This window comes from Engraulis encrasicolus, chromosome 8, assembly GCF_034702125.1.
Source record: "Engraulis encrasicolus isolate BLACKSEA-1 chromosome 8, IST_EnEncr_1.0, whole genome shotgun sequence".
Lineage (NCBI taxonomy): Eukaryota > Metazoa > Chordata > Actinopteri > Clupeiformes > Engraulidae > Engraulis > Engraulis encrasicolus.
Window position 1 is genome coordinate 44,578,214 of NC_085864.1, and position 70,477 is coordinate 44,648,690.

Consider the following 70,477-nt stretch of genomic DNA (forward strand, 5'->3'; position numbering starts at 1 on the left):
GACGTAGAAGATTGCAAAAAAACAGGCAGGATGCCAAGGCACTCTTTTTAAAAAATAAAATAAAATAAAACTGCTTGAATGTGACTGCTAGTTCATATTTGAACGTAACATTTGAACATGTCTCGGCCTCGTACAGGGTTTTATGTCGTTTAAATTCAAATAGCAGCTAATGCAGCCTTTTAACCAGAGCATCCAGGATGTTTGTTGAGATTTACAATCTTGTTGAGGTTGCACACTGAGGAAGGCACACGCCGAAACGCGTCTGTGCACAAAAATAAAGAAGAAAAAATGTATGCAAGGTGCGCCCCCCTTTTCTTTTTTTGATTCTAAGTATTTATTTGGGACAGCACCCTTAAAAGTTTTCAAGAAACCTGAGTGAAGCCTGCTACCTACTTGATTGTTGAGATTTAAACAATACTGATAAGAATAGTCTGTGCTCCTCTTGTTCCAAGTCGGATGAGTGCAGGGAGAGGCTGGTGAGCTGTGAATACTGCCAGCTGGACCTCCCTCTGTCGGCCCTGGAGGAGCATACGGAGATGTGCGGGAGCCGCACGGAGCGCTGCTTAGACTGCGGCCGCTACGTCACCTTGAAGGACCAGCTACTGCATGTTCAGACCTGCCCCTCATCCACCACCACCACCACCACCATGACGGACACTAGCACAAGGGATGAGCACCAGGCCTCAGGCCAGGACACAAACAGTTAAGTCTGCACTGTGGAATACTTAAAGGATAACTTCAGCCAAGTTCGACATGCAGTTGTAATGCTCACACTATCCTGGACTTGTCAGTACCTGAGGGTTTTTTTTTCTCCAGCCTTTTCCGAGATCTTAGTCATTGTAATGGGGGCAGAGTATGTTTACATTTCAAAAAATCATCTTGATTTATTCCTTATAACATCTAAGGTTATGCAACATCAGCAGACAACTAGCAAACAGCGATACCTTTTGGGATAATATCAAGTCAAGGGTAGCATGAGCAATACAACAGCATATTGAAATTGGCAGAAGTTCTCCTTTGTATATCTTAAGGCTTTTAGTGGCTTTAGTTGATAGAGTAAGTGAAAAGTAGACTTGAAACGATGAGACATGCTGCGAGGTTGGGAGAGCACCCAGGCTTGATTCGATCCTGGGTCCCCAAGCACAGCACCTCTTTGCAACTTTTTCAACCTTAGAATAAAATACTTTCAGTGGTTCATGAGCATGTAACAGGGTTAAAAAGGTACTTCTGAATTCATACTGCTGCCCTCCATGGACAGTAACAGTTGGGGCAAGTTTAGTGGGGCATCTGGGCAAAGAGCGGTGCATATGTGTGATGTCTGATGTATTTATTGCCTCATCTTGTTACAGCGCAAACTATGGGATTTTGCTGGAAATGCAACATGGCCTTTTCATCAGAGGATCTGGAGGAGCATCTGGTAAGCACAAATAAGATACGTACGCTCCTTCTCGACAGACTCCTATATCCGCTTGTAATTATACTGTACTGTGCTGTACTGTAGCCGGGCTGCCACCACCTAGTGCCTCTGCTTCATTCCATTTCTCTATGACAACTAGAAGTGATAGACGTCAGCTGATGCATCAGCCTACTAAAACTGTTCTTTCTGGGGGTGCTGTGGCGCAGCACACTAAGCCCCCCACATTTGGGCTTGCATGCCCACCCACGGGTCGGGTCCGGACGGGGTAATTTCCCGATCCTCCCCTGTGTCTCTGTCCCATTCGCTTCCTGTCGCCATCTTCGACTGTCCTGTCAAGTGAAGGCATAAAAGCCCCTAAAAAAAGCCCTGTTCTTTCTTCTTGAAAGCTCGACTGCACCTCCTCTGGCCAAGTTGAGGACCAGGAGGTGGAGAGAGAGGAGGAAGATGACCATGATGAAGATGATGTGGATGATGAAGAGAAGGAGGCTGACTTGTACTCTGACACTGCACTGCGTCTGTCTGACGTGCTGGGGAAGGGCAGGAGAGGGGAAGTGGAGGAGATCAGGCCATGTCCCATCTGCCACCTGGCCCTGCCCATGGAAACCCTCACCTGGCATGAGGTGACCTGACTTTACCTAATGGGTGGATGGATAGATGGATGAATGATGGATGGATGGATGGATGGATGGATGGATGGATGATTGGACCCACATGAAAAAGATATATATATATATATATATATATATATATATATATATATATATATATATATATATATATACATATACATTATATATATGTAACATGCATGCATTTACAGTTTAATAAAATCCTATATGTAAGAAATGGGGCCACATCAGCACTCATACACATTCCATGCACAATGTTTATATGTTACAGTACTTGGGATGTTTACAGTATGTCTGCCTTATTGTACATGATGAAAATGAGACTTGGTCATTTTTATTGCAGCATGTGCCATATGATAATTGTATAATCCATACATTAACTATTTTGCAAATTTTATATAGGCTATGTATCATACTGTATATAAAGCTATATAGATATATATTTTCCATGTGGGGATGGATGGAAGGATGGATGGATGGATGGATGGATGGATGGATGGCTAACAGAACCTAATATGAATGAAAACAGTAGAGGTTGTGGGTGGGTGACCACTTGTCAGGCTGAAACAGCTGAAATGTACAGATACCACAGATTGAATTCTGCTGCCGTTGCATTAGTCAAGTCAAGTCAGCTTTTGTGCTCAGTTTTTTCATAAGCACAGGTCAAACAAGGAAATTGAAATACGGTATGCTATGCCAGGATAGACATACACAGGACTGACATTTACAGACTGACATTTAAAGACATACAGGTACATATAAATAATATAATTATACACAAAAAAATCTGTCTAAGATTAAGATTATTGAAGTGATCAGGCCACACACCCCCGGCATGGTGGTGCCAACAGTTCTGCTGTTGGTTTTCTCTATGCACATACCACAGGTGAATGCCTCATTTCTGGCTTTGGCTTTCTGAATAGTTGGGACAAATAATTGGTATGAAGGCTTCAAGGCCAAATACCAAACCGCCGCAATGTTATTTTTGGCAGAAAGATTGAATCTATTCCGCCATGAATTTCAAACGGTTTCATTCTTTTTTTTTTCCTCCACAAATCATTAAATATTTGATGGATAAAGTGTGATAAATTGAGTACATAATCTGTTTTTGTTTACAGAAAAAGTGCAGAATCTTTGCAAGTTTGAAGTGTGCCAATTAAGAAAGATCTGCATACTGTAGCAGAAAATCCAGTTCAGGTAAATTAACTTGAACATGTTCAATAATTTTCAATAGTATACATAATTTTATGACTTAATTAAACTTAAAATGTTTAATACTTAGCCAAATACTGATATAATTCATATACAAATCTGTTTTTTTATGTGTGTGTCTTTTACAGGGTACTTGTCTGGTGAAGGTGTCATTCTTCCAAAACTCAATATGGCCTCAATCTGTTACTTTTAAAGTTGCATTTTGTTGAACCGTAGCCATAGAATAAACTCCAAAAGAATAGCCTACTTTTTAACTCCACATTCATAGCTGATCCATGTTGTATTATGCAAACACTATTCTCTAACTGACTCAGGTGTAGTATCCTTTGTATGCTTTAGTTTTGTACCCCCTACAGACTGTAACAATGTACAATAGCATGTTGGAATTATATTGTCTCTGACATGCTAATTTCGCCAAATTAGTATTAGTTTTCTTTCCCAAAAAATATCCAAAATGTTGTTTGTGTTTAGTTATTTGTTGTCTAAAAATGTAAATCTCTCCAAGTTTACACCTCAATGACAAACATAACAGGAATGTCAAGCACCATGTATAATTTGTGTTCTTCACTCTTCTATGAGGTCTCAGGCTTTCCTTTTGATGTCATAGCAACATTCAAAATGTTGTTGTTCATGTGTTTAATTATTTTGTTATCTAGAAATTGAAATATCCAAGTTAATAACTCAATGACAAACATAAAATGAATGTCAAGCACCATGTGTAATTTGTGTTCTTCATTCTTCTATGAGGTCACAGACTTTCCTTTGATGTCATAGCAACATTCTAAACCATCATTTGTAATCAAGTATGATTGAGAATGAATGATCATACAATCAGTCTGAGTCTGAGTTTTTTTTCATAAATCCTTTTGGTAGCAGTATCCAAATGTAGTTGGTTTTTGTACACTAAAGAAGAACTATACCATAGTTCTTCTAGACATGAAAAAATCTTCAGCTACAATCTAAGTTGTAGCTGTGCTGAGGTAGGCTGAGGGGACTGGATGCGAAAGCTTCTATCTTTACCAGTGTTTTACCAGTCACTAAATGGAGGGCCCTGAGATAGCAGAAAATATTTTGCCAACTTATGCCGGCTATGATAAGGATAGACCTCAGGATGGCAGAGAGGTGGAAAATGGTAAAATAAATGAAGAGAATATGGAGGAGGATAGAGAGGGTGAACAGTCTATGTGGGCCCTCCTCCCACACACATGCCTCCTCCAGGTGTTCCTGCACCTCAACGATCGGGACAGGGTGCGCGCTGCGCTGGTATGTCGCCACTGGCACCACGTGGTGCGCTCTCCCTCCCTGTGGCGGGTGAGGACCTTCAACTTCTCCGGCCGCGTGTCGCGCAGCCATCGATCCGAGATGGAGACGGCCGTCAGCTTCGCCACGTCGTACGGCCGCTACCTGGAGGACCTGGAGATCCGCTTCTCGCACCCCATCAACTCCCTGGTGACGCGGCGCTTCCAGCAGGCCACGAGAGCGTTCCTGTCGGCCTTGCGCAAAACCCACAGCCGCCTACAAGCCCTCACTATCAAACACCTGGACCTGGACCGCTCTTCTTGGTGTCGCAGCGTACGGTGCGGCCTCCTGCGCAGTCTGACCTACTACCTGCGCAAGGAAGGCTCCTGGATGAACTACATGAACCTCCGAGGGGCCAGGTTCAACCTGCAGCAGGGTCTGGAGGTTCTGGAGGCCCTCTCCACGGCCCAGCGGCACAAGCACATCGGCCGACGCCTGGGCCTGGCCACCCTGAACCTGGAGGACTATTTCAGCCAGTCCATCCCCGTGTACAACAACGCCGACTTCCCGCAGATCATGCAACGCTTCAGAGGCCTGACCACGCTCACTATGAACTACAGTTGTGTGTCGGAGCAGCTGCTGGACGCCCTGGCGACGGGCTGCAGGGGCCTGGACAACAGTGGACAACCGATGCTGCGGTCACTCACCATACGCTGCCACATCCACGAGCCCCACGGCCAGATGATCTGGGGCAATGCCTGGGCTAACTTGGCCAGGCGATGCCCGGAGCTCCGCGTGCACATGTACGTGGAGCGCATCCTGAACTTAGACAGCCTTAGCCGCATCCTGTTGCGCGAGATCCCCATCAAGACCCTCAGCCTCTCCAGCTGCTACTTCAGCGAGCAGGACTGGAGTGCCAAGCCTGCGCTCTCCCAGTTGGCACCCTTCTATCATCAACACTTACAGGTGAGATGTGGATGTGTTTAAGGTAGTGGCTAGATGTGGCCTTCTGGTCAAGGAGTGGGCCTACACAGGGTCCTCATTTGATTCCCTTACCAGATGGATAGGAAAAACAGCCATCAGAGATGACAACCTGCCCCCCTGGCCAATGCTAGCTGCACTTGATGTTGTGTGTTTGGCGCCACCCCCAGGCGACAGAAAACACTGTGGGCAGACACATACACAGAGACGAGGGCATTGCGAAACAGGCAGCTTCAAGTGAATGGCAGCTGTCAGCAGAGAGATAGCAAACGTAACTTACCATCGCAATAATACTTCTACAAGGCACATCCAAACGATAAGGTGTTGACTTTGCTGATGGAAAACAAATGCGGAGGTAAACCCCTGTACCTTGGTCAACATCTGTCCAAAGTGACCAGTGGTGGAATCACACATTCTGAACACGTCATCAACTAAAACATACGGTCGCAACTGATGTATGACAACCTCTGTCTTAATTTTCTATTGATAAAATGAACACAATATGACCTGCTGTTAGTACATTTTGGATGCACTATGAGGATGATAAATTAGTGTTGATATGCCTCTGGTAGCAGCGTTTTTTTATGTCTTGGGAAATCACGTTAGAAAAAACTGTCCAACTTGTTTGCCAAGCATTCAATTCCACCTTTATTAGACTAAGCAGATCTCGTGTTGATCAAGCATTTTTATGCTTGGTTGCGACCGTGCCTACTCATTTGAAGCGGCCTGTTTTCCCCTCCGAATGCTCCGCCAGCTGGGCGGGCCAGAGGTGCCAACTGGTCTTCCTCCATGATACCTAGCCCAACTCCCTCTGGGGGTGGGAACCATTACAATGTATGTAGGTTATTAAATTACAGCATTCCCATTTGTCATGACTGAAATGCAGATGAGCAGGCCATTTAACGCTTGTGCTGGTCCAGTGAGACTGTCTTACCTGGAAGTTGTAAAGTGGACTTCTACTTGATGGCAGACACTAGATACCACATAGGCCAAACTACACAAGATAACAGAAACTAGGTTGATAACATTCCACCCTAAACACAGCATAGTGGCCTACTTTGCACATAGTACCTACTGTAATAATCCTCCCATACTGAGCCTTACCCCATTTACAGAGCATGTTATATACTGTCACACACTAATTAACAACACCCTAATTTACACCACACATGCTGTTAAACAGCATACTGTTGCAGTCTACTTCCCGTCACACTGAAATGGTCTGACCACCTGATTGAAAGAGCTAAAATATTTATGAAGAAAAGGCAGTTCCCCCAACCTGTAACAGATGCTCAGGCAACATTGACAAAACATAAAAGCTGAGCAATTATAACCAGGGCCAGTGACAGCTTTGGCAGGGCCCCAGGCCAAATCATCTGACAGGGCCCAGGGCCCCCTCTCAATACTGTAATGGTATTCAAACTCGGGGCCCCTTCCTTTCTCTGGGCCGAAGACAAGACAAGACAACCGACCCCTTTCCCCCCACTGTCGGCCTCCCTGATTATAACCTCAAAGGCTAATAGACCAGCTGCCGCTGAGGGTACATGAGCATTGTTTCATGTTCATTATCCATGCGAGAATAATGAAACAAGGGATGAGGAGGGTCTGGAAGGCCGTTCACCAGACAGACAACAGAGGATGGTGCAGGGCAGTAAATGCAATTTACAGCCATGCAGTTAGAAAGGTGGCAAATTATTAATTTACGAGCAGCATAAAAAAGATCCAAGCTCTGAAGACTCAGCTATACAGGCTGCTGACTGGCAGACATTAATGTCGCACAAACCTGCTTACTAACTTATAGGCAGGGCTAGTGGTGTCAACAATGATCGATTTGGCGATCCAAATCGATGCGGGGCATGGACGATCCAGAATCGATCCGGCAAGTTCCAGAATCGATCCGGCATTTTTTTTAAGTTTCAATTACTTCCATGGATATTTCGGGAGCAAATGAATGTTAAATTAAATATTTATTTTTTATTTAATGATACAGACTAATACAGACTGATACAGAAAACAGCCAATAAATTGTTGCTCAGTATCTGACTACTTGTATTGCCTCATCATGACTGATTAAACATTTGCTTTGCTTTCAGTAGAAATGTAATGCATTGCAATGCATTGTAGAATTGAATCGGATCTGATCGGATAGCATCGCATAGAATCGGATCGAATCGAATCGCTGCCTCCCGAATCGTGATCGAATCGGATCGTGAGGGCAGTGCCGATCCACACCACTAGGCAGGGCCACTGACATACTGTCACCCACACCCCACCCCTGTCAGCTTTCCTAGAATACGATTAGTTGCACAGCACTGATTCTTGAAAGTTTTGCACAAAAATATGTCTCAGCAACAAAAGTGTTCATTCTGTTGAAAATCAATTACATTTTCATGAACAAAATAAACCCAGGTAATGATCAAGTGTACAGTTGCTTGGAAGATTTAAGTGTAATTTTATCTTCTTTTTCTATTATGTATTAATATTATCGTTACATTTGGACATGTTTAAGAATATACGTACTATGTATCTACAATTCAGTTTAATTATTAAAATAATTCTTCACTAAAACACAGTAAACATTTTTTTCTTACCTCTAATTGTGTCTGATGGTGTTGACAAATCCAAGTAATAGCCTATTTTATGAAAAAAGAAAAGTATGGGGAGGTTGATCCGATATATTGCTGCACAGCCAAGACCATCGTCTTTGTCTATCGCTGCACGAGCCAAGACCTTCGATAATATACCTCTATATTTTGACCTCTATAATTCACTACCCAGCTTCTAAAGCTTTAGTGGCAGTTGCCTGCCAGCTGTGCGTCCATTATTAGCAAGTCCACCAGAGGAAAAAATGGCATGAAGCAGATAGAGTGATTAAAAGGGCTACTTTGTGGACGTACGTAAGCTTAACCACCAAAGACTTTATCCAGTGTCTGATAATGGCCCTGGCTCTCAAGTCTGGTAGACGGGTGAAATCACCCTTACCAGGGTGTGGAATTGTACAATTATTTCTTAATGTGGAAAAGTGCAACACTGCTACAATGACCGTTAAACCAAATCATGTGTGTTGAAAGCTCTCTGAGCTCTGACCTCCAAAATAAATCATTTGTTTTGACTGTAATTGTAGCACTGTTGCCACACTTCCACACTCTAAAAGTGATTCCTCTTGAAGCAGCAGCCCCTGCCCAGACCTTCTCTAATCCTTTCCCTATCCTTTCTCTATCCTTTCTCTATCCATTAAACACTTTTCCCCCGTTTCCATTAGAGACTGAGTCTGGACTTGAACAACTGCCACGAGCAGGTGGATGAGGAGCTGCTGGAGTTGATCCTGAGCTGCAAGAAGCTGGTCTACCTGAAGGTCTGGGCCTTCCTCAGCATCAACTTCCTGGAGAGGCTCCTCCAGAGCCGCATGGAGAGGAAAATCAACGTCAAAACTATAAAGGTAATAAGAGAAAGGCAGCAAGTAGTAGATGTTGAATGTTGAATATGAAGAGTTGCGTTGCAAAATGACTTAAAGGGACAGTGTGTGAGATTTCTAGTCGTTTATTTCCAAAATTCATGCTGCCCATTCACAAATGTGTCCTTGTTCACGAATACCACCACCATCAAATTCTATCCATTATGACTGGGAAACTTGCTTTTTTCGTACATGAAAATGTGCATCTTCTCCATGGTCCGCAATTTTGAATTTCCAGGCATAATAGGCATTTTTAGCTGCAAAAATGATTCTACTTGGACCATACTAGAAAATACTTGTTTATTACTAGCAAACTTTCATGTAAAGATCAAATTTTCAAAAGTTTCAATGAGCAGCATAGTTGCAGCACCTTTTTTGACCAATGCCTGCAGTGTCCCTTTAAGCACCATTTTTTTACTTTAGCATTTTATTATTGGAACTGAATGTGAAAGGTGTCCTTTCATATAGGCTACGCATGTGTGGATTCTTGCCATTCAAATATTTTAAGAACATATTTTTTTAAACCAATATGAAATGCATTACACTCGTTATTGCTCTGAACTAAGTGCAGTACATTTTGCAGTTAAAAATGTCTCCAACTGGAAATTAAACATGGCGTACGTGGGTCAACCTTTTTATGTACGAAACAAATGCTCAGTCATAATGAATAGGCTACTTAAAAAATGATGATGGTGAAAAATACTCAAGAAAAAGATGTAATTTGTAAATGGGCAGCATAAATTCTGGAAGTAAACCACATACTCTACTATAGGAAATCTTAAGATAAGCTGTAGTAAAATATGAGGAGACATTTTCTTCATGCCTTTGTAATGCCTCGTTTGACAGTATAGCCATAGTATAGTACCAAATAAAACATCACCAAATGCACAGACCACTTTAAAATTAATGGAAAATTCACCAGAGTGCAAAATAGCCAGGCCTATTTAATTCCGTCCAGTGATCACTTGTGGCTTGATGTTAATGGTAGGCTACTATTTGCTTCCAGTGATTGTGCTAAGCTATGTTAATAATGACAATCTAAGCACTGAACACTGACAAGAAAATGATATGCATATTCATGTGTAAAACTTGTTCATACTGCAAAGGCGTGAAAATCGAGAGAAAAAAAGAGCCGACTGTTCCTTTAACTACGTGCTTGTGGTGGCTGTTGCCAAACCCATTCAGGTGCGGATCTACACCAACACATTTGAGACGCAGGAGGAGGACGAGATGCTGGAAGGGCTTCATCTGCGCTACAGGCCGCTCATCGACTCGGAGCTCAACTACTTTGCCTGCTCCTACCCCATGCTGTGAAAACTGCAAAGCCTGTGTTACAATTACTGCAAAGCCTGCTACACTGATGGACTACAGTCACACTCCATATGTAGTGGCATGAATTATAGATTTTAAAAATGCTCTTTCAAAAGTTCAAATGTTGTTTTGTATTTGTAATAATGGTATATTTCACTGGCCCAGTCAGGGCGATTATTACCCTTCGATATTGTAAAATAATAAAATGACCAGATTATGCAACACTGAAAATAACAAGACCTTCCTTTATCAACCATAATGGATCCGAATGGATCATCTTTGCAGCTTTATTGCTATATTTCCCATGAATGTACTGTATATAGAACCTGAGCCAAGTTTCAAAATGTGTCAACAGACGCTCAGCCACCTCTTGTGGAAAAGAAAAAAAAGAGAAGAAAAAAAAAACTATTGATGTTAAAAGTTGTGGATGGCGATTGGCTGGCGTAGCTGTGTGCAGACGACCTCGTCAATGTAGAGGGCGTGGGCCTTGGAGTGGATCTGCTCCTCCAGGGCCAGCTGGCGCCGGTCCAGCGCACGCAGCTCCATCTCCGACGCGGCCAGGGTCGCCTTCAGACTGGGGGGGGGATCAGAGGAGGGAGAGGGGGATCAGAGGAGGCGGGGGCACGGGAAGTGGAAGGAATTAATCACCTGATACAGTATATCACAAAAGTGAGTACACCCCTCACAGTTTTTGCAGATTTGTGAGTATATCTTTTCATAGGAAAGCATTACAGAAATTTCACTTTGACACAATGATTAGTGACCTTTTAACAACATATTTAACTGCTTAAATTTCTTGTTCACTCAGAAAAAAACAAAATACAGCCATTAATGTTTCGTGATATACTGTATGTACGTAGTTAGGGCTCTCAATTAACCATTTTCATCACCAGCCAAAATGGCTAGTAGATGTTCATCTTACCAGCCAAACAAAACACTCACTTGAGGGTCGTAGTGGCTAATAAGTTGGTCTTTTTTACCAACCAAACTCAAATTTTTACCAAGCCTTTGGCCAGTTGTGCATGTCTACTGTGGAATGACATTCTGTAGCAGATGACAGACTGTGGACAGGAGAGTAAACAACTACTGAAAGTGTAAATATCCATGTCAAAATGAGTGGTGGTGAATATACATGATGAATATAAAATTTGTGAATAGGCAGGCAGCATACCATACAATACATTCTTGGGATAAACTACAAAAAAAGTACATACTGTTAAGCCCCCCACTTGGGCTTGCATGCCCATGGGGACCCAGGTGCGAGTCCGGCCTGGGTCATGTCCCAACCCAACCCCCATCTCTCTGTCCCACTGATTTCCTGTCAATCTCTACTGTTATATCATCAATAAAGGCACAAAAAGCCCATAAAAATATCTTAAAAAAAAAAAAAAGTACACACTGTACCGTTCAATTTAGCCTCAAGCCACTTCCCTTCTGCATGTCACTCACCTGTTGATCTGCTCGCCGAGCGTCTGGACCTCCAGCAGCAGCTGGGCCTGGACGGCGTCGTGGCAGAGCTCCACGTTGGGCCGCAGGCTGCGGGCCTGGAGCCGGCCCTGGGCCACCCTCAGGGGCCCCTCCTTATCAGCCAGGGCCACGCGCAACGCCTCCAGGTTCTTCTCCTGGCTGCCCACCTCCGCCAGCACCTTTGTCATGGAGAAGGATTTTTAATATTTTATTTTATTTTTAGGGGTTCGTATGCTTTTATTTGATAGGACCGTGTGAGATGGTGACAGGAAGTGAGATGGAGAAAGAAAATGGGAGGAGGTTTGGGGAGGTGGGGGTGGGGTGACCTTGGGCTGGAGTCGGATCCAGGTCTCTGGCATAACACTAGTAATAGTCGTGTAGTTTGAGCCAGGCTTAAGAGTTCCATGAACACTGGTATTTTGTACTGTGTGAAAGAGTCAGTTCACACCTTGCTGAGGTGGTCCTCCAGCGTGGCCTTGGCAGTCTTGATCCTCTGCACGTTCATCTCCAGGGTGGAGCTGGCGGTGTTGTGCTGGGTGGACATGTCCGCGGCCGTCTGCTGCAGCAGGTTGTCCACCAGCGAGCGCAGCGCCACCGAGTTGGTGCGCTCCTTCTCCACCTTCAGCAGGTTGATGTCCGAGAACGTCTCCCACTCGTCTGGCGTCACCATGTTGCTGCAAACAGTACATTACAGTAACTTAGTTTACATGACGTGGCCAAACTCACGTACATTACAGTGGTCTACTTTACATGACGTGGCCAAACTCACGTGCATTACAGGAGCCTATATTACATGACGTGGCCAAACTCACGTACATTACAGTAGCCTAGATTACATGACGTGGCCAAACTCACGTGCATTACAGTAGCCAAGATTACATTACGTGGCCAAACTCACGTGCATTACAGTAGCCAAGATTACATGACGTGGCCAAACTCACGTGCATTACAGGAGCCAAGATTACATGACGTGGCCAAACTCACGTACATTACAGTGGTCTACATTACATTACATGACGTGGCCAAACTCACGTGCATTACAGTAGCCAAGATTACATGACGTGGCCAAACTCACGTACATTACAGTGGCCAAGATTACATGACGTGGCCAAACTCACGTGCATTACAGGAGCCAAGATTACATGACGTGGCCAAACTCACGTACATTACAGTAGCCAAGATTACATGACGTGGCCAAACTCACGTACATTACAGTGGCCTAGATTACATGACGTGGCCAAACTCACGTACATTACAGTGGTCTACATTACATTACATGACGTGGCCAAACTCACGTGCATTACAGGAGCCAAGATTACATGACGTGGCCAAACTCACGTGCATTACAGTAGCCAAGATTACATGACGTGGCCAAACTCACGTGCATTACAGTAGCCTAGATTACATGACGTGGCCAAACTCACGTGCATTACAGTAGCCAAGATTACATTACGTGGCCAAACTCACGTGCATTACAGTAGCCAAGATTACATTACGTGGCCAAACTCACGTGCATTACAGTAGCCTAGATTACATGACGTGGCCAAACTCACGTACATTACAGTAGCCTAGATTACATGACGTGGCCAAACTCACGTACATTACAGTAGCCAAGATTACATGACGTGGCCAAACTCACGTACATTACAGTGGCCTAGATTACATGACGTGGCCAAACTCACGTACATTACAGTAGCCAAGATTACATGACGTGGCCAAACTCACGTGCATTACAGGAGCCTATATTACATGACGTGGCCAAACTCACGTGCATTACAGGAGCCTATATTACATTACGTGGCCAAACTCACGTACATTACAGTGGCCTAGATTACATGACGTGGCCAAACTCACGTGCATTACAGTAGCCAAGATTACATGACGTGGCCAAACTCACGTACATTACAGTAGCCAAGATTACATGACATGGCCAAACTCACGTACATTACAGTGGCCTACATTACATGACGTGGCCAAACTCACGTACATTACAGTAGCCAAGATTACATGACGTGGCCAAACTCACGTACATTACAGTGGCCTACATTACATGACGTGGCCAAACTCACGTACATTACAGGAGCCTATATTACATTACGTGGCCAAACTCACGTACATTACAGTGGCCTAGATTACATGACGTGGCCAAACTCACGTACATTACAGTAGCCAAGATTACATGACGTGGCCAAACTCACGTGCATTACAGTGGCCTAGATTACATGACGTGGCCAAACTCACGTACATTACAGTAGCCAAGATTACATGACGTGGCCAAACTCACGTACATTACAGTAGCCAAGATTACATGACGTGGCCAAACTCACGTGCATTACAGTGGCCTAGATTACATGACGTGGCCAAACTCACGTACATTACAGTAGCCAAGATTACATGACGTGGCCAAACTCACGTACATTACAGTAGCCAAGATTACATGACGTGGCCAAACTCACGTGCATTACAGTGGCCTAGATTACATGACGTGGCCAAACTCACGTACATTACAGTAGCCAAGATTACATGACGTGGCCAAACTCACGTACATTACAGTAGCCAAGATTACATGACGTACAACTCACGTCTGGAGGCCACATGAGGCCTGCTGAGCCATTCCACATGGCCCACAGAGCCTTTACAAGAAAGACAACTTGGAAATCCAAAATGATACGGTCACCCAACATTCTTAAAATGGCTACTCAAGACAGTGGTGTCAGAGAGGTGGTGTTGCTGGCTTGATATAATAATAATAATAATAATAATAATAATAATAATAATAATAATAATAATTGTATTTGTATAGCACTGTATCATACAAGGCATGCAACTCAAAGTGCTTAACAAATGGCAACAGATTACATAGGCTACTGTATTTGTATAGAAAATGAAGGATTGAAACAGCCAACAGGTCATGTCAGTGTACACATTATTCCTTATCAACACTGGCTGGCAAATTGCTTGCGACATCTGGCCCTTCATTTATTATTCTACACCCAATGTGGCCCTTCGGGCAAAATAATTGCCAACCATTGCGTCACACTTATGAGACTAGCTGAAGATATTTTTGGGCTTCTTTGGCCTACATTGGACAGGAGATTGGGATAGAGTGAGAGGAAAGTATTGGGAGAGAGAGATAGGGAGTATCAGGAAATGACCTTGGGTGACGGGTCAGGCTCAAACTCGTGATTCTACACTATTTATGACTATTTTACACTATTATACACTCTGTTGGAGACCAGATAAGAAATTTGTCAACTATTTTTTGAAAACAGTATTGTTGCTGCGGTAGTGTAGTAAAGCTTGTAAGCCATTTCCTGTACTGCCCTAAATCCTGGGCCTTTCTCAAAACCTAGTGCAGTGCACTTCCAAGTGTATCAGCCTAATTAGTCACGCCCAATGATTGGATACTCTTTGGTGAACTCTACAGAATATCCAATCACTGGGTGTGACTAATAAAGAGTATCCAATCACTGGGTGTGATTAATTAGGCTGATACACTTGGACGTGCACTGCACAGGTTTTGAGAAAGGCCCCCTGTTCACAGGACTGCAGTTTACCCGTAATCCTGGACTATATAGGAGCAGACTGACCCCTGCAGGCCAATGGGGTGAGCGCCAGAAAATGTCTAATCCATCCTGTATTTGTTGAACTTAAACTTTGGGTTCATTTTACAATACACAATCTATCCCAGTACCACGTGTAATACAATAAGAAAAACAAAGGGGGAATAAAGCAATAGTAATAAAGCAAGAAATAACGCCGTATGATTTTAATAAAGTGTCTGCATAATAGAGGGTGTGATTTGATGCAGTCATGGTGCAACAGCTTTTTTTTTATTTACCCAGCTAAGTGGTCCATTGCAGCTCCTGCACCAGTGCTTTCAGAGTCCGGGTAGGTGCTGGTGAGGACGGAACAGAAGTCGTCGATGTTCTCAGCCTTGAATTTGTCCTGCAGGTCTTTCTCCAAGTAGTACTTTGCTGAGCGGTTCAGCCTGGGAATGCAGGAAATGACAACAGGGGAAAGAAGGAGATAAGACAGTGTCACGATGTTCTGGTCAGAATGATTAGAGAAGAAATGAAGAGTTCAGATGCAAAACCCCCTAAGTGCCTTTTCAGAAAATAATCTGAATTCATTTTTATTTAATACAAAGCGATCAAAATGATTTATGTAATATAACTACTTATATGTATTAACAAAAGAAGGGGTTCCACGCGCTTCTGTTTTTACATCTGGTGCATCAACGGGAGGGAGGCAGGTAATCTTGAATGAAGAGAAGACACCGCAGCAGCTCAGATGGGATGCTTTTTCTTTTTTAATTCAAGTGCACAACATGTTAGGGACTAACGTTTCGATGGCAAGCCATCTTCATCAGAGTCCATGACTTATATGTATTATCCGGTACATGAATGTAAACCAAACCAACAACGGGGTTCTCTAAAAGTATAGAAGTGCAGGTCTTCAGAAATGGAGTTAGGGGGTTTTGCATCTGAACTCTTCAAATATACTTGTATGTTTCAGTACTATACAGTAGTCTAATATAGGCCTACTACTGCACATAGTAATAACGGTAGTGAAAGCCCATTGGGAAACTCCAAGTGAAAGCCCATTGGGAAACTCCAAGTGAAAGCCCATTGGGAAACTCCAACTCCCATTGTCATTGTGACACAGCACTCCACAGCACACAAGTGAACACTGCACACAACGAAATTCCATTTATGCCTCACCTGCAAGGGGGCAGCCCTCAGTGGCGCCCCATGGGGAGCAGTGCGGTGGGACGGTACCATGCTCAGGGTACCTCAGTCATGGAGGAGGATGGGGGAGAGCACTGGTTGATTACTCCCCCCACCAACCTGGCGGGTCGGGAGTCGAACCGGCAACCTCTGGGATGCAAGTCTGACGCCCTAACCGCTCACCCATGACTGGGTAGTATAATACAGACAGTATATACACACGCATGTAGCATTTTTATGGAGTACTGAGTCATTGATACTGTATGTTTAACTCAGTGCTTCATAGTTAAGTCACCTTAGTCTCGCATTACAACACCAGAATAGCCAGGAAAGCCAAGAATATCCCCTCTGCCCCTACACATCCAGCACATCATCTATTCACACTCCTACCATCAGGCACCACAGCATCCCATGCAATACCACACGCTTTGCTGGTGATTCCAAAAGTCAAAACAAAGTGTGGAGAGGCAGCCTTTAGCTTCTATGCTTCACAGCTTTGGAACCAGCTTCCATATGACGTAAAAAATGCACTCACTATAGCTTTAAATCTAGACTTAAGACAAAGCTGTTCTCAGAAGCTTTCCCCTAGCTCAAATTCTTATTTTTTTATTTTATTACTATTATCATTTTACCTTATGTTTTATCTTTATGTTTTAAATGTTCTTTGACTCTAATATAATTCCTTCTTTATTCCATCTTTCCTTTCTTTTTTTGCATTTGTTAATCTTGTGAAGCACATTGCTTTGCACCTGTGTATGAAATGCGCTATACAAATAAACTTGCCTTGCCTTGCCTTTAGCGACAGTACCTACCAGGCCTGGAATTTCGTCATTTTAGGGGCAAGGCCACTTGACAGGGCGTCAGAGAGGGCATTAATGCCACTGGGACTTTATGGCAGATATTTTTTTCAAGGGCACAAGGCCAAAGTGGGAGGTCAGGAGGGCCATGGCTCTCATGGCCCTCGCGAAATTCCTGCCCTGGTACCTACCTTCAAGCCATCCACCACTTGAATATGCACTACAGTAGCACTTTATAGTTACTTCACTACCTGGCCTTTCTACCTTTCTTGCTTACTTTGCACAATTTGCCTGTTTTCTGTAAAAGCAATGCACTTTCAATGTCTCCATTGCACTTTTCAATGTCCTCAATATTTTGTATGCGTCATTCCCTATTTATGTATTTATGTACCTCCTTGTTTTCTTTCATAACCCCTTTTCATAATCTCCCTGCACCTTGCTGCTCAACTACCACTTCACTTGACAAGTTCCCTTTATGAAACACTGTGTTGTCTGGAATGGCAAAGTACAATACTATGCAACAGCAAATAGAAGAAGCATCAATATTCTTAGTCATGCTAAATAAAAATTGCATTGTTATGGGTTTTATTGGACTCTCTGTAGAACGCGTCACACACACAGTCGAGTGGTGAAAGGCACTCCGCAAAGAGCCATTGTGCTCATCATCTCATCTCATCTAATCTCACCTAATCTGCTCATTAGTTTGCTCCAGAGTGCGCTCCAGGAGTGCGGCAACCCCTTCAATCACCTCCCGCTGCTTCATCAGCTCCACTTCCACCTCATCATGCACCAGGTCAATGCCCATCCGCTTCTCCCTGGAACATGGAGCAGTCACGCATCGGTCATGGTCATGCAGACAGGTTTAGGGTGAAAAGATTGTACACACACATCCCCTGTCAAGAACACCTCGAAGTCGAATGTTGCTTACCATGACATACATGAAAGAAAAGGTTTGTCTGAGGGGGGGGACTTAATGAGAGGATACATAAACATACATCCTAGTTGTTGTATATAAGCCTGCCAGGCCGGTTCAGCTCACCTCTAATTTTTTTTTTTTACGACGTTATTGATGACAGGACAGTTTGAGAGGTGGACAGGAAGCGAATGGGGATTGAGACAGGGAGGGGTCGGCAAATGACCCGGGTCGGCCGAATGGCAGACGAGTGCCCTACCAGTTGGCCACGGCAGGGCCTCAGCTCACCTCTCTGCGAGGCACTGGATGGTGACTGTCAGGGGCTCGGAGCAGCTCTCCAGGGCTCTCTGCACCCTGCTCCTGTAGGTGATCAGGTTCTCAGTCTCACGCACCACTTCATCCAGTTTCCTATCCAGCTCCAGTTTCCAGAATTTGATGTCTGTGATTCTCATTTCTTAGCATTAAACACAGACACAAACACACACAAACACACACACACACACACACACACACACACACACACACACACACACACACACACACACACACACACACACACACACACACACACACACAATCAGCAGTTTAAAAGATATTTGTTATTACTACTTTTTAGCTCTGTGTGTGCGTGTGTAGGCTATGAGTGAAACTTTTCTTGATGCGACAGTCCAGATGATGATGGGATCAGTGGGAGAGATGGGGTAGAGTTTGGACATGGACCCAGGCCGGACTGGAACCTGGCCTCACATGGGCATGAGGTGGTCACAGTACCTGAATCAAAGACAACATCTATGCAAAAAAAGGCGATCCAGTTGCTCACCTAGTTTTTTACTGGCCTCAGCTTGCATGCGTTTTGCGGTCTTGTCACATTGCTCCATAAGTCGCTGTGACTCAGCGGTGAGACGCTCAGAGCGGGCTCTTTCTGATTCTGCATTTCTAAACTGGACATTGTTAGTGTGCTTCCATTCATGGGGCAGGAACTTTGGAGCAGGTTCTACCAGCCTGGACATCCTGCTATCAATGTAGATCTAAGAATCACAAACACCAACAATCTTAGGACCAAGAGTATGATAATGTGAAGTTTGGCAAGCGTCGGCAAAATGTCTGAATCAGCAAAGTATTTCAGCAGTCAGCGGTAGCCTACAAGACAAATAGTTCAAAAGGTACCAATAGCAGGTTACAGAAAATAGTTATTTGGCTCAAGTAAAGTAGCCTAGAAGAAAACTCACCTGACCACAACTCACCGTGGTGCTACAACAACAATGTATAACTTACTTTGTGTCTACAATGTTGCAGCACTTTGCTGAAGCGTTCTTGGGAAGATAAACAAACGGTTGTCATGGCAACACATCCGTGACTGACTGATGGCGTCAGTGATGGCATTTCAAACATATCTGGGCATTTCATGTGTGCAAGCATCCATGTTGTCAAAAACATATTCGGGACATTCACATAAGAAAAAATAGGACGCAATGATGAATAATTCTCAACAATTTATTCTCAAAGAAAACTGAGAGGGCGATTTGTTAGTAGCCCTCAAAAGAATAAAGCAGCAGTAAATGGCAAAGGCAAAGACATGAAACTTTAATGGACATTATTGAGGCAGTAAAGTACAATACATTTCTGGTGCAGCCTGTAACATGATTTAATGGGGTGTATTTAATAGAATACAAGCATGAGCATTCAGCTGTAACATAATATCTGACACTCACACACCAATCTTTGGAAAATCAGAATAAACAGGTGCGAGGCACACAATTAAGTAATTTGTCAACAAAGTAATTCATCATTTAAACTCAGTATGCCTCTATTGTGTTACAGAAACAGAATTAAAATGTTTTAAATCAGTCTTTTGTTCCGGACAACAAAAAGTACTTATTGCACCTTTCAATATGACTTTTTTTTTTTTTTTTTTTTTACAGTTTTGTGTTCCAGACACTTGGTTAACATACCGTAAACCAAACAAATAAATATACATATGCATGATCCATAAATATATATATATATGTTGAAAACAACCTCTCTCCAAGAACAATAATGACTAAAATATAGCTCTGTATACTTACATCAAAGCGCGGTGAAACTGATAACATTTGTAAACTGACCTGCTGAAACAACAACCAACTCATAATATGGACTGACACTGACACTGACTGAAGAGAGAGATTACAAAAGTGCGCTTCAGCAACAGATCAAGCGAGATTATCTGAGCATATAAAATATCCGCTCTACAGTACTTCAATTATATTCCGTTAAGAACACTGGCAATCTAAAAAAAATGGCTCTTTAAATCTTCCTCATTGCAGAGCAACTCTACGGGCAACCGCTGATAAAAACAGTTGCCTCTTGTAACTCCCTCTAAATCCTAGAAATCTAAAAGAACATAAAAAGAAAAAAAATAAATCCCTACACTTTTTTCTGTCAAACCCTTAGTAAGACTAAAGAATGTTAAGGCAAACATTGTGCTTTCAAATTCTTTTTGTAACATGTACCCTGGACAAAAATGTCAACCCTGGGTTCAGAAAACAAAAACGAAACCCCTCAGCTGATCATGACAAGCAGCTACCCAGTGGTCACCTAGCGTGGGAACTCCCATAATGCCTTTAGTTCTACACAATCGTTTCAATCTGAAAGACAAGATCACTTGTGATTAGGTCTGGTGTTAACCAGGCAAGTGGTCACCTGCATTGGAAGGTAAATGTGGCAGGGTTTATGAACTTTCTGAACCCAGGACTGACCCCTTTGAACCTGTATGATATGCAGTGGTTGGCAAAGTGGAATTAGAAGCTATAATTCAGTGCCACATATTCCAAATGACCTGGTTGTATCTGTGCAATTGCCCAATTGCCCTACCCAGGCACGGCCCTCCTAATGACGCAACACCTTCGGCTCTGCGACATTACTCAGGCAAAGAGCTTGTTCAGGTACATTCTGAGCTCCACCATGCTGGGGAACTCCACCCACTTTGTGGGAAACTAATCAACTTTTGAGCATCTCCAATGGTCCTGGGTAGAGGCGTGTTCAAGGCAGTGACGTGGTTTGAGCAGAGACGTTCTATTGGGTCTAAGAAAATGTTTGGTTTAAACTTCGGCGCAGCCTTTTCTGCCCTCGGCCGGTAGCAAACCGAGGGAGGTGGGTTAACCATGCCGTTTGAGAAGGTTAGTTGCTATGCTCTTGGTCAGACCAAGTCTCGAAGAGATTTGAAAGTCAATGATAATCAGGCTACAATTGCCCTATGTCATTTAGAATCTGTGGCACTTGTATTGGAGCTTCTAAGTCCATGTTGCCCACCACTGATGATATGTTACGCATGATTGATTTAAAACAAAACAAGAGAAGTCCTTACATTTCCTTTCAAATGCACTTGGTACGAGTTATAGTAATTCCTATGGGTTCAAAAGGTCCGATTCTATTTCTGCCCCAGGCTTAGTAGGGCATACCACTGTTGACTCTGAGAGAGCATTCGGGTCCCCGTTGGGAGTAATGAGATTGGGCCATACACACTCTTCAGTTGGACATTGCTTCAAAGCCATTGATGGTGTCAGGGAGCAAGCCTTCCTCTATGGCTACTTTGGACTCCTGAACCTGTACAAGTAAAGGAGAGTTGAAAAAATAAAGGATGAATGGTGCTGTCAAAGCAACAACATGTTGTTATTGGTAAACAAGCCAAACTGTATTTATTAGTTATAATCCCCTGCCCCGTATTCCAAATGTCCTGTCCAATTCAACCAGGTGATCAATCAACCAAACAATCGTCTGGGTAAATTGAACAGGTAAAAACAAAACAGGTCATTTGGAATATGTGACACTGGACTGTAACTAATGGATATAGATTGCCCTTCACTGTGTATTGACAAGGTCATTCTGCAACACACTGGACCCATTTTTAATAACAATAGGTCCTTCACCAGCAATTTTAAGAGGTATAGCATAACAATAAATAGCACTTAATAGCACACAAACACTACTTTTGATGAAAATCAAATGACATACTTCAGTGCCAAACAAAGATGTCAAACAGAGAGCCCAAGCTGCACCCGTTCTAGTAGGGTCTTCAAATGTACACAGATAAGTGTTAAGGTGCTTTTGGACCCTAACCAGACGGGGTGTAGTGCAACTTAGGCTCTCTCTAGCCTCTGCGCCAAAGGAATAATGAACTGACCGTGAAGGGGTGGCTGACTCCCACAATGCACTGCAAGTGGCTGCTGAAGTAGCAGAGGATGCATTCGCCGCCCGTGACGGGCAGCTCCTCTTTGCTCATGTACACCTGTCGTCACACACAGCACAGTTAGTGTGTTACATCATTTCCTTTCTACACAGCTAACGCACATTGACTATGTAACTCATACATAAAGTGCCATATCAATCAAATTTGACTGGATTGCAATCATGCAGAACACACTGGGTGGGATTGTGGCCAGAGTAGGTATTACAACTAGGCTGCTCATTGAAACGGTGGTGCCTATTGCCAAACTTGGCCTTTTCATGAATATGTACTAAGTAATATAGTCATGTTTACTACCAAAGTACACCTCTAAAAAGGACAACAACAACAATACTCATATTTCTGTTATTATTCTTCAATGCCATTAATTCATTTACCAGGACGCTGTCATGATCAACAGATATTTGGTCATCCTTCACCCAGGTGTATGTGATGTAGTCCATCGGGCTCTTGAAGCCGACCTAATGGGAGAAGATATATTCACCCCATTACAATAACTCATTAAATACAGGACATGACAATACTCACAAGGTTTGTATGCATAAACATTGAGATAATTTGGCCCAGGGGGCAATGGCCCAGACAGCCAAGGGAAGGCAGGAAGACAAGCTCATTAGTTGTTTTGCCATCACAATACCGAAGGGGAAAGAAAAAAATACATTTACCTCTGGAAAAAAACTTCTTTAAGCGATACTGCATAATTTCTGGAAAGAAGCTCATTTTACACCTCTCCTTCAGTTAAAGGGGTACGCCACTATTTTAGGGCTTAATACAGTTAAAATGTATGCTACAATGCATGCTACAATGCTACACGGATCCATTGACTTTCACTTGCTTAGCGACATATTCCCTCTTTTAACTTGTCTTAAAGCAAGACTGTAGTGCTTTCTCAACTGACATAATTCACTTAATCATTTGTGTATTCGGTTATATGTTATGCTGTTCGTCATCTCCACTGTTCTGTTCACTTTATAGTCGCGGTCCCTTTAAGAGTTCCGATGACGTTTAATGTTGCCGGCTTTTCTGTCATGCGCGGCGCCATGTTTTTAGTCAGTTACAATAACTTAATAAACGCGACTCACAGAGTCTTAATGTGAGAAGTTGTACGGCTCGTTCTTCGCCCTAAGGCAACTTCCACACTGGTGACCCCCGACGTTTGCTTACTGGACGTATCCAGATCGACATGACCGCCAACGCTGTGTCTCTCAAGCTCCCCGAGTTCTGGGAATCCTCTCCCTCAGCCTGGTTCGCTCAAACTGAGGCACAGTTTGCCTTGCGTCAGATAACCGCCGACGAAACGCAATACTACTACGTGGTGTCTGCCCTCGGAAGTTCTACGGCGTCGAGAGTGGTGAGCCTTCTTAAACGTCCTCCTCTGACAAGGAAATATCAAACTCTGAAGGAAAAGTTGCTGAAAACTTTCGAACTGTCTGACACTGAGAGGGCAAGTAGACTTTTCTCTCTTCAAGGGCTCGGCGATAGCAAGCCCTCAGAGCTAATGGACCGAATGCTCGATCTGCTTGGCGACAACAAGCCAGATTTCCTTTTCCTCCACCTTTTCCTGCGCCAGCTGCCTGCTCATGTGAGAGCTGCTTTGGCCAACACTGCCAGCACGGATTGCAGAGAACTGGCCGCTGAGGCTGACAAGTGTTTCCTGGCTAGTCAACAACAACCCCGTGCAGCTGCTCTCCTCCCTGCTGGTGCTGTATCTGATGTTCTGGAGGATGATCACCTGCTCATCGCAGCAGCGGCCCCGCGTCGGCAGCTGTCTTCTGGTTTGTGCTACTACCATGCCAGGTTTGGCTCCAAGGCCAAGCAATGCCGTTCTCCATGCAGCTTCAATGGAACGGGAAACGCCAAGGCCGGCGCTCACTAGTGGCCGTGAGCGTCGGCCATGCCGGCAGGCTACTCTTCATCCACGACTCCATCTCCGGCCGGCGATTCCTCTGCGACACAGGGGCACAGCGGAGTCTACTGCCTGCTTCACAGGTGGACGTGGTGGCAGACACCCACGGCCCCCCCATGGAAGCCGCCAATGGAAGCCCTATCCGTACGTACGGCACTAGACATGTTGAACTGTGTTTTGGAGGGCAACGCTTTAGCTGGGACTTTGTGACAGCCAAGGTTGCTGTTCCCCTCTTGGGTTCAGATTTTTTGTGCGCATATGGACTGTTAGTGGACGTTAAAAATCAGCGCTTGATCGACGCCGTCACTTTCTGTTCTTATGCCTGCGCGCTCAGCGACTCTGACGCAGTACACCTCTCCAGCCTGCTCTCTGTCACCGACAGTTTCCAACGCCTGCTCGCCGAGTTCCCTGCACTCACTCAGCCCACCTTCTCCTCTTCCACGGCCAAGCACGGTGTCGAGCACCACATCGACACTACTGGCCCGCCTGTATACGCCCGCGCTCGACGCCTCGAGCCGAACAAGCTTGCCGTGGCCAAGACGGAGTTCGAGTCCATGGAGCGCCTGGGGATTGTGCGACGCTCCAACAGTCCTTGGGCCTCCCCCCTGCATCTAGTCCCCAAACCTGGAGGGGGCTGGCGTCCTTGCGGGGACTACCGACGGCTCAACGACGCGACAACGCCCGACCGCTACCCAGTGCCCCACATCCAAGATTTTTCAGCACACCTGGCTGGCAAGCTCATTTTTTCCAAAGTGGACTTGATCAGAGGATACCATCAGGTGCCCGTACACCCTCTCGACATCCCAAAGACAGCTGTGATCACGCCATTTGGTTTGTTTGAATTCCTGCGCACACCATTCGGGCTCAAGAATGCTGCTCAAACTTTCCAACGGCTCATGGACTCTGTGTTACGGGATCTGCCCTTTGTGTTTGTGTACCTTGACGACATCCTTGTGGCCAGCACATCACCTTCAGAACACCTTTCGCACCTTCGCACTCTGTTTGAGCGGCTTACCGAGCACGGGCTCATCATCAATCCGGCTAAGTGCGAGTTCGGCCTGTCCACCATAGACTTTCTGGGGCACAGAGTCACGAAGGACGGGATCGTTCCTCTTCCCTCGAAAGTGGAGGCCATCACCGCTTTCCCACGCCCAGTAACCATCAGAGCTTTACAGGAGTTCCTGGGCATGGTGAACTTTTACCACCGTTTTCTCCCCAGGGCCGCCCAAACCATGCGACCCTTGTATGAAGCTCTGAAAGGCGGCAAGCCTAAACACACCGTGGACTGGAGCCCGGAGAGAGACAAGGCTTTTGCGGACGCCAAAACAGCCCTGGCTAAGGCCGCCATGTTGGCCCATCCCGCCTCCTCCGTCCCGATTGCACTGACCACGGACGCCTCTGACTACGCGGTCGGTGCGGTCTTCGAGCAATGGGTGGGTGACGCTTGGCAACCTCTCGCCTTTTTCAGCAGGCAGTTGCGTCCCAGTGAACGGAAGTATAGCACCTTCGACCGAGAGCTACTGGGTGTTTACCTGGCCATCCGACACTTTCGTTCACTGCTGGAGGGACGCCAGTTCACTGTCTTTGTGGACCACAAGCCGCTGACTTTTGCCATGTCCAAAGTCACTCAGCCATGGTCTGGTAGACAACAGCGGCAGCTCACTTACATTTCCGAGTTCACTACGGACATTACACACCTCTCTGGCAAGCACAACCCTGTCGCTGACTGCCTCTCCCGTGCTCTTGCGGCGCCGGTCCACCTCGGCCTGGACTACAGCGGCATGGCAGCAGAGCAGGCCGCGGACCCAGGAGTGCAGGCTCTTCGCTCATCTGTTACTGGACTACAGCTACAGGATGTGACGTTCGACGAGGCTGGCACTACTCTGCTCTGTGACATCTCCTTGGGCTCTCCTAGGCCTGTGGTACCTGCGAAGTGGAGGCAGCCTGTTTTTGACACCATCCATGGCCTCTCACACCCAGGAACCAAGGCCTCAGTCAAGTTGGTGTCAGCCAAGTTCGTGTGGCGCGGACTGAAAAAGGACGTGAGGGGCTGGGCGCGCACCTGTATGGGGTGCCAGCGTGGCAAAGTACACCGCCACACCAAAGCGCCACTGGAACAGTTTCAGGTGCCAGAACGACGTTTCGACCACGTCAACATCGACCTAGTTGGCCCACTTCCACCCTCGCACGGTTACACTCACGTGCTCACTATGGTCGACAGGACGACGAGGTGGGCTGAGGCTGTTCCACTGTCATCAACAACAGCAGCTGATGTGGCACGGGCATTTATTGGCACCTGGGTGTCACGTTTTGGCACCCCATCGGACATTTCCTCAGACCGAGGCGCTCAGTTTACCTCTGAGCTTTGGAACACTATCGCAGGGAGCTTGGGGGTTAAACTCCACCGCACCACGGCCTACCATCCCCAGAGTAATGGCCTCTGTGAACGTTTTCATAGGTCACTGAAAGCCTCTCTACGTTCTGGCCTGAAGGACTGTTCCTGGGCTGACAGGCTCCCATGGGTCATGCTGGGCATCAGGACTGCACCTAAGGAAGACCTCCAGGCCTCCTCCGCGGAACTGGTCTATGGCCAGCCACTACGGGTCCCCGGGGAGTTTGTCCCCAACACCACGAGCCCTTGGTCGGCCACACTCCAGCGCTCCACCCTGTTGGACAATGCCAGGTTGTTTGCTCCACTTCCTACCTCTCGCCACTGTTTACCGAACTCTCACGTCCCCAGTGGCCTTCAGTCTGCTGGATATGTTTTTATTCGAGTGGATAGCCACCGCGGACCTCTCCGTCCGCCTTACGAGGGCCCTTTCCGCGTTGTGGAAGCGGGGGACAAGCACTTTGTGGTAGACATTGGAGGCAGGCATGAATGTGTATCTGTGGACCGCCTTAAACCAGCTCACCTAGATCTGGCCAGGCCTGTCGAGTTGGCGCAACCCCCGAGACGGGGACGGCCTCCGACTAGGCCCCCTCTTCCCATCCCTCCTGCCCCTCGGCCATGCCGCAGGGGTGGCCTACTGACAGACACAGAGGGGGCAGTTCCGCCTTCTCTCATTCAGCGGAGCCGCACTGGGCGTTTGATTCGCCCCCCACGCCGTTGATGAACTAACTTATTATTCTTTTTTTCTTTCAGGTTCTCTCTTAATGTGAATTCTGGGGGGGCATGTGTAGTGCTTTCTCAACTGACATAATTCACTTAATCATTTGTGTATTCGGTTATATGTTATGCTGTTCGTCATCTCCACTGTTCTGTTCACTTTATAGTCGCGGTCCCTTTAAGAGTTCCGATGACGTTTAATGTTGCCGGCTTTTCTGTCATGCGCGGCGCCATGTTTTTAGTCAGTTACAATAACTTAATAAACGCGACTCACAGAGTCTTAATGTGAGAAGTTGTACGGCTCGTTCTTCGCCCTAAGGCAACTTCCACAAGACAATGCTTAACATGAAAAATAAGACACTTTACCACCTTTATAAATCTCAGCCAATGATTGTAACTGTATTAAGCCCCAAAATAGTGGCATATCCCTTTAAATAATTAAGCTCTACCTTTCTTGAAGTCTAGTGATGCTACGTCTATTTACAAGCTAGCAATTATAATAATTACTGCTAGCTGGACCCAAAAGATTCAATGATATGTGATATCTTGGAGGCAAAATACACTACCAGATTATGTAGTCTGGTAGTCCACTACCAGACTCAGAGAACGACTGGAAGTACAGCATAAAGGTAAAAAAAACTCAATAATTTTCCTGAACGAGAGGTGTAAAATGAGCTTATTTCCAGAGCTGGTATCGCTTTAAAGAAAAATACAGGGAAAAAAATGCCCAGTTGCTGCTCAACAAATGAACTTGACCGAATGGTTGCCAAGCAACATGCAAAAACAACATCATTTGTTTTATAACCTGGAATTTCCAATATGCAATTTAGATATGTCAATATGCAAAAGAAACAAAAGGCACACCTGAGCAAACAAACTGTATTACCCCCCCCCCCCACCCCCACCCCCCCCACACACACACACACACACACAGTGACAACCTAATAATAAGCTTACCTACAAAACCCCCAACCCCACACACACATACACACCCGTACCCCCCACACACACCGAGAGCAAATGATACAATCCCAAAAGTGTCTCAAAGGTAAAGGACAATTTTGTCTTCGCCTCTACCCATGGCTGTCTGCCCTTTCTGCATGTGTCCCGATGCTGTGCTTTTCTGTCCATTGCATGTCTCTTTAATGTTGGGGATGAACCAAAACCAATCCTCATCAACTGTGTTAACATGGCAATAAACTTGAGTCTTGAATTCAATATCTATATTGAACATGGAGAGTGATGATGGTAGTGGTGGTGTCTAAGGGTTGGAGCAAGCGTCACCCAACAGTTTTTCTCTTCCTTTTAAGGGTGCTGACCAAAATATTGTAAAACTGAAAAATGAAAAAAGCTCTCACCATGCATAGGTTTCTTTATTACACACTGAGGAAGGCAGAACGCCGAAACGCGTCTGTGTAATAAAGAAACCTATGCATGGTACGACCTTTTTTCATTTTTCAGTGGTGGTGTCTAACCTTGTAGAGGCCAATCCAGTCCCAAGCACTGGAGGGGAAAGGCTGTAGGATGGTGTAGGTCACCATGGAGTCCATGTCCGCGCTCCACTCGCCCTCCGCATGCACGCGGACCAGTGGGGCGCTCTGCATCTTCTTCAACTGGGATAAGACAAGTTCATAAAATCACAAGGGAGTATATTAATGTCACTGTAAAATTCAGGTTCATTAACCTCTTATTGCAGATGGGGTCGCCTGCGGGCCTATTCACTATTTGCTGAAAATACTCAACTGCATCATAACAACATTGCTATGACAGTGCCAAGAACCTTAAGTAACAGATCAAGACATAGACGTTACAATTTTGGTGACAGTAAGGTTATAACATAGGTGCTGCACTAAGGGGAGGACAAGTACATTATTTTGAACATTTAGCCCCTTTTCTGAATTGTCTGCAATATAAAGTAGAGTGGTAGTCGTCAAAAAAAAATGTTTTGTGTTTGCTGCCGTCTCGGTTATTTGGCTAATTTGAATTTTGTCTCAATTGGCTTTAGAATGGCTGTCTATATAGAAATGTCCATATCTGTTCTTAAAACCACCCTTAACATTTACTTTTGAAAGTATGCATCTTACTAATTACACTATTTCTTTAGTGATGTTTATTGAAAGGTGCTTAAAACACATTTTTAAAGTGCTTATCAACAAGCTTATTCATAAGGATTTGTTTGAAAATGACCAGTAAGTACAGCAGTTTTGAATCAGTCATTTATGTAGATCAGGAAAATGCAGCTTGTACATTACATAATCTCACTAGAAGAGAAGAGAAGAGAAGTTGTATGACTAAGACCCTGTTTGCAGGTATATGGGTATTTTTGTAACCACATCCATTTCTGGCCTATTGTTCAAATGAAAAAAAAATTTAGTTCTCAAAAATGGATAGTATTAAATGAGGAGTTGATGATCGACATGCCGAGGTATAACAGGATTTAAGTATTGTATGTAAACGGGAAAAAAATCCCTTAACCCATTGATGTCTGATGTTGCTTTGCGCAACATTGGCCCTGGCGCCTGGAGCGTCATTACGCAACATTCAGGCTCATGAGATTTGACACAACTTTATCAAAAATCTTTGTATTTTTTAGATGAATGAACACATTCTAATGAAAGATGAGGGTCTTGGCTTCTAAATGCCTTCTTATTGCATGTTTTAATGTGTTTCAGAGGCTGAGATATTTAGGTTTTTATAGGCTGAGGGCAGCGTCTCTTAAAAAGGGCTCAGGCATTCAGCACCCTTTTTTGCAGGTGCCTCAGGTGTCAATGGGTTAAAAAATAAATGACAGCATATGTGATATCCAAGGCCCTAAGGAAAGCGTTTGTCCGTCTCACCTCCAGATTAAATGTGCCAATGACGGGCTTGTGATCACTGACGCCGTACTCCATCATGGTAGTGTAGAGGTCCTGTTTGAGCTCCAGGGGATACCCCTCGTCATCCTCCTCCTTCCCAGGAGAAGAGGCCTTCGGTGGGCTTTTGGTCTCATTGGCTTCACCCTCATCCTGCGAGGAGGGGGGAGGCCACGTCTTCGCCACCCGCCACAGGATCCGGTCAGTCCATGCTGGCTTTCTCTTCTTACCACTAGTGGATAATGTGAGAAGAGAGGAGAGGGGGAGAGGAGAGGTGGAGGAGAGGAGAGGAGAAAGGGGAGGAGAGGAGAAAGGGGAGGAGAGGCAAGGTGGAGTGGAGGAGAGGAGGAGAGGGGAGGAGAAGGGAGGAGACGAGAGAGGAGACAAGAGAGGAGACGAGAGAGGAGAGGAGAGGAGAGGTGGAGGAGAGGAGAGGAGAGGAGAGGAGAGGAGAGGAGAGGAGAGCTCCCATGAGAGGCTTGTCGTTTCATAAGAGGTAGCAAGCCATGCCAAGCAATGAACAGTGACACAGATGAGGGAGAACATCGATTTGAAATTTCAGCTATAAATATACATAGGTACCCAGAGTCTCAACAGCAGGTGGTTTATCGCCAATTCTAATCCCCCACCCACATACCGTACTGTACACACAGGCCCAGAAACACAAACCCACCCAGCACACACACACACACACACAAACCCACCCAGCACACACACACACAAACCCACCCAGCACACACACACACACACAAACCCACCCAGCACACATGCACACACACACACACACCCAGCACACACACAAACCCACCCAGCACACACACACACACACACACACACACACACACACACACACACACACACACACACACACACACACACAAACCCACCGAGCACGTACACACACACACACACCCAGCGCACACGCACACACCCAGCGCACACGCACACGCACACGCACACGCACACGCACACGCACCATGGGGGAAGTTATTCTGGAAGCATATTCTAGATGGTTTAGATGCGTGTGAAACGACATGGGTAAAAAGAGACAGATTAGCTGCTGGGCTGCAAACAATATTCCACGCCTGCTTAGTACAGCTTTGGAAGCGCACCTTTAGAGACGTGTGATGACATTAATTAGGACACATCGGAAGGAAATGCAGGTAGGTTAAAACCACGAAGGAATTAAAAACAACGACTCCCCGGGGGTAGAGGCATGCATGCATTTCAGTGGAGATCATTAAGCTGCCTATGTGGAGTGCCAATGTGGCTTGTTGCCACCCAGAACCATTTTAAATGGTTGGTGCGTTTTAAGCCCAAATACTTTGCTAAATAAGGATATGTCTCACTAAAGCCAGAGGCATGTGAGGAAATAAAAAGAAATCCTGCTAACAATTTCCAAGCTTGATGATTGGCTCCGACTTAGGGTGGTGTGACCAATTTTAGGGTTGGATGTGGCAACACGTGTTGCTCAAAAACTTTTGCTGTTCTGATGGTGGGATTTAGCAAATCCAAATCTGAGAGCGGTGACTTAGCCAAGGTTCTGAATGGCAGTCTTTTGCAGATTGCAATGTTACGTTGCACATGCCGTGGCATTTTCAGCACTTACCACGAGCACACCTCAGAACACAAGGGGCTCAAAGGGGGCTTATAATGGCCATGAAGAATCAGCTTAAAGGAGCAGTCCAACATTTCTGGAAATGCGCCCATTTCCCACCACCTCTCGAGATGAAGAATTGAGATCTACATTTCTCTAATTCTTCCAGCCGTTCCTTGAGTCTGGGGACATTACCCCTCGTTCCAAGCCACCATACATCACTGAACCAAATGAGACCATTGTCTGCTGGTTGGTACCATTCGGCTCAACCATACATGCTAGCTTGGAGGCACAAGTTGCCTCACTAGAGGCAGAGTGCGGCTGGAATAACGAGATAAGGGGTAAAATTCAAATATTTAACTTGAGGGGAGGTGAGAAATGAACACATTTCCAGAAATGGTGGACTATTTCTTTAAGTACGGAGGCTCATGCAGACCAAAAAGAAAAGAAAAAAAAACCCTGCTGATGCTGGTACCGTACAAATCAAAGTCTGGCAGGACATTGCAATCAACCAAAAATAGAGCTCATCCAAGCACCACCATTACTTCAGAGCTTCACTTGGCCTTGGTAGAGGAGGGATGGGGAGGATAGGGAGCGTTTTAGGGGAGGGCAACGGGGAATGCGGAGCACATATAAAATACAGCAAATGATTAGAACTCTTACTCAAAACCCAACCAGGTTTTCGGTGGTCTGTAAAGGCAAAGAAAGGACGTGATGCTTACTTCAAGACATACAAACACACACACACACAAACTGATCACTTTAAGAGGGAACATCAACGCAGTGGTGTAGTCTGCTTTTTTATGGTGGGTATACTCTATATTTGAGCATTTTTTGAAGTGGGTATACTGTATATATTTGTGCTATTCAAAATAACGGATCAATCAATTTTAAGTGGGTATACTGAAATCCCTGAAATTTAGAAGTGGTTATACTCCGTATACCTGCGTTCTATGTAGACTACACCACTGCATCAACGCAAGTGAGGAGAAATGGCTATCCCGGTAAACTAAGAAAACAAAGACTCAAGTATTTTCTCAGCCTCTCTTCCCCCTTACAGCCCTTATGAACATCAAACATACTGTTTTTTTTGTGTTCTTACTCTAGTTTTGATTGCAAGAAAGGGTGTGTGTAGGGGTCAACACAAGTGAACTTGATAACTACCTGGAGTCATAGGTATCAGAGTTCAGGTCAAACTTATAGGTCGGCTGGAAGTTGAGAGGTCCCTCGTCAAATTCCTGCAGGGTAGTCGCCTGCTTTTTCATCATCGTAAGCTGATGAAAACGCAAAACACAACAAACACAGGCACATGCACAGAATGAATGAACAATATTACACAGTACATACAACACTACAGCTGTGTAAGTAATGAACACGATCCAACAAGAGATTAGAGGAGGGAAAGGTTGTTGTTTTTTCCAGAGTTCAAATAAAAATGGTGTCAACCTGGTCCATGGCCTGTAGCAGTGGGAGAGCGATAATAGTACTGTGCGGCGACAGGTGTTTTATAGACTGTCCAGTGTCTTTGCTGTCCCAGGACAGTGCCTAGATACAGTGCCTAGCAGTAGAGTAAAATGATCGCTCCCAGCACTGCCTTTCTCCATGGGCCAAAGGATAATGAACACTGCAGCACTTCACAACACTTCAGCTGCTAAGCTATGATCAGTCCAAAAAGGAAATCGGCGGGAGGAGAGTGACCGTTTTCTCTTTGGTGAGTTTGATTAAACCTGTCAACAAACCTGGTCCTTGGGCCAAAGGAGGTTGAAGCGCTGGCTGGTGATACAGCTGCGCAAGAAATGCATTCCGTGGTCGGCGATTCGGAAGTTCAAATCCCCGAACCAGAAGACCACTCTGAAAAAGACAGAAGGGGAGAAGGAGGAGAGAATTATCTAAGTGAGGATGAGAGAACGAGAATTATGTAAAAAGAAATAGTGCACTCTCAACAGCTAATTGAGGAATCCTTTGAGAGCTGACTGATACTTATGCACCATCACACATCAAAGACTTTACTGACAAAAAAAATGGCTCCAGGAGATCAAAAAGTGGCTGGTATAGATCAAATTAACTTCTAAAAACAGCCTCAGGGATATATTTATTATATTTAGTTTTATTGCCTTTTATAAAAGTGTTGAAGGGAGGATCCACAATCTAAGACCTTGAAAATTAACAAATTCCTCCAAAAAAGGGGGTCAAAGATTTTCAATATGGTAAAGCAAGATAGATAAAGCGTAACTTGCGTCACCGATGCAACGAAGAAGGCAAAACTCTGGTCACCTAAATGGGCATGACATTCCCATTGAGCTCCATTCATTCCCCTAGTCTCCTGAAGGGGCATGGCTGCCATTGGATGGCACCTTAAAACTTCATGTCATATTTGGCTCAAATGGTAGGGCACTGCACTGGTACATCGGGGACCCGGGTTCGATTCCGGCCTGAGGTCATATCTTGATCCTCCCTCATCTCTCTCTCTCTCTCTCTCTCTCTCTCTCTCTCTCTCTCTCTCTCTCTCTCTCTCTCTCTCTCTCTCTCTCTCTCTCTCTCTCCCTCCCTCCCTCCCTCCCTCCCTCTCCCTCTCCCTCTCCCTCTCCCTCCCTGTCACCCTCTCACACTGTCCTGTCAATAAAATGTATGAAAAAATGTTTTATTTCATATTGATTCAGGATGAAACTCCGTATAGGCTGTCTCCTCCTCATCATCTCTGAGGGGTGCTGGTAACCATTACTGTGGGTAGTGGATGATGCCATTGTGGCCGCCTGACCTGTGGTCGAGGATATTTGGGCTCTCCTTGGAGTTGAACGTCTGGTTGTCCAGGATGTACTCGAACTCGTCCACGCGCTGGGCGGCGTAGTTCATGTGGGCGGCCAGGTGGCAGTTGAGGAAGCACAGCATGTGGCCGTAGAAGGACAGGCGCATGGACACGCCTCCCTTGTTCCCCTGAGGAACACGCACACAGGTACAAACACAGGTGTAAAAACACACTAGGTACAAACACACAGGTCAACATGCAAAAACACAAGGTACAAACACACACAGGTGCACAGGTGCAAAAATACACAAGGTACAAACAGGCACAGGTACACAGGTGTAAAAACACACAAGGTACAAAGAAACACAGGTACACCAGTGTAAAAACACACAAGGTACAAACATGAACATGTGCAAAAACACACACAGTATAAAGTATACGAACACACAAAAATACATACACATTCAATGTCCCATAAAGTGTTCACATACAGTAGCAAAGCTGTGATTTTCATGTAAGATGGCATGATGCCATTCATGCGAAATGCTGAGAGATTTGTGAGAACTAATTGTGCTTAGCAGACACAATCCTGCTAGTGCAATGGGGTGCGATATCATGGGTCTTGAATGAATGAATGAATGAATGAATGAATGAATGATTTTATTTGACATCTTCAGTTCATATAAATAAAATAAATACATGATTGAGTTTCATATAAACCGCACCACATACTTAAATTAAAAAAAAACAGAGAGTCAGGATAGCACAATAAAGCTCGAAAGCTTATTTCCATTGTGGTCTTACCCAGTAGCCAAATATGCCGGTGCGGGTGTAGGACACCTGGATGTCTCGGATGAAGGGGACGTGCTTCAGGTGCGAGAAGAAGAGCAAGAGCAGGCCCTGCATCCTGATGGAGGACACCTGGAACACACAACAGGGGACACAGCAGGGGTGAGTTTCTCAAAAGAGAAGTTGTTAGGCTGTTAGCAACTTCGGTAGTTGCCAATGGGAAAATGCATTGAAAACAACAAAGTAGCTAATGCAGTAAGCAACTTTGGTTTTGAGAAATTCACCCCAGAGCCATGGAAGTTAGAGTTAGGTTAAAGGAGAAGTCCACTTTTTTGAACATTAAGGACATTTTCTGAGTGGTCTGCAATGTTTTAGAGTCCCCCTCGTCATTTATTTCATGTTTGCTGCAGTCTCTGTTATTTGGCTGATTTGAATTTGATCTCAACCAGCTTTTGAATGGCCGTCTATGGGCACCTGCAACTCTGTTCTTAAAATTACCTTAAACATTTGTTTTCGAAAGTCTACAGCTCACAAAGTGGTTAGGGATGTTCACTAGCAGTCCCTAACAAGTTTCAAGGCGAAATATGGCTTCTGTCATTTTTTATTTGCCATTTTGTGAAAGAAAGTGAAAGTGAAAGTGAAACTTAATTTACAAATTGCTACATAAAACACATAAAACATGACAGATGCCATATTTCGCTACAAAAATTGTTAAGGAACACCAGTGAATACTGCTGAACACTTGGTAAGTTGCATATTCTTGAAAACAAATGTTAAAGGTGATTTCAAGAACAGAGTTGCAGGTGCCCATAGACGGCCATTCAAAAGCTGGGTGAGATCAAATCAAAATCAGCCAAATAACAGAGACTGCAGCAAACATGAAATAAACGGCGAGGGGGACTCTAAAACATTGCAGACCACTCAGAAAATGGCCTTAATGTTCAAAAAAGTGGACTTCTCCTTTAATCCAATTGACCTCCATGTTCCGTCTTACATAAATATGGCACCTCATGGTCACACAGATCGCAAAGATGGTCAAAGACTTTTTTTGTAGACATCAGATGGCACGACAGCATCTAATGCTGGTCCATGCAATTCACAGGCTTGAAAAGTGGGCATGGCACCCCAACTTTGGAGGGCTTCATCTCCGCAACCGTTGGACGTAGGGTGCTAATACTTGGTATTCTTTCAATTGACATCAAAACGTACCTGTATGTGAGATATCGGGTAAATCGGAGAGGGTCACCTGGGGATATTCTAGGGAATCATGTGAATTGACATGGAATGACCCATATGCTTCTTAGACAGTTCACTAAAAACAAAACAAACTAAATCCATGCAATATTGGCACTGGTTTTTGCTGCGCTGCCCTGATGTGTGGTACTGCTGACCATCTCTGTGAAAAGACACTGACCCACATACAAAATTAAGCTCGACTTAATTTCTTTATGAACGGCTTATGAACTATTCAAATGATCCATGAATTCGTATCCTGCTCGAGGCCCTGTTCATGAAAGAACCAATCCATACTGATAATAGCCGAGTGAGCCGATAACAGTATGACGACATCAAGCAAAAGCTGAAAATATGTAAAGCTTGCTCAGGGTGGTCTTATGATGCTCATTACTTTACCAATTACAATGCTGCTTGCACAAGTAAGCCTTACTTTTTACATGGTACAAATTTAGCAGTGAAAATCGCGCACACACTCACACACACACACACACACACACACACACACACACACACACACACACACACACACACACACACACACACACACACACACACACACACACACACACATACACGCGCACACACACACAGTAGTACATTTCTCACAGTATTGGCATAACAACACGAGAACACGTCCTCAGCAGAGCAGATGGAAGTGAACAGGCCATGACACTGTGGTGTAGCGGCCGGGTTTCTACCAGGCCAGCCTGATTTCTCTGCTGGTACTGCATCAGTTACACTGGGAGCCAAAGTGTCTGAAAAAACAAGTTCCACTTGCAAATGTTTGCTTTCTGTCTCGCCTGATCATGTGAACACATTGGCTGGTTGGTGATTATAAAACACTTTATGGAGGAGGACCAGAGGAGGACCAGAGGAGAAGACATAATAGAAGTCAGCACACTTATAGACGGTCCCAACATGGGTTTAAACTCACTTTAGTAGTGTCTTTTAAATGTGAAGACTTTCATTAGCTCTTTTCAGTTTTAGGTTTTTGGTCCAGCTTCTGCACTTGTGTGATGATCTGTGCATGTGTGGATGATAACTGTGCTATATAATGTGAATAGCATGATAATGCGCTATACAAATGCTACTGCAACTGCTATTTTCCCCTTTTCAGGGGTGAATTTCTCAAAAGAGAAGTTGTTAGCCTGTTAGCAACTTTGGTAGTTGCCAATGGGAAAATGCATTGAAAACAACAAAGTAGCTAATGTAGTAAGCAACTTTGGTTTCGAGAAATCCACCCCAGACCAGGGGAGGACCATTACCTTCAGGAAGGTGGAGAATGCGCGCACATCAGTGGCACAGGTGCTGGACAAAATAGAGTAACTGAAATAAATGATAGAAGTCCGCAACACTGTTAATGCTCCCAGTGATTTATTTGCACAAATAAATCACTGGGAGCATTAACAGTGTTGTGGACTTCTATCATTTATTTGAGGACCATTACCTTCACGTAGCCCAGAGGAGCCAGGGTGTCCATGAAGAGGTGACTCCACGAGTCATCGAAGGCCAGGTCGGTGACAAACTTTAGAGGAGCCGCTCGCACCTCCTGGAGCCTGGGCACACAAGAGGAAAACAGGTTTTAAAACTAATACACACTGTTCCACCAGTGGAATGCTGAACGAGTCATTGAACAGACTTTACTATCTGATTTCTCATTGTATTTGGGGGAAAAAAGTTTTGTTGAAAAAAGTGGCTTGGATAAACAATGTTGAGAAGACTATGGGGATATTTTCTGGGGATTCCTCTGTCATAAACAAACTTATCTATACTTGTTTTAGTAACCTGTTGTGGATTTATCAAGGAAAGTGACTTTATAAACACTGAAAGGAGAAAAGCACGAATAATATCCTGTGATGTATGCATCTTTTAAGCCTTAATAAAGAAAAAAATACAAAAAAAGTATAAAACAAGTCCGACAGGCGGACAACAGATGCGTCCGTCTATGCCCGTTCTGAACCTTTTTTGCCCAAACGCCCCCTTGGCCTCCTCATAACCTGTCAAGGCAATTTATCAATAAGCCTACCATGTACTGTATAAGCCTGGATTTGAAAAAGTACCATAGGATTTCAACAGTGTTGGGCAATTTACTGAAAAACTGTAATGCATTGCTGATTACATGTTACTGTCTTTTCAAAATAATCCCTTACACTACATTTAGCAATGTGGGGACCTAAGGCGAATTTAGCTTTTTTACAAACATAAAAAACAGGCAAACATTACAACCCTTTCTGGACAGATTTCAATGAATAGGCTATTTGCAATTTTGCATAGGCCTACATTAAATAAACTAAAATGTGAAATTCTCTTTTCACTTTAATATGAGAGCAGTGATGTCCCCCCCTCACTGAAGTGTTATTTCATGTGTGAGCATGATGCTGTCACCTATTTGAAGTGACGTTGATGTTGGATTTCATGGAATACTTTTAAATGCCGCTTTGGGAAGAAAACAGAGTAGGCGACAGGTGAACTGTATTTCTGTCAAAACAGTGGTTTGCAGGCGTTTGCGTTTTCACGTGGATATTGTCTTCGTGGACCGTAACAGACAAACCGTAAGTTCCATAAACTAATCAATGAGACATTGGCTACGTGTACATGATGTTTTTAAGTCCGATTTAATAAATGCGATTTAAATAGATCGGATTAAGAGTTATTTTGCGATGTGTATACATGGCACTTTCACTTAAATGCGATTAAACGTCTGGGGAAAATAAAGCATTGCGATTGGACTGAGGACGCACGTGCTGAGCGAGCCAAATAAGGCACGGGGGCGTGGTTCAATGCCACCGAGATGCAGGTCATCTTCCCCACGAAAATCGTTGCCTCAGGCGGACTGAAATCACAACATTTCCCCCTTTCTCCCTGGATCATTTACAATGCTACATTAGCTACCCTGTTAGCATAGAAAAACGAGTGGTCAAATGGTAATGTGGAGTAACTTTGTTGTGCTTCATTACTTCGTGGGGCACTTTTACATCAATATATGGAAGCCACAACATTTATAGTCGCTTAGGGACTTTAAATTAAGCAAAACTTTCATGTGAAAATCAACAGGAAGTGCCGCCATGTTTTTCTCACTGGCAAAGAGCACGGTTGGTTTGCACGCATGAGCTCCAGGCCAAAACTGAGCGACTGCCACCTTGTGGACACAAGAGGGAATCACAGGAGGGAATCACAATTCAGAAACGCATCACGGGAGGGAAACACATCACGGGAGGGCGGACGGACGGACGGAGGGACGGACGGACGGACGGACGGACACCAAAGCCTCTTATAGAGATGCGTGGGACGCATCTAAAAAGAAAAAGAACAGACTTTACTAGCATTTTACTGCACTGCTATGACATCACACAGAGCCTGTAGTAATACAGTACAACTTGGTCATTGACATTCGGTTAACCGCTAATTTATAACAACAGGGGCCATGTCTTAATGCATACATGTTCATGAACACATGTTGAAGGTGTGTGTGAACTCTTTTTAAAAGACAATAATCTGCTTTGACTGTACAGTTACTCAGCGTCAACCTGCTTTTTGTATCAATCCATATCGGTAAAAGGACTTCGTAAATGAATGGTTTCAGTCATTATCCTCCTTGGCTCTGAGCACTTACCCAATCACCTTAAGGTCTGTGAACTTGGCTCTGAGCACTTACCCAATCACATAAAGGTCTGTGGACTTGGCTCTGAGCACTTACCCAATCACATAAAGGTCTGTGGACTTGGCTCTGAGCACTTACCCAATCACATAAAGGTCTGGAGACTTTGGGGACTGCAGATTGAGCAGAGCGCCAACGTCATCTGGAGGCTCAGCTGTTGCCACATTCCATGTAACCATGTGCAGACTGAGAAGACACAAACACAAACACATTAAGAAAACTCAACTACTGTTTGTCACGTCGTCAAGTGTTTAAACGGAGCATAAAAACATAAAATAGGTGGCCATTACATTTCCTGTGTATAATATGGCAATGGCAATAAGTAGACAACATACAATTCCAGCATATAAAATGGACACACTCGACAATACGTAGACTGCATTTCCCCACATATAAAATGGCCAAGGCAATAAGTAACAAATGAATCACTTGTCTCAGGCATGTCTATAGCATGCGATAGGCATCCTCTGACTTAGAAACGCTACCTCTCCAAGGCCATAACAGACATCATTTAGATTTCCGACCGAGGAAGAAAATAAACTAGTTCCGCCGAGACAAATACCTGAAATATCTCAAACAAACTTGTTCAGGTCAGGTTTACATGAACCAGACTGTATTCCATCAACTGGAGGAAAACAAACTTTGAGATGGTCAAAATATCAGCAACCGGTCAAACAACTCGCACCAACTTGCGAAATACTTGCACTGTGAGACAAGGTGGTCATTACCAGGCAGTGATGGTAGTGAACAACAGTGATGGAGAACTTTAAAGCGTGCCTCTTCTTGCAATAACAACCAAAGTTTCATCTTCTCCATGAGTGTAAATGTACACTTACAGTCAAAGGAGCAAAGTTGTAAAGCAGCTACACTTCTGAGTTGAGCTGAAAAACATTTAAACTTCCATCACAAAGGCTTATTCAGCTGTATATGAATCATGACCTGGAAGAATGCCCGTCTTCACAGACAGGTAGAGTATGTAATTTTAGTCGTTATTTTCAAAAAATGTATGCTGCCCATTCACAAACAATAAACTAATATTTACTGGTCTGACCAAAGTAAAATAGGCTTTACAATAATTAAACAGTAATGAACACTTCGAAACTGATGGCGGTAGTAAACTTTCATGATAAATATAATTATGAATGGGCAGCATTACTTCTGGAAATAAACCACTAAAAAAACACATACTTTACCTTTAAGATGGACAAAAACATCAATCCCATCAAAAGAGAGAGAGAGAGCACCAGTGAGTCAGTCCACCTGAAATTATCCATCTTGGACTTGAAGGTCTTCTTGCCGCAGATGCGCAGGGCGCCCTCCAGCTTCTTGGTCATCTTCTCCCTTAGCTTCTTGTCGGTCTCCACGTCGTCCACGCAGGTCATCAGCTGCTGGACGCGGTGACGCAGCAGCTGGCGAGTGTCCGTAGACGCCCCGTCCGAGCTACCGAGGCTGCCCAGACTGTCGGAGCGCGTCCGCATCTTGCTCTGGAAATAGCGGGAAATCTCCTCCATGGTACTCCGTCCTTTTGTGCGGTGAGGATAGTGGTGGTAGCGCGCCTGGGTTTTTTTTTTTCTTTCCTCCAAAACCAAAGTGATGCGAGTACTAGCCCACAGTCTTCAGGCTTAACAATATAGCAGTAGCCCAGAGGCAGTCTTCAGTTTCAATAACTCAAAATTAGGTTCCTCCTACTTCAGTAAGTAAGCAGTGAGCACCCAAGACCCTACTATCTCCAGTTGCTGACGACAATAAGTGGACAATAAGTCTTTGCTTGCGACACGAGCGGTGTTAAAATCGTGGGCCTAGAATGTTAAGCATGCCTCAGACATAATCCATTACTCGGCCATTGCCAGAAAGTAATCACGTTACTTCTGCTTCATTTTCTGCAATAACTGTGCCAAGACTGGGCGTAAAAAAAGAGGAAAATATTGTACAGCACAATTTTGTCGTGCTACAGCCAGTGCTGCAATACGTCTCAAATTAGACAATATTCTTGGCAAACACTCGGCAGAAACCAAGCCTCCCCTTAATGCGAGGGGTCAAGTGGGCGGGCTGGGTGGCCTGCGTATTTGTTTGCTGTAAGTGTGAGACAAGGGCTTATTATGCGAGTAATAAGCTTGCTCCGAGAGGCACAGTACAGGGAGCAAAACAAGTCAAAGTCTATGTAATGCACAGCTCACTGTAAAAAGTGGTGACATCCACCACACCAGCAATCATCTCACATGACTTGCATGGCCAAGCGAGCGTCCCTGACACAATAGGATAGCATTGCATGCAAATGATGAACACACTGATGGTGGTTAAAGCTTAACCCTTGCGTGGGTGTTGAAAGAGGACCACATCATAGCAGAACAAAAGTGTTTGTGACAGATGTTTATGATGATATCTGCAGAGTACAGGCGAAGAGAAAAGGGGAATGCGAAGAGCTGAGGTCTGTCCATAGCCACAGGTGTTACGTTATTAATTAGGTGTCAATTATTTAATTGCATCATCGTTATTTTTATTAGATAGTAATAACATATGGCCACATGGCCGACCTCGGTTCGATTCCGGCCCAGGTCCTTTGCCAACCCTTCCCCATCTCTCACTCCCAGACATTTCCTGTCTCCCTCTCAAACTGTCCTGTCACTAGTGAAGTCTAAAACACCAAAAAATCTAAAAAATAGATTAAAAAATAACACGTTATATCATCACTGATGGTGAGGACCTTCCAAGGGGAAGGGGAAGGAAAGTGTTAACGTCCAAAGTCACAGGTGTTACAGCATGTAATGTTAACAATATCACCTTGACCATAATAATCAAAATAAAATATTTAATGATGTAATATTTAATGTCTAATAATATATAATAAATGTAGCAATACCAAAGAATGTAAAATGTTTAAATGACGGTGGCTCATGAAATATGGACTACGTGCTGCTGCACCATAAAATCCAGTAAATCTGGAAGTGCTGGAGCGGCTAACATTAGCAAAAGGTTTAATGTTCTCAGCTAACTGTTTGAGTCAGAGTGATTCAGTATTTCCCTGGGCTAAAAATCGAAACACAAAGGGGAACCCTTGAGCCTCTTGCAGTTGAGAGCCCTTCCCACGGTAATCTGATTTTATAAGATGCTGAGCGTTTTATAACGCCATAATCACAAAGAAAGAAAAGGGATTTTGCAATGGCCCAAAATTCAGCATTAAGTCTCCAACCTCCATCATGTCTTTAACCACCAAACTCTCATGTAGAATAGGCAAGGTGGAATTATATAACATTAATGCACTGCCTGGCAAAAAAAAAGTTGTTGCCAAAAACATGGGCACACACTCTAATACGTTGTTGGCACACCTTTATCTTTGATTATAGCACGCTTTCGCTGTGGTATTGTTTCGATAAATGTCAAGTGCAATGTCTCAAGATTTATTTCTTTTCAGTGTTGCATTCATTTTTCAACAAGATCTGCCATTGATGATAGTAGAGTCTGACCGCTACGCCAAGGCTTCTCCAGCACATGCCGAGGATTCTCAATAGGGTTACGGTTTGTAGGCGTGAAAATAATGTCTCATGCTCCCTGAAACACACTTTCAAAATTTGAGCCCAATGAATCCTGGCATTGTAATCTGGTCTTGGAAATATAACCGTCATCAGCAAAGAAATAGCCATAGATGGAATAAATCTGGTCATTCACTATTCAGGGCAGGCAGTCAGCTGACCTCATTCTTTGAGTACATATCGTTTCTGAACCTAGAGCCAGAGACAGTTTAGATCCTTCCTAAAAAAATCTGAACCTAGAGCTGACACCAAATTTTTAGGTGATTGCGATGGCAATTATTTTCCCCTACTCAATCAGATTAACATATTTTACCCGACCACAGGATGTGTCTTTTGACATCCACGTCAAGGTTGTTTACGAAACGAAAAGTAATCTTTGGGGTGTGCTGGAGAAGGCCTTTTGCAGCATTCATACTCCATCAACACCAGTGTGCAAGATGTTGGTGAAAAATGGATGGAAATACATCCTGTGATATTGCACACACTTATCAAAGCTAATATTCCAAAAACAGAGTAGGTAACCTTTTATGGTAGGCTACATACAACTTTATAACTTTTTTGGACTAGGCATTGTGCATTCGCACTTTTAAGGACTGATTAGAGGAGGGCTGCTCACAGCAAGTAGGGGCATTCATGGGGAGAAGATGAGCAAATTGAGAAAAGAGGGAGGGAGGAACAGACAGTAGCACACGCACTAGGCATAGTGTTGCTAAGTTAAATGCAGTGGGGAAAATATTCTACTATAGCCTACTGCCAAATGAATTTCAATGTATCTGTTGTAACTAACTATGTGTTTTCTTGAAAGATGGAAGCACGATAAAAAAATAATAATAAAATGAGGTAATTGAGTGTTTTTGCTTTGTACAATAAAATAAACAGGGGGAAAACACTGACTAATCATCATACACCTTAGATTGGAGATTTGAGTTATAGTAATATACCTGAATGAATCCATGCTGCTGCGTCCGCCCGCGCTCATACTGGCTTCTTGACAGGACCTCCCGCGCCGTCCCTTCCACCTGCAACATTAAATTCAGCATTTGCAAGTTATTATAGCCTACAATTACATACGAGACCACTCGTGTCTTCTGTCTGCTTTAGATGTTATTCCAAAACAAAAACAACCTCACATGTTGAAAGCAAACTTCACGGCAGTGCTTCGACACCAGGGATCAATTTACATTGTTGTGTGCCATGCAAACACACTGACTCCAGTCTACTGTAACAGTAGCTCTCTGCGATGCCAACAAATGCAAGGCAACCTTGACGGCAGCCACAAGTTTAACGATGGCTCATATGAAGTCAAGTGAAGAAGTGATCCGCTTACCAACAACTGCCACACGACACATACACGGGAAAAAACACAAAGAGGAAAAGATACGATGAAATTCGTACCTATCAAAATGAAAAAGATGCACGGTGCCCCGCTAGCTTGGCTTATTGGGCTCAAGAATGCTAAGTAGCCTTAGATGACTTCGAGCTACTTATGGCTTCCGTCCCATGCTTGCCATTCTTCACAGCTCACCAAACCCTGCGCAAAATTCGCATACTTGTTGCGCCCTATGCACTGTACACCAACTTCTGGAAATTGCTCTGACTCCGTTTACACATCAAGCAACCACTATCAACAACTGCGTGCTAGCCCTCGCTTCCCCTTTCAGCGTTTGTTTAGATTTTGCACTTCCTGCTTTTGAAGCTGCCCAGTTGCGCCCTCTACTTAAAGTGACAACATCTCCAAGTATTGCGAATTACACGGATTAATGGGATTGCATTTGTCACATGCATATAAACGCTGTATAACATGCCGTGAAATAACAGTTGCCCTCCAGTGTTGATAGAGGTGTGTATTTTTGGGTGGATAAGGTGAGTGCCAAAGAGCTTATGGTACTTAAAGTTCAAAAGTACAAATTGTGCCAGAGCATGGACTGTGTGTCTGGGAGGACCATGAGAGAACATGGACAGTTGGAGGCCTGTCAGCGGGGTGTGGGTTGTGACGCAGTATGTGTTGTTGAGGGCATGGAGTGGGGTGTAGTATAAGCACAGCCCCACAGAAACACAAACCCACCCAGTACACACGCACACACAAACCCACCCAGCACACACACACAAACCCACCCACACACACAAACCCACCCAGCACACACACACACACACCCAGCACACACACACACACACACACACACACACACACACACACACACACACACACACACACACACACACACACACACACACACACACACAGTCTTACAGAATCGTGGTATAAGTGCATGTTGTGACAGGATGCCCAGCTGAGCGTGTGGGATGCATGGGCTGGATGTGAATGGGTGCATCATATGAGCTGACTGTGGGGAAGCATGTGAAGAAGGGCGGGTTGGGTAAGCAGCACTGCATTGACATCCTCAGCTGCCTTCTGGTGAAAGGTGCCTGTCAACAACAGGCAGGCAGAGCAATCTTGGTAATTGTTTGCCCCCCCCTCCCCCACCACCACAATATGGCTGTTTACCTTAATATACTTTATTTGTTTATTTCTACATACCACAGCAGGGGTTCCCAAACTTTACCATGACAGGGCCCCTATGGACCATTCCAGCCGGGCCCCCTTACATGGGACCTGCGTGAAGCTGCCCCCCCCTGTTGTTGTATTATAATTAGTGTTGCAGCAATACCGATACCAGTATCGGTGGATCGATGGATCGGCACTAAAATGGTGGTATCGGTATCGGCGAGTACCAACAAATAGGGCACCGATACCATTTACAGATGCTTGTATGACACTTAAACAGCCTTGAAATTAGTTATTTCATAGAGGTATTAAAAAGTTTTTTCTGGATTCATTTTCTATTATTCTTTTTCCTGTTTCACAAAGGTAGGCAGCAGCCTGACAAAGGCATGCAATGATTTTACATCCAAGTATTATGCACTGCAGCCCTTCATATATTATATATATATATACATTTCAAATGGGGTGGTATCGGCCGATACTGCACAGCCAGGTATCGGGTATCGGTATCGGGGCCAAAAAATGGTATCGGTGCAACAGTAATTATAATGCTATTATTATGCGATTATTTTATTAATAGCACAAACATTTTTTTACAGCACAATCCGGCACAAACATAGCACAAACAATCTGCAGTGTTATTTCAGCATTTCGGGTCTGAGGGGGGGGCAGCTTCACACAGGTTTACATGAATCGGCTTGTGCCACACTATTTTTTTCTGTGCATCCCCTTTCGAAACCATAGTCTAAGTCTATGAGGCAGTGCCCCATAGGATATACAGTATAACATAATGATAATAGTCACAATGTTCAGAGATGCAATAGATAATAATTATAATGCAGTTGAGAATAATTGTTTATCTTATTTCTGGATGATTTTTTGTTTGCATTAATTATTCGGTTTATTAAATTATTCACTTTGTTGTGCCATACTTTTCCTACCAACCTGCCGCGGAACCCCTAGCAACCTCTTGCGTATTTGCATGCTTAGTGCGTGCCTCTCGTATTGGTGTTGGGGGCCCTATTATGACCTTGGCAGGCTGTATGAGGGGCCCCATCTGTGTTTTGCCCTGGGGCCCTGTGTGCAATGATTCCGCCACTGGTCCCGGCCTACTCTACACCTGACTACAGATGGCCTGATATGGCCTACACATGGCACGCCATGTTTAACTGTCTCGGGCAAAGTAAATATTAACTTACTCTGCATATGTAACCCCTCTACTTGTGTTAGGTCATCTGCTGGCATTGCAGCTACAGTAGCTATTCTGCATGAGTGCACGCTATGCAAATGGTTTGTTTGCAGTATTATACTGGCTGCATAAACATAACCGTTTGCACCGGCCTGTGTGTGTGTGTGCGTGTGTGTGTGTTCATTGTACATGTTTGTGTCCGTATGTTTGTGTTTTTACTGCATGTGCGTATGGGTGTGTGTACGTGCTGAGTAAATGTGTCAGAGAGGGAATGTAAATCCATGCATCAGTGTTAGATTCTACTGCGGTGTGTGTGAGTGTGTCAGTGTGATTTTTGTCAATATCTTATATTAGTTTTAAATGCACATTGCAGACTGGTCAAACACAATTTCAAACTTCTGTGCTATCCTGTTACATGGATTTTTGACAATAAAGTACACAAATTGATTTGAATTGAACTAATCTCAAGACTATTTTGTGGTTATTCATACACATCCTTTACTCCAATATTACACTTTGGTACCAACTGTATTCAATATTGTATTGCTGAAGAACACACAGAGTGTACAACCAAAGTATTATTGCATTATTGTTTACAATCTGCAACCTGTTTAAGTACTTTTAGCCTGTTTCGTTTCTTGAGTGTCTTGTACTTTGTTGAGTTCAACCCACTGGAAAAACTACAGTAATATTTAACTGCTGAGACATATAAAACAAAGAACAGTCCATAATTCATGCAAACTGTGCATTTCAGGTGAATTAACTGTGAACACATTTGGTGTGTGTGTCCCATAAAAAAAGGATGAGCGGTAAATGTAAATATAAAGTCTTTTAATTTCATGATATGCCATATAAAGAGTACTACAGTGTATCTGAAGACATACAAATACAGTGTTTCTTTTTTCCTTCTTCCCTTGACCACACAACCATGTCAAGAACATAAAAAATTTACCCCAGATATTAATGTAGTTTTTATACCATTACCCCGTTTTTTTTTTGAGTAAAACATGTTCACACAGACATACAGCAAACACCCACAGATCCCATGCTTGGCCTGGGATGTAATTCCAAGAACATGGCTAAGTAATACACCTGGCTAATTTAACCAACAGGAAGTGGTAAACCTAATAGTAGACAGCCCGCAGTAGTCACTTATTTAAGAAAAAGGAGGACTCCAGGCTCTTCTATTAGATGATTTACCATTGTCTCAAGGTTAACTTAACCAGGTGTACCACTGAGCCAGATTCTTGGAATACCCCACTGGACTGCCACTTAACTGCCACAGCAACATGTAAACCAACCATAAATAAACAAGAGTATGGCAAACAATACTGTAAAAAGTACATCTGAAGGCCATTCAATCAAGAGAGAGAAGATCAAAAGTCTGACAGTTGGATTTGGTCCACTCTGTTGTACAGGATAAAAAAGAGGGCACACTGCATATAAGCTAGACCATATTTGACACCACATGTCCAAACCGAATGAAAACACATACAATCATGAAGGGGAGAAAAAAAAACACCATAATCATTAGTGTACTGTGAACTAGGCTGATCCGTTCAAGTGGTAAGGCTGTAGGAACTTGATGATCCACCACGAGGATAAAGGCTTTGTTGACTGGTCAACGGGGAAATTGAGAAGATAGGCTCGATCATAACCTTTCTTCAGACAGACTGCAGTCCGGCCGAGATGCTGGTGTTGTAAGGCAAAGTGCTGCAAAGAAACAGAATTTTAAGTAAAAAAACAAACACGATAATCTGCCAGTCTTTCTCAATCTATTGTTTGTGGGCTGATGCCGAGGCCCAGGCCGATGCCTTGTTCATACAAGTTACCACAGAAACCAAACTGTGTTTACGTAACACAGAACTATGGAAGGCAACATTATGACTTCATTAAGATTCAGCGAGTTTGTCTTAACCATCTTTTGTCGTGATATTCCAAATACCTCACAGTCAGCCTCTTTCGTCACGGCTGGCACTAATTTCCACCATGAGGGATGTGGGAGGCTCACATAGTGTCTCTGTTCGATTCCATTTCAATATACATGTAGCAACTAGTTCTCACAAAGTGACAGAAACCAACTGATTCATTTCCCTCACCCCTGTTGCCAAACAATATTATGATGTATTACAATATCACAATCTATCACATAGATACTTGCCATAAAATTTGTCAACTTTAATTTTGTAAATTTGATGCTGGATGTGGTGTATACGGAGCATTGACCTAGGCGCCTGGGGCTGCATGGACGCAGCATTCAGACTCGTGAGATTTGAGATTTTTTATTTTTTTTAAAATGTGTGCATGTTAGAGGTGAATGAACACATACTAATGCAAGATGAGGGTCTTCCCTTTTAGTTTTAAATGCATCTTATTTCATGGTTTATATGCTTTGGAGGCTGAGATATTTAGGTTTTTATAGGTTGAGGGTACCTTCTTCCAAACATGACTTAGGCATTTAACAGGCGTTTTTTGCATTATTACTACTTGTATTATCACTATTAATAAGTTGGGGGCTTTATACTCACAGTGACAGCTGTGGTTTTAGCTTTGTAATGCAGGCGTGCCTTTCAGAGGTTCTTTTTCTCTCATCTGGAAAGGGGAAACAAAACCGTGTTACCAACTGAAAACAGACACCTTTGACACTGACGGGTCAGGATTGTTACAACGTGTACTATTCCATCAATCAATTTAAACCAATTTGTGTAGGATTCCTAACCTGACCAAAACCAGTTTGTGTGTGATTTTTACAGCGATAAAATACAGCATTTGGCAATACGTTTTTTTACAATTTTGTACAGTCATAATACGCACTTGATCAAGTTCTCTTTGAGTTTCGTCCTCCATTCTCCGGATGTCCTCCATGGTCAACCCATGCCACTTATCAAGCCAACAGAACAGCTGTCTATGGAAATTGTTGAACAGGCGCTTTTCTGTCTGCAGGTGAAACAACAATAAAGATCAGTCACCAAAATTATGAATGCATTACTACTCCTTTAAACGATTAAAGATGGACAAACGCACGTTACTTGTAAAATCAAGGAGTGTCCAGTGGCCTATCTTTATCTTTTAAAGTGTCTACTAATCTTTCAGTCACTAGAGCACCTGCCCTGATCTGTGCACGGGAGTTTGAACTTTTTAAGCATTATTCATTTTTCAGCACATAATAGGCCAGCGGAGCCGTATCAATTTCTGAGCCCACTCAAAAACACTCTTTGAACCGACCAACTTAACAGCAAAAACATTTTCTGCTGCTAGTGTGTGCCTAAATTTCTATGTTTGTGTAGCCAAGTGGACTTTAGATGCTATTTAACCCAGGAATTAATTACTAATTTTGATGTATGTAGCACGACTACGCCACTGGGGGAATTCCAGAATATGAATTAACAAAAAGGCACAACAGGTTCGCTAAGGACCACAGAGACGGGCGACAGGGAACCATTAATCTGTTCTTTTTATTCACACCAGATATAAAAATACAAATTCTTTTAAGGATCACATTCACTCACAGCGACAAAAGAAGGACAAGGTGCACTAACATAAACGAGCCAGAATGGCTGGACCAACTACACTCGGTAACTCCAATAAATATATCACACAGTAGTTAGTGAGCACAGCACACAAGATATTTGGAGGCACTACATAGCACATAGCATTTGGAGGCACTACATATGACATGCAAAAGAAAAGAAACAAAGTAACAGAAATTAAAAAAACTGTCCGCACGCACACAATTGAACCTACAGGTAACCACCACACACGCACACGCACTTGGCGAACCTCAGTCCTATCTAGGCTAAACAAAACAGCAACCCATCAAACAGCCCCGCACGGGAAATCACCGGGCCACCATGGTAGTCTTCATCATAACAACAGCATCGTCTTCAGTAGCAAAAGGCCGGGGGGGATGACACACACCCAGGCAATCCGAGACAAGGAGTCAATGCCAATGCCAGTATTAGAGAGCCTCGCTAACGCTCTGGAAACCACGCCACATAGCCGCCCTTTGCGCCACGGAATTGCCACTTCTCTGTGCGCACAAGAGCATACCGGCTATGGACAACCAGCACCAACGATCAGGCAAAACCGGCGAAATTGACACTACCAGAAAATAGATCTACCATCTCAAAAGTGTGCCCAGTGCCCTGCTTTTAAAGAATGCACATATCCTGCCAATTGGTGCACCTGCCACATGACGCACCAATGCCAAAGCAGATTGCTGCCGTGGCTTAAAGGGGCAGAGACCCAACATGCTACATTTGCGATTAGTAAAGAGTTTTTCATCGGTATGAAGAACACGCTGCCATTGCGGAAATCCAACACGTACCGAATGAATGAAGCTTTCCACCTTGTTTTGCAGGCCATACCACTTGAACTTGACAGTGACCAGTTTGTAGGCACACATATGTGGACCGTTTGCAAGGTCCTTCTGCAAAGCACAAACAAACAAACAAACAAGCAAACAAAACAAACAAACGAAAATTAGGTGTGATTATATTCCATCAGCGTCTTGTCTTTGCTCACCAAATTAACTTACATCCATAACAATATACATTCTCAGCAACCAATGACTGATTGCTACACTTCTTTTGTAACATCTATCATCTACCGCATACACATGAATTTGTTTTTTATCAGTTCACAAAGAAGAAAAAATCTTGTGCTTTTAAATGCATGTATAAAATACTAAAATACTTTTTTTCATCGGTCACGATAGCACCATAGGGGCAACAAAGGACAGGGGGCTTAAGGTTTTACCTTCCAATCTGGACCAAGTGGTCCTCTTCCCGTCTTCACGGACTTAAATGTGGCAGGGTCTTCATCCTCTTTGTAGTCCTGAAAAGAAATCAATTGGGATTGGAATGAACTCATAGCCAATACGTATGCGTGACTGCAGGAATGAGTAGCCTGATTATCATAGACTTTCACATCTCAATTCGCTGCCGAAGGTGTTGAATCACTCGGGGGGGCGCAGCCTGGCCAAGCATGAGAATTACGATGTCTTATGTGAACCATCACCGTCAATCTTTTGCACAAAAGATTGATTTAGTATGCTCACCTTGTCACTCACGGCACTCCGGTCTGCAATGTCAATGGGGACAACTTCCACTTTCTTCCACACGTCTGCAGGTAGACCATGAACCTGACAGGGGAAATATATTGCATTTCATTATACTGTGTAAGGAGCCCATTAGAATAACAAGCAGAGTAAACAAAACGCTGAACCAGAAAATATAATGCCATTTCAAACTGCCTTCAGCTGAAGATTTTGTTGATGTAGTCAATTCAACTTGAACGTCAATGGTAAATTGTGTAGGCTTTAACACTTCTCAGACAAGAGTCGGTATTGCAGCAAAATATCTGTAACTGGTAGTTCAAAATTATATATATATTGTTGAACGAAGAGAAGACACCGGAGCAGCTCAGATGGGATGCTTTATCATTTTAATTCCAGTGCACAACATGTTAGGGACTAACGTTTCGATGGCAAGCCATCTTCATCCGAGTCCTTTTTTTGATATAGAGAGTGCGAGAGAGCTTATTCATTCCTGAAACATGTACATCTCCCAGCCGTAAGGAATAGGAAATTGATGGAGAGGTTAAAAAAATAAATAAATAAAATAAAAAATCACGAAACAGGATAGTTTCTTCCAATTTTTTTAAAATGCTAATTTTCCATGCTCCCCTTAACCAAAATGGCATGTGAAATGTACATGATAATGAAAATATGAAATAATAATAATAGCTTGTGAAGTATGAAATAATAATACAATTCAGTCAGACTGTGTATACTACAATGACCGGAATCTTTGCAACGTCAGACAATTCTCAGATGATTCCATCCACCCCTGCCCCCCACGGCACTAACTAAATGATGAAAACATTACATATCAAACCAGACAGTGTTTCACAAGGAGGCTGCAACACTGAAGCCTGAAATAGCTTAATCACTTTGTCATGGCTTTGGAAAGGGAGAGGGAAAAGGAAAAACAATGTTTGCTTTCACTAATACTGAATTAATACGAAAGCTCACTTCTTACAATGAAGCAAGACTGGACAATCCAAATCACATGACGGTAAATCTCAAGTAGTACAACAAATAATCTGCACGAGTTTCAGGGTTTAAAAGGGCTTAGGCGATTAATAACATTCAATTCTATGCATTGCAAACAAGAGAACTAGACAAGGACATAGACTTTTGCCCACAGACCAAAAATATTGGGTTTACGTAAATTGAAGGGTCCAAAAGCAGAGCTCAAAATCTATTAAATCATTCTGGGGTTAATCCGAGTAATGGATTCTATGAATCCAAGACCAAGATCTTTTCGACCGGCAACCCTGTTCTACATTAAGTCCATTTGAGGGAACATATTTTCATAATATCTTGATCATCTTTCTTACTAGGTTTCAAATACATCTAAAGAAATTGGTGGTCTGGAGTGTTGTAGGTGTCCATAGAGGAGCTTCGAGTCCTACCTGGGTCATAACCCAACTTATTATGGCTTTTATGGTACAAATAGACCAGATGTGACTTGAGCGACACTGGCGACGGAAGTAATTGAGTATTGATTCGTTGGAAAACAACTTGAGCCACAGTTAGTAGTTAAATTTCAGCAAATATTATGCTAATTAGCGATGATGCGATTCCGCGACAGCCAATTGGAATGTCGGAATGCTTGCATTATGGCCCGTGTACATCGGGCGCTACCTACGCGACCCAGGTAGCTGGGGTGGTTGAAGAAGTTTCGCCATGAATTCGCTTTATTCACTCTGGACACGGCACTGACATGTTTGATTCAGCTAATCACATAACGGCTCTGTCTTGACAGCCTGGGACATTCGTTGATATGAACGTTCCAATTGGTTTTCGCCGAACCGTGTCATAGCGAATTCGCTTAATATTAGCTTGAGAGTAATCGTCAAAATTCGTTCTGGTTGCTCAAGAAGCTTCGCTACCGGCGAATTCGCACTGGTAACTTTCGCTTTCCCTCCATAGAGAAATAATGACTTCCGCCACGCAGGTCGCCTAGTTCGCCCTCGATGCACAAAGGGCTTTAGGCTTTTTTTGGGAAGTAATGGGTAAGCGGACAGTGGTGCCCAAAAAGCCTGCATTTGTTTTACTACATGTTTGTGCTCCTGACAATCTGCAGTTTTCTACTTTTGCAATTAATATGAAGTGCGTGCATCAGGGCTTGACATTAGGTTTTTGATCACTGGCCACTGTGGCTCGTGGTTTTCCAGAGTCACTAGCCATTCAGCCTTTCCGCTACCCACAGTTTTACAGTCAGTATTTTTAAGACACATTTTCTTTACCATCTTTATCATGTAAGCTCAGCCTAAATATAACAAGGTGCAAAAAGAGGATATATGCTACTGACAAATGTCATATTAAATAATAAGTTAACTGCCAAAGTGTCTAGTGAGTCAAAAATTGTTACTAGCCACAACCAAGTTTTACCCATTTTTGGCTAGTTTGCAGGTGCCAATGTCAAACCCTGTATGTGCCTGCTTGTTTTACGACCTGCTCAAAAATGAGATCTAAAGAGTTGACGTTGACACCGCTTTGTGGGCTTATTCACTTTTCTACTAAAACATACTTACATTTTCCTGTTCACCCAGGTCAGGTTTGTGCCACGTGTCAATCTGGATCAAAAAGTTATCCTTCATGTACTCATTCTGCAAAAAAGAAAAGAAAAATCAAATTCAGACATGCAATATTACCAGGAATCATCACTTCAATTGCTTACATGTGAAAAGCAAAAGGAAGAAAAACCTACCGTGAGTACTGTTGTGGGGACCATGTGGAGGGACAGGCAGAGACAGACAGACAGACCACACACGGAAGAAATTAAATACAAATGTAAAAAACCCACACAAATGTAAAAACAAAATGTAATAATAAAACAAACACAGCCTCTGGATATCTGACTTGTATTCTGATAGCTTGTTTTTGTTTATTGGCAGTTAAACAGCTGAGGCCATGTCATGACTTGTATCACCAATTAACAAAAGAAATACCTGTTTTGCAGTATGGGTATGCATTCCAGGCCTCCTCGTGAATGTTCAAGGCAGTTGCTGGTGCCAGCGCCCGGATAATGCCCGGCACTTTACTGCAGAGAAATAGGCAACGGAACAATTGTAATGGTGAATTGGTGCAACTAAAAAAAAAAAAATCGTTGTTTTCGTAATCATAGTTTCCATATTGACCAACATAATCGTGATCTGGATTTCATCCATAATCGAGCAGCCCTAGTCTGTAACACAGAGGACCAACACACTCTCAAAGTGTTGTAATGGCACAACCTCCATTGATACATTATGCGAGTATGCAATAATCACGTCAGGTGATGATGACAAGTTGTATGTTTTTAACTGTTGTCCTCATTGTTGTGGCCTCACTGCATTGAATTAATACCAGGTCCAACACACTCAAGAGACATCTATCAAATGCTTCGCGTCTTGTAAATCAAAACAGCGGCTGAATCCCAAATGTTCAACTTATTCCCTTAATGACGCATAGTGTTCAATAAACTTTACCATGGCATGAATATGTGCATATTCACAAAAATAGAGGGTAGGCTATGCAAGCTGAGAATACTCTATTCGTCAAGTGTGAAAACGTCCGAAACATTATGCTACTAAAGTCACATTTGGGAGTGTCTAAGAGGTGTGTGGACCTTTGTTATTTATTTTATGTGAACATTTTCCAAAAGACCTTTTAGGTAAAACTACACTAACCTGACCTGAACTGCTTAGCAGCACAAAAACACCATAAAAGAAATGTTGGTAGTTGGTTGAAAATCTCTTTGTATAACTAAGAAAAGAAAAGAAAAAAGAAAAATAGCCACCAGACACAGAAACTGTGTTATGCAACAAAATCTGTATTGGAATGGTAGGCCAAAATCAAGACAAGCTGTGCATTGACACAGAATGGTTCAGAACGTAAGCAATCATCACCATGTTTCTAGTTCACTAAGGCAAGGAGAACTTGAATGAAGAGGAATATTCTGATTTTGATTCTGGAATTATGGCAGTGTTTGGTTTGCGCACGAATCATGCTAAGTCTAATTTATTCTGAATGTGCCCTTGTTGCAGGAATATTCAGTTGCAGAACATTGTTCAACACCTGTAAACGGAACATTCCGGAACTTGTCACGCACTGAATACTGACATTTAAACTGACCGGAACACTCTGCGCATCTAACAGCGCTTGGTCTCACTCCTTTTCCCAGTTTTTCACTGACCTGTGCAGGCGGTAGATCTTGTGGGTGAATTGGCCCTTCTCCCCATCCTTCTCGTAGGGCTCGTTCTTCAGCACCTCCACGCCTTCCCCTCCGCCCGTCTCATTTTTGCTGGCCTCAGCCACCGAGTACAGCTGGCCCACCTGGTACTGCACAGGGGGGAGACGGAGGAAGAGAGGTGTAAAGGAAAGTGCTGACAAACGCAAGGGGAAAGCCTCCATGAACATACACATACATACATGCAACCATTTGACCTTAAGTGCCATCTGTGATGTGTGTGAAGAGGAAATGTGTGTCTGTCCGTCTGTCTGTCTGTCTGTGTCTGTCCGTCTGTCTGTCTGTCTGTGTCTGTCCGTCTGTGTCTGTGTGTGTCTGTGTGTGTCTGTGTGTGTCTGTGTGTGTCTGTGTGTGTGTCTGTGTGTGTGTCTGTGTGTGTGTGTCTGTGTGTGTGTCTGTGTGTGTGTCTGTGTGTGTGTCTGTGTGTGTGTCTGTGTGTGTGTCTGTGTGTGTGTCTGTGTGTGTGTCTGTGTCTGTTCTGAGCCCCTGTGGTTGCCATGTGGTAAAAGGTGGCACAATCACCTCACAACTCACCCACTCACCCCCGTCTAAAGCATGCTTCACTGGCAGACTCGGTCAAATAAATATGGGGAGTGAACGACTATTATGAATATTACATGAGGATACTGAATGGGTGAATAAGAAATTAATTGAGGCAGCTAACACAACAACGACATACGACACCCATCTAATGTTTCCATTGGGTTACTATGGCACGGCAAGTGATACAACTACCACCACCATTACTTTAGTAGGACATGGGAACTGGGGTTAAAGAGAGAGGCAAGAGGAGAGTGCAACTGGCTCGAAACTGATGCCGGCATCAAGTCATCTCAGTCTAGGGGAATTATCATCATTATCTTGCCTCGGCTGCCAAGCCCATCAACCCTCCCCATCTGACTGCCACAGTCAAGGGCTGGCCAAGTAGCAGTAGCAGTGGTGGCAGTAGGAGAAGCCTACTGCAGCTAGCTAGTTTGCGTCACACAGGCAGTGACTCATACAGCCCTTGGGTCGACGCCTGGCTGCTGCTGACTAAACTACATTTTTAGTTTATATTTTTCCTGTTTACGCAGACATCCAAGGCCACCCCACATACACAGTGTTGAGTCAAAACTCCCAGTCAAGAATTGGATGATGTCCATCATTTGGAGTGGAGCGGGGTCGTTTTTCTTGTTATTGTTATTAATGCCGCAGCATCTCATGACGACTTAGTACTGTAAGTGGCCAAGTCTTTGTAGGAGAGCCTTGTTGATGGAAGGCAGCGGGAACAATCACGCAGGGTCGAGCGAGCCTGCCATTACGCAGGCAGGCAACGCAGGCTAGGTTGCAGTGGGCGGAATGGAATGCCACCGCACGTGTTGGGCTTGTGCTCTCTCTATTAGAGTTTCAGTGTAGAGGAAGACGGCTCCGTTTCAACGGCAGGCGGAGCATCTCAGGAGTCGGACGCAACATAATGAACTCATTGTGAGAGGCTTAGCTTGGTGCAGGCCAGCCTACAGAAATAAAAACTAAAATCCCTCAAGATCCGTTTGCTAATTTCAGACTGAAATTTTGATTTAAATGGGCACCAACCAAGTAAAGCCTGGTGTGGCGTCATGGGCTCATGTAATAGTTGATCAATAGTGGCCATTAATTCACAAAGCACTTGGCTCAGACTGGCAGGTGTATGAAGAAAGACTTTTGGGGTCTGCTGAAACTAGAACCAAACTGACTGCCAAACTCTCAACTGACTGACCAGAAATGAAGAAGTCAATTACACACAAGTCTCCACCTGTGGCGACAACCACATGAATCAGCAGTGACAACTTAAATCTATTGGCCGGTGAAACTGGTTCTTGTTGTTGGAGAAGTGGGGGAGCCTAAAGTAGGGTGTAGCCAATGCATCCAAGGGACAAGACAGTCAGGTGCAAAAGTGACAAAGTGACAAGTCAATGAGGTCACTCACACACCTTGACAACGGCAGGAGTTTAACATGTTGTAATGATTCGCCTGGAAACTGGTACCATACGCTGCTTTTTTTCTTCTTTTTTTTAAGGCTTTGCCATTTAACCAGAGTTCTCACACAGAGAACATGTGTGTCACAGGAGTGGTTAAAATATGTAAACGGACGGCTTTTGCTGCAATTTTAGGCTGTGCGATTCCTCACGCACATTTCAGCTGCATGATTAGATGAGAGAGAAACTCCTTCCGGTATCCTATTCCTGAAGTCAAGCACGGGTAAAAGCAGACAATGTTTAACTAAAGAACTTCCCATCTGAGGACTATCCCAGAACAAAAGGTCAGGGGAAAAAAGAAACTGCGTTATCAGCACTTTACTTACCTCCTCAACTGTTATGGGAAGGATGACTCTGCTACAGGAAGAAAGGAAAGAAAGACACATGCAAAGAATGTTACATCAATGCAAACATTATTAAATATTAAGGCAATTCGGTTTGGACACATTTCGGCATAGTTTCCATTACAATAAATTGGGCTAGTATGTGATGTTCAGGTGCAATTTGGTTTTCCACCCCCAGATACAATTTTCAAACATAGACCAATCATGTTCCTTATTTTCAGCCCATTTGCTTCAATTTGTCACTTAAATGACCTGGAAAAAAACACTTAGATAAGTCTACGAATCTGTATAGTACACTGGGCCACTTTGTGAGGTAGACTAAGCTTAAGCTTAACAATTCACTTTCTCCAAACAAAGCCACCAGAAGACAGCCAAACATGCAAACAACCTGAACCCAAACAGCACTTCCATTGACATTTATTTAAAGGAGGAATCATTGGACAAGACTAGCTCAGGTATAGCATAGCACCGCGAGACTGTGCAAAACACCTTCAGCTACTGTGTAGAAGGCCAACAGATGTGTATGTGAGTGTGATGTAAATCAAGTACTGAGTGCACACTCATTGAAACCAAGGGAATTGTAACACTCCTTGTAATGCTCCCAAGGTTTTGCAAGTTCTCCTAATCCTCACAAGTGCATAAGGTGACGTGTAAAGGACTTTATGCTGTGCCATTAATTATTATGATTAATTATCTAAGGAACAAAGCATCCATCGTCTGACATTGCATCAAAACGTGGGTTGAAACAAACAAACAAAAAATCTCCACATCATTTCATATCTTGAATAAGCGAATGGGTTGAGCCGCTTTGCTCACCTGTCTGATTTAAAAGAAACTGACATTTTCCACAACCAAGTGCCAAGTGACTGAGGTTTCTTTGACTTTAGTCATTGGTTATTTCAATGGGCGCCATTTCTATTAACCACTGTTGTATCAACCCGATTAACGTGTAGCAAGCAATGTATTTTCTTCTATGAAACCAAAAGGCTCGTGAAGGAAAACGAGTCATTTACAGCTATCTTTTACGACTCGCGACGGCGACAGTCTACTCACGATAGCAGCTAGTCTATGTTAGCTCGATCAAGTTCATGGTAATGCCACCTTGTCAAGTTTAGTCACAAAATTACCCATGGAACCGCAGTTATTCCTCGTTAAATATGCACACAATGAAAAAACAACAACTTACTATTCCTTGATAGACACTTTTTGATGCGACATCGTCGTGTGTTTCACATTCACAAGTCCATACGACGTTATGCTTCTGTCACTGCTCCTGTCGATGCATTTTGTTCCCCAGTTTCCTTTAGCCTTATATTTACTTCCTGAAAGATATTGAAGGGGGCGAGGCGTAGCCAAGGCAACTACACCCACTACTACACACAGGCAGCAGACACATCAACGGGAGGGAGTGAAGCTGGCCCAGACCTACCGACTTGTTTTTAGCTCTAATCTAAAACTGTCTGTGAGTTTGGTTTCAAAAATCGCACCAGATTTGGACTGAAGGTGTGGTGCTACGGTCTCGTGATGATGGTAAAGAGTCTTGGCAAAATCAGTAAGCTTAGATCTGGGGCCAGCTTCATTACACGGTAGCGTCAGCGAGCGAGGCTGTCACAAGCAGTACTGGGGTGTGGTTGACTTCTTCAGGAGTGACTTCTGATTTTGATTGTTTTATCCGTTGTTGCTTGCTCTCAATTCGGTGTTTTTACAATACGTTTGAAACGCCCAGACTGGTGGTTCCCGAACACACAAAAGATTTTCACAGCTCTACTTGAGTTGACGCCTGCCCAAACCAGGCAAGAACACCTGTCAAACAAGAAATGTCAAGACTGAAACAAGGTCTAGGCCTAAGCCTAGTCTGGCAAGTAAGGACAATAGGACACTTCTAAAGGATAAGTCATGAAACAGAATAGTCTGGCAAATAAAGAAAATGGCTACTATTTTTATAGGCCTAAGTCATTGTCACTGAATATGGTATTCATTAATTAAGCGAATTAGGCCTATAGGAAACCAGTGGCTACCTGGAACCACATTTTTTTTATTCTTCACCCAATATGACACTTAGCCTAAGTAGGCCTAGTAGCCTACAATTTTCTAAATTCAGTGAACATTCTGAAAGCTCTGTTTGCAAAGAATTAGTCTATTCTTTTAGTCTATTTTAGGCCGAGGGCAGAGGTTCATATGGGGGGACCTGTGGGTAGACAAGAAACAGTGTCCATGTTAATGGAGATTCAACTGCATATGAAAAACCATAAGTAGAGAAATGTACAGTATATCACGAAAGTGAATACACTCCTCACAGTTTTGCAGATTTTTGAGTATATCTTTTCATAGGAAAGCATTACAGAAATGTAACTTTGACCCAATGATTAGTGACCTTTTGACCACATATTTAACCGCTTACATTTCTTGTTCACTCAGAAAAAAACAAAATACAGCCATTAATGTTTGAACATGTACTCACAAAAGTGAGTACACCCCAGATTAAAATCCGGTAGAGAAGGGGCTATGTTGGCTCGAATCGTCTCGAAATGAAACAAAATGAAAAGGGATGACAAGGGAGGTCATCAGTGTGCGTTTCAACCTTTCTTTGCATTGAACTTTTAAATTTGGAGTCTGCATCGGGCTTAAATAGATTGGTGTGAGATTTGAATGCAATCCTATGGAGAATATCATGATCTGCTTCAGTAGTCACAGTGCATGTTGACATGCATGTTTCTTTTAGGTGTATTTCAGATTGCCAATGTTGACAGCATTCATGCATCCCCAAACCATGTCAGTCCCACTACCATGCTTGGCTAGTGAGAGGATACACCTTTTTTGTAAAACTCACTTGTTTACCACCTCATATGCTTGACACCATCTAAAGCAAATTTGTTTATCTTGGTCTCAAGAGAGATGAACAGACCAAGGATATGGATCACTGGAACCATGTCGTGTGATCTGAAGAGACCAAGATAAACAAATTTGCTTTAGATGGTGTCAAGCATGTGTGGTGGTAAACAAGTGAGTTTTACAAAAAAGGTGTATCCTCTCACTAGCCAAGCATGGTAGTGGGACTGACATGGTTTGGGGATGCATGAATGCTGTCAACATTGGCAATCTGAAATACACCTAAAAGAAACATGCATGTCAACATGCACTGTGACTACTGAAGCAGATCATGATATTCTCCATAGGAGTGCATTCAAATCTCACACCAATCTATTTAAGCCAGACGCAGACTCCAAATTTAAAAGTTCAATGCAAAGAAAGGTTGAAACGCACACTGATGACCTCCCTTGTCATCCCTTTTCATTTCGAGACGATTCGAGCCAACATAGCCCCTTCTCTACCGGATTTTAATCTGGGGTGTACTCACTTTTGTGAATACATGTTCAAACATTAATGGCTGTATTTTGTTTTTTTCTGAGTGAACAAGAAATTTAAGCGGTTAAATATGTTGTTAAAAGGTCACTAATCATTGTGTCAAAGTTACATTTCTGTAATGCTTTCCTATGAAAAGATATACTCAAAAATCTGCAAAACTGTGAGGGGTGTATTCACTTTCGTGATATACTGTATCGGGCCGGCTGTTTATCTGATAAGGCAGTGACAGAAAACTGAGGGGTAGAGAAGTCTCGGGTTGGGTTAGCCTGGCAAGCCAGACTAAATGTGAGATTAAATGTGACTATTTAGTCTGGCCCCGATCAATGAAACATTGGAGGATTGTTGATGGGAACAACCCGTTGTGTTTCAAACCGTGTCTCTGCCTATGCTGCCCTACAATCTAAGAACGCAGTAACTCTGAAAACTGCAAACTGAGAAAAAAGGCTTCAAAGTTTCCCATATGGCGCGACAACTGTGTTGTCTGTAAATTGGTGGTGACACTTCCTGGTAATGCTTGTTTAGGATAGACATTTAATGCACACGAAACCCCCCCAAAAAACAACATTTATGTGTCTTTTTGCCACAAAAAAACAGAGTTACTGCGTTCTTGGCTGGTATTACTGCCACGAAATGGAGTTACTGCAGGAGTTACTGCGTTCTTGGCTAGTATTACTGTCTACTCCCAAACCAGTCCCATTGGAACGTGCAGCAGTAACTCGCAGACTTACTGCGTTTTTGTTTTGTACGACATAACCTTTAAATACAACAAGCAGTAACTTTTTTTGGGTCATTTTTGCACTTTCAAAATTAGTTTTCTCTAAAACGGGACGGTGTTGGACCACCATTTTTTGACACAAGACAAATGAGGTAGTTTAAAACCCATTTCCGATATACATTTTTTTTCGACCATTTTGAGTTACTGCGTTCTTGTTTTGCACGGCAGTATAGGCCAACGCTCTGACCAAAACCCTGCCTGATCTGCATCCAAAGATTCAAAACAAATCTCCTGCGTTGTGATTGATCCGCCAGTCTTAGGGCCTGCGGCATTATCCGAGGCTAGACCCACTCGCAGGCAAAAAATAATTTTAGCCGCTGGCGGGTGGGGCTAGTTTACTAGGCTAGGGTTGGGTATGACCTTGGCCAGATTCGAACCTGGGTCCCCATGGACAATGGGCCCACATGTTATGCGGTTGCATTCGTGCAGTGAAAAGCAGCACATCCCCACCTTTACAATTTGAGAGATCGATAACTGTCCGCTTTTACCATTTTGATGGACAAATGTCCATGGCCAGAGATTCCAGATACTTGTAGGCTCCAAAGTAACATACTAGGCCTGGACTAGTAATCTGGGATACAGGGCATTTCCCGGTGGGCCACCCATCCTCAGGAGCAGGTGTTTCTTGTATTTTCTTAGAGGCTAGTCCACAATTTAGAGGAGGCTGTGCAAAAATCAATAGATCTGGGGGGGAAAAACAGTCAAGACTGTAACCTCTGATTTATGGTGCTGACGGAATGTTTTTATGCTGTGTGTGTGTGTGCGTGTGTGTGGGGGTGTTTACTGTATTTATATAGGGCTTATATGTTTGCTGTACTGTATGTATGTATGTTCATATGGTTTGATTTTTTATGTCCTGCTACGCCAGGGAGTGTAGATGTATCCTAAATTACCGCATTAGATAACTATGGTACAATGCATGGGATGGCAACTATTGTACATGGTCCCTAAACTGAATTTGAATTGAATCTTTGGTTCGAGTCCAGTAGTGGGGTCGTAATAGGCTCAGTCATTTCAAATTTGTGTTAAAGTTTGGTTTTCACTTCCAAGTTGAAGTTTGGGGTCTATAGAACATTTTGAGTTCGAGTGTCAAACACACAGATAACAAAATGGCCTGCGGGGGGCGCTCTAAAATATATAAACTGCTATAACTTTTGATTAGTTAAACCAAATTTAACATATGATGTATGTATGGATTCAGCATGAAGAGGAGAAAACGGTGGGCTAAATAGTTGGTTACCAGATTAAAGACACACTATGTAATAAACACACTTTTAGCCAATGGACAGCTAAATCCGGGCTTTTTTAAGATAAAGGGTGGAAATGCCCTCCAAGTTGCAATGAAACATAATTTACTGTTACAATTTATTGTAAATAAAGCCTGGGTTATCACTTAACTTGATTTGTTCAGAATATCCCTGAAGCACATAGATACTTAGGATACATACACAAATATAGCTGCATAAAGCCTATGTGATATTTAGGACCCAACTTGCAACTTTGAGTTTATGAATTTAGGATCATGAGTACCAGCTTTTTTCAATCAAGCCATAATTTTATTCACAACTTATACACTTTATATCTTGAAGAAAGTAAATCAATAATAATAATAATAATAATAATAGTAATAATGATGATGATGATGATAAATACTATGGGGAACATCATTTTTTCTTGCATTCAAAAAGTAAACAGAAGACCATAGGGCTAACATTTATTCCAATACTCCACTGTACAATAACTATGACAGAGAACAGATGCAAAAACAGTCAGTGGTCAGTAGGGCTGCACAATTAATCGAAAATAATCGAAAATCGTGATATAATCGTGATATTGAAATCGGGATTTCAATCGGGATTTTATCGTGGTAATAGTGACCTACCTTCGAGAGCCTCCTTGAAGCTAGAACATACTGACAGGCTGGTGTTTCTGGCCAGAAATCTGTTCACCTAAGTGTCATGCTACTGCCTTTTACATAATTATTATGTTAATTCATTTTATTTTGCTCATCCCGTATATAATTCATTCTTGGTTATATTTCATTTTGTTATAATTGAAAAAAAAACAGCAAAAATCAATAATAGTGATTATGATTTTGACCCAAATAATCGTGATCATGATTTTTCCCATAATTGTGCAGCCCTAGTGGTCAGTCTTAGAAATTATATGTGCACTTGCACAGACGTGTGCACTTTAACTCTGCCTTCATGCACTTGCACTGAGATCTGGCAGGTCTATTTGTACAAGTAAGTTACTAGTACAGCTAGGGCTGGGCGATATGACGATATTATATCGTGAATCGTGATATTGAGTAAAAGATCGTCTCGAATCTGCCAAAGTGGAGAAATCGTATAGATCGTCTTGCAGTGAGGATGTTTATTATCAGTATCAGAGTGACGTTTTCTCACTTGTGTTGTTGTCTTCACTTCGTTCTTTACATTATTGTATTCCAATCGTACACTTTATGAGAGTATCATCAGTGTGTTAACATTTTATTGACTGCAAATTACAAATTGCAAGTATATGAAAGTTGCTTTTTGTTGTTTTTATTTTTGGGATGGAAGATCGTGATAAAAAATCGAAATCGAGATTTCATGTTAAAAGATCGTGATACAACATTTTTGCCATATCGCCCACCCCTAAGTACAGCTGCACTTCACCTCTAGTTGGAAAACATCTTTGGCAACTGCATTGCTTTGGTAGTATAGTCCAAATCTGGGAACTGTTCATTTGTTACCAGATTGGCAGGCATTTCTGGAAAATGCAGATAATAAGGTTTTCATTCCTGTCAACTATGCTGGTAACAAATGGACAGTTCCCAGAGCAGATGATTGTGTCTACCATGTATGAAATAGATCTATAGTATTATTTAGTATGCTTGCCAAAGGCGCTTGCCCCCAGTAACCATACTAATTGTTCTCCAACAGTTTATTTAGTATGCTTGCGGGAAAGCATATTAATTGTTCATCAACAGTTTATTATTATTCTACATTTTTCCATTCACCTCGGCATATGGGAATCGCCATTCATTAGTACGGCGGCTTTGAATCGTTGCAGCGTTCGAGATAGAGACACGGTTCGAGTGCCAAAACGAACGGCTCGAAAAGGTCTCAGGGTGGAGTATTTTTCGCAGGCCTACCCCCTTTCATTCGTTCACCAGTCTTGTTTTTCCTCAGTTTTCTCTCTGTTCTCCCCCTCATTGAAATGAATGGTAGAATGGTCAAGATGATGATGTCACAAACTGTGGCAGTTAGAGTGAGAGGTGACCTGTCCTGGGGTTTTTATAGGTATCAACTAGGTAAAGGCACTGTCAGAGAGGTCTTGGCTCTGAATACAAACTGTGTGAAGTCAACATAAGCCAACTCTTAAAAATGTTTCAGAGAGAGCAGTTTTAAAATCCCTATGATGTGACCCCATTCACTTACAAAACAATGTGTGAACTAGCTCAGCGCATAGGCCTGAATATGTCCATTTTTTGACTGAACCATTTGGCCAAGAAAAGTGACCTCAGCTTTGACATGAAGAGCAGGTTTGTGCCATTTGTGTGTAAATATCATCTGACAACTTGCAAAACTTTTGGAGATATGACAGCGTACAAATAAGGCTGCACATATTACTCAGCTATTGACTGCCAAACTGTCACCTTTAGAATCTTCAGTCATACACACACTCACACATGCAGCCTTGTAGAACTTTAGACCTCTGCTGTCAGTAAGTGGCAGTGGCCTACTGGGTAGGGTGTTGGTCTGTCAGAGGGTTGCAGGTTCGAATCCCACCCTTACCTCTCCCTACCCACCCATTGCTGAAAGGCACCTGAAGCATCTCCATACATGCATGCACATGCACACGCACACGCACATGCACACACTCACACACACATCTCTCTCTCTCTCTCGCACAGAGACACACACACACACACACACACACACACACACACACACACACACACACACACACACACACACACACACACACACACACACACACACACACACACACACACACACACACCTCTATCTCTTTCCCTCGTGTTTCTGTGTGTGTATACAACAGCTCTGTGTGTGTGTGTGTGCATAATCCGCAAGCATACCAATAGCATTGTCTCTCCGGAAATGCAGTCTTATTATTATTATTATTATTATTATTATTGTTATTGTTATTATTGATTTATTTTCTTCCAGATATAACGTTTTTTTGTGATTTTATGTGTGAATAGATTATGGCTTCATTGAAAAAAGTTGATACTCATGATCCTAAATTCATAAACTCAAAGTTGCAAGTTGGGTCCTAAATATCACATAGGCTTTATGCAGCCATATTTGCGTATAGGTATCCTAGGTATCTTTGTGCTTCAGGGATATTCTGAACAAATCAAGAGATATGATATACCAGGCTTAATTTACAATAACTTGTTACAATAAATGGTGTTTCATTGCAACTTGGAGGGCATTTCCACCCTTTATCTTAAAAAAACCCTGAATTTTGCTGTCCATGGGCTAAAAGTGTGTTTATGACATAGTGTGTCTTTAATCTGGTAACCAAATACTTAGCTCACCAGCTCCTCTTCTTGATGCTGAATCCATGCATACCTCATATGTTAAATTTGGTAAAACTAATAAAAAGTTATAGCAGTTTATATATTTTAGAGCGCCCCCCGCAGGCCATTTTGTTATCTGTGTGTTTGACACTCGAACCCAAATTGTTCTATAGACCCTAAACTTCAACTTGGGAGTGAAAACCAAACTTTAACACAAATTTGAAATGACTGAGAAAAAATGCACATGCCTACGACCCCACTACAGGCCTGTAAACTCCTGTGTGGGATGATCTACCCATGCTACTCAATGTGGGCCACTAATGGCTGCCTTCGATTGAACTTTTCTTGTCACGGTACTAAATCCAAACACTTACAAATCCAGTTTGTAAAAATTACTTTTGGTTTATTTTACATATCATTGATTTATGTGTATACAATTACTGAAAATGTCAACAACAGCTACTGTAATACATGATGACAAAAAAAAATTATATCATAGAAAGACATAACATATTTTGACACATCAAAACAAAAACAAAAACAAAAAGAAACAATAAAAGAAAAACAAATAAAACATCAGAATAATCAAAATGCACATGATACAAAAAATAGGGGGGAAATGGAGTTTAAAATGATGACTCATGACAGAATATGGTCACTATCCCCATCAAAATAGCTTTTTTTAACGTTCAAACCAGGACAGAGCTACGTAATGTCATTTAAAAACAAGGGCTATAGTTAACATGTCACATTTACAATTGAATATGTTGTTGTTGTTTTTTCTTAAAAAAAAAAAAAAAGAGGGTGACCATTTAAGGTATGGCAGTGAAAAAAGTGCTGAATCTCCCATTTCTGAGGGAATGAAAACCATAAACCCACATTCATAGCGCCGGAGTACAGTACTGCATCATTTTTCTCTTTTAATTTCTTTTCTTTCACCTGCAATGTCTAGGCATGTTCAAGCTAGTTAAAGCTGTCCTTCTGGGACACATGCATGCTAACCTACACAGTCCAATTCGTCCACAACTTATCATGCAATAGAAGTATAGAGGCTATGGGTCCTGGGTAAGTGGTTGCGATTGACTTGACCTGTTTCTTCTGTGCAGACTCACGAGGGTGTGCAGTGCACGTGACGGGAAAAGAGAGAGAGAGAATGACAGCGAGAGTGCGACAGGAAAATGCTTCCCCCACACGCTTGTTGATTTAAGATAAGGGCCGATGACCTGAACATGAAGGAACTATGTGAATAGAAAAAGTGTGTGTGTGTGTGTGTGTGCGTGCGTGCGTGCTTGGTTGCGTGCGTGCGTGCGTGTTGATGGAGAGCGCAAGCATACAACTGTATTTTCTCTGTGAATACAAAAATAACAAACATTTCGCATAATCCATATTTTGTTGTCTAGTATATCTCACCTAATTACCTGAAGGCTTCTGACTGTGCGTAACAACAAGTAATGACATTCATCACGAGACATCAATTGGGACAAAAAAGGAAGTAGTATCGGACACTTGGTGAGATATTAAAGTGCGTTTGTTTGTGCCATTCTCGTCTCTCTTTTATTCACACGAGATCTGCTGGGTGGTGACTGGTACCCTCGGCACGGGTACCACTCCGCACTGCACTGCACTGGCCTTGAGTCAGCTGCAGGAAAACAGGTCCAGTGGGGACGTGTAGGCCTACGCACCACTGTGTGAGGGGACAAAGACACCACTAGGGCCTGACCATGGTTTAAAATATGGGTGGACAGTGGAGAGTGGCCTGGGGCGGACAAAAAAAACCTTTGCAATGGCACTCTTCCATGTAACACGTTTGACACTTCTGTACAGCCGTCTTTGGAAGCGCTTCTGTGAGTTACAGTTGAGTAAACTACTTCCTGCTGCCTGTTGGCTTTTCAGGAGCGACACCTTTTATGTGCTTCCACTGAACACTGTATTTCAACCTCACGAGTACAGCAGTGTGCAGCGCATCAAGAAATAAATGCAGATATTCATGCATCTTTATTTTCAGCTCCCTTTTCTTCTGATTGTTTATATATATAATATTCAAGTTTCTTCAAGTATGTTTCATCTGAAACATGAATTTGGGCTCTCAGTATAAAAGGAACGAGAACTGATAACCCCTTTTAGCTTGAGCACTGTACAAAGAGCATGTGTTGTTATTAGACCTGGGATTGCTAAAAAAAATAAGCACCATTCAGATGATGAGAAAATCTACATCTTCTTATGCAAATACACAAAACCTTAGACCTGTTCTGCCTTTACATAGCAGGCATGCTTCTGTGTATGCACTTGAGGTTGTAAGACAGTGGTAGTGGATACCAGCACTGTAAACTATATCCAGGCGGCTCACAGAAGCACTTATTGCTACATCAAATCCTAACATCTGTAACCTCCAATAGAATAATGCAGAACTATGGAGAGATGGCGGCAAAGGGTTGTCCTTGTCCTCAGACTAACTCTTACTTTGAAACGTCTTTAATGTGTAGAACATCTTCGATTTTTATCTTTTTTTAAAAATAACACGCATTGTTGTCAGACAGAAGAAAGCTTGAACGGGATCATATTGCAGGTAAAACACCTTGGATGAAATTATTACTGTAAAATACCAGATGCCTCATCTGGTGAAAAACACATACACAAAAAATAAAAAACAATGAAAATAACATTAAAATAACAGT

At 43.2% G+C, this 70,477-nt stretch overlaps 5 protein-coding genes across 9 annotated transcripts in view; 1 reads left to right on the forward strand and 4 right to left on the reverse strand.

Moving 5' to 3' along the window:
* The first annotated feature begins 3,226 nt into the window (after positions 1–3,226).
* Positions 3,227–10,465, forward strand: LOC134454657 (F-box only protein 39-like). The gene is made up of 4 exons (XM_063205803.1): positions 3,227–3,243; positions 3,387–5,463; positions 8,741–8,917; positions 10,118–10,465. Exons 2-4 carry the CDS (start codon positions 4,300–4,302, stop codon positions 10,244–10,246), a joined length of 1,470 nt encoding a protein of 489 aa, XP_063061873.1. The 5' UTR covers positions 3,227–3,243; positions 3,387–4,299; the 3' UTR covers positions 10,247–10,465.
* A 41-nt stretch (positions 10,466–10,506) lies between these two features.
* On the reverse strand, positions 10,507–19,506 carry tekt1 (tektin 1). 3 transcript variants are annotated; one of them, XM_063205808.1, is made up of 8 exons: positions 19,426–19,506; positions 18,971–19,178; positions 18,439–18,604; positions 17,924–18,052; positions 15,552–15,701; positions 12,159–12,384; positions 11,693–11,889; positions 10,507–10,817 (listed from the first exon to the last, which is right to left on the reverse strand). In XM_063205808.1, exons 1-8 carry the CDS (start codon positions 19,489–19,491, stop codon positions 10,658–10,660), a joined length of 1,302 nt encoding a protein of 433 aa, XP_063061878.1. In that variant the 5' UTR covers positions 19,492–19,506; the 3' UTR covers positions 10,507–10,657. The 3 variants fall into 3 exon arrangements, with proteins under 3 accessions (XP_063061878.1, XP_063061879.1, XP_063061880.1); XM_063205809.1 differs by having other exon boundaries at positions 19,380–19,500; XM_063205810.1 differs by having other exon boundaries at positions 19,395–19,433.
* Positions 19,507–19,628: 122 nt separating this feature from the next.
* inpp5ka (inositol polyphosphate-5-phosphatase Ka) lies at positions 19,629–45,456 on the reverse strand. Of its 3 annotated transcripts, XM_063205804.1 has the most exons (14): positions 45,191–45,456; positions 44,737–44,814; positions 40,347–40,451; positions 38,055–38,163; positions 35,387–35,503; positions 34,595–34,770; positions 33,576–33,687; positions 33,001–33,110; positions 32,500–32,526; positions 30,225–30,471; positions 28,863–29,000; positions 22,753–22,836; positions 22,313–22,417; positions 19,629–21,735 (listed from the first exon to the last, which is right to left on the reverse strand). In XM_063205804.1, exons 2-14 carry the CDS (start codon positions 44,772–44,774, stop codon positions 21,658–21,660), a joined length of 1,446 nt encoding a protein of 481 aa, XP_063061874.1. In that variant the 5' UTR covers positions 44,775–44,814; positions 45,191–45,456; the 3' UTR covers positions 19,629–21,657. The 3 variants fall into 3 exon arrangements, with proteins under 3 accessions (XP_063061874.1, XP_063061875.1, XP_063061876.1); XM_063205805.1 differs by lacking the exon at positions 32,500–32,526; XM_063205806.1 differs by lacking the exons at positions 44,737–44,814; positions 45,191–45,456 and adding an exon at positions 41,526–41,822.
* A 2,847-nt stretch (positions 45,457–48,303) lies between these two features.
* Positions 48,304–60,456, reverse strand: pitpnaa (phosphatidylinositol transfer protein, alpha a). The gene is made up of 12 exons (XM_063205811.1): positions 60,311–60,456; positions 59,107–59,137; positions 56,733–56,878; positions 55,507–55,598; positions 55,266–55,273; positions 55,090–55,164; positions 52,547–52,630; positions 52,246–52,323; positions 51,815–51,916; positions 50,302–50,424; positions 50,016–50,079; positions 48,304–49,200 (listed from the first exon to the last, which is right to left on the reverse strand). Exons 1-11 carry the CDS (start codon positions 60,340–60,342, stop codon positions 50,032–50,034), a joined length of 819 nt encoding a protein of 272 aa, XP_063061881.1. The 5' UTR covers positions 60,343–60,456; the 3' UTR covers positions 48,304–49,200; positions 50,016–50,031.
* An 8,133-nt stretch (positions 60,457–68,589) lies between these two features.
* The window catches only part of LOC134454664 (large neutral amino acids transporter small subunit 4-like), a 51,301-nt gene continuing 49,413 nt past the window's right edge, over positions 68,590–70,477 (reverse strand). The window contains exon 14 of the mRNA XM_063205818.1: positions 68,590–70,477. This exon is cut by the window's right edge and continues 2,318 nt beyond it. The gene's annotated coding sequence lies outside the window, so the exon portion shown is untranslated.

Excerpts from the sequence above, each read along its gene's own strand:
- tekt1 (XM_063205808.1), bottom strand. The coding sequence starts at position 19,491 with ATGACAACCGTTTGTTTATCTTCCCAAGAACGCTTCAGCAAAGTGCTG. Across the intron at positions 15,702-17,923 it reads CAAACTAATGAGCAGATTAG|GCTGAACCGCTCAGCAAAGT; the intron begins GTGAGATTAGAT and ends CTGCATTCCCAG. Across the intron at positions 11,890-12,158 it reads TGGAGGACCACCTCAGCAAG|GTGCTGGCGGAGGTGGGCAG; the intron begins GTGTGAACTGAC and ends TCCATGACAAAG.
- inpp5ka (XM_063205806.1), bottom strand. The coding sequence starts at position 41,776 with ATGGAGGAGATTTCCCGCTATTTCCAGAGCAAGATGCGGACGCGCTCC. Across the intron at positions 40,452-41,525 it reads TCCAAGATGGATAATTTCAG|TCTGCACATGGTTACATGGA; the intron begins GTGGACTGACTC and ends GTGTCTTCTCAG. Across the intron at positions 22,418-22,752 it reads TTGATCATGACAGCGTCCTG|GTGTACATGAGCAAAGAGGA; the intron begins GTAAATGAATTA and ends GTGTGACGACAG.
- pitpnaa (XM_063205811.1), bottom strand. The coding sequence starts at position 60,342 with ATGTCGCATCAAAAAGTGTCTATCAAGGAATA. Across the intron at positions 56,879-59,106 it reads TTCCCATAACAGTTGAGGAG|TACCAGGTGGGCCAGCTGTA; the intron begins GTAAGTAAAGTG and ends CCCCCTGTGCAG. Across the intron at positions 50,080-50,301 it reads CTCAAAGAGAACTTGATCAA|ATGAGAGAAAAAGAACCTCT; the intron begins GTGCGTATTATG and ends TCCCCTTTCCAG.
- LOC134454657 (XM_063205803.1), top strand. The coding sequence starts at position 4,300 with ATGGAGGGCCCTGAGATAGCAGAAAATATTTTGCCAACTTATGCCGGC. Across the intron at positions 5,464-8,740 it reads TCTATCATCAACACTTACAG|AGACTGAGTCTGGACTTGAA; the intron begins GTGAGATGTGGA and ends CGTTTCCATTAG. Across the intron at positions 8,918-10,117 it reads TCAACGTCAAAACTATAAAG|GTGCGGATCTACACCAACAC; the intron begins GTAATAAGAGAA and ends AAACCCATTCAG.